This window comes from Ovis aries, chromosome 13, assembly GCF_016772045.2.
Source record: "Ovis aries strain OAR_USU_Benz2616 breed Rambouillet chromosome 13, ARS-UI_Ramb_v3.0, whole genome shotgun sequence".
Lineage (NCBI taxonomy): Eukaryota > Metazoa > Chordata > Mammalia > Artiodactyla > Bovidae > Ovis > Ovis aries.
In genome coordinates this window covers 79,765,470-79,826,417 of record NC_056066.1, presented here as the reverse complement: position 1 = coordinate 79,826,417, position 60,948 = coordinate 79,765,470, and the positions used below count along the sequence as shown (strand labels likewise).

Sequence of the window (60,948 nt, the reverse complement as noted above, 5' to 3'; positions counted from 1 at the left end):
CAGCCACGAGTGGAGGTCGTGCTTCCCAACCTTGGCTGCACATCAGAATAACCTGAGGGACTTAAAAATATATATATACACACCAATGTCCAGGGTTCAAGTCCAGACCAATTAAGCCAAAATCTAAAAGCGTTGCCTGGGCAGCAGCCGCCTCACCTGGGAGCTCGTTAGAAATACAGAAGCTCAGGCCCCACCCCAGACCCACAGAGTCAGAATCTGCATTTTAACGAGATCCCCAGTGATTCGCGCGCACATTAAAGTTGGAGGAGAGCTGTACTTCTAAATTTTAATGGGCAAACGAATCACCTGGGGACCTCGTTAAAATGCAGACACGGTTTCTCAAACTTTAATGTGCATGCGAATCACCTGGGGAGCTTGTTAAAATGCAGATTCTGATTCCGCGGGTCTAGGGTGGAGCCCGAGAGTCTGCATTTCTAACGAGCTCCCAGCCGGTGTGGGCTGCCCGAGTGCGCCCCGCGCTTCCCCGGGAGTCCCGAGGTTTGGCTGCGGGCCAGTCCGCCGCCAGGGCTCCTGATAAACCGTCCTGCTGGGCTGATGAGCAGGATTGCCGCGACGTGCGTGCTGCGGCCGAGCCGGGTTAATTCCCGAACTCCGGGAACTGGCTGTGTGAGGGCGACACAGGGAGTCGCCAGAGCCCCGATCCTCACGCCATGTCGCGGCGCAAGCAGGCCAGGCCCCAGCATCTCAGCTCCGAGCAGCCGCAGTCCGCGAGCCGGGAGTTCGCAGAGGCGGCCTCGGAGGCGGCAGGGGAGCCGGGTGAGTGGCGCCGGGGACCCCGGGTGCTGGGGGCGGTTTTCTCGGACTTTCGGCAGACCCGCGTGGGTGCAAGGTCCTGACCATCGGGCTGGAAGGGGGGGGTCGGTGAGGCTTCCAACTTGAGTTCTGGGGTTCAGACCTTGTTACCCTTGCCGTTGTAAGTTACACACACACCCCCTTGTAAACTAACCTTTCTCGGGTAGATTACGTCGCTCCCCGAGTCGCTCTCCTGCAACCACTCCTGCCCCCCAGCCCCCCAAGCGCTATTCGATGACGGTTCGTCTCTCGCACACCTTGGAAGGATGCTCTGAGATCCCTCCGGAGGCAGCCTTCGGCGTGCCCGGCCTCCTTGGCGCCGGGCTGGGGCTGCGCGCCTCGGAGGTGGGCGTTCCGAGATCCAGGCGTCTCCCTGGGTGTTGGGGCGGGGGGAGCGGGGACGGAATTGAGGGGGGGGGGAATGTCCGAGCTTCTGCCGGGCCCTGGAGAGAGGTGCTGGAGCGGGGGCACTGCGACCGGTTCCCGTCCACCTGGAGCTCGAGGCCTCTGGGGACCGGAGCGATGGCCCTCGAGATAAAGCGGTGGCGCGTGCAGCGTGTTCGGGGTGAGCGCTGGGACAGCACCGATCTGGGAGGGGCCGGGGTGCTGCCCGGGGAAGGCCTCTCGGTGGAGGGCACCATCGAGGAAAAACTCCTGAGGCTTTGGGCGAGCGGTAGAGGCGGCCAAGGGCATCAGCGAGGCTGGAGTTGGGGCGGGGGCGTCCGGCTGAGGTCTGAGAGGGGCCGGGGGCCCCGGGCTCCAGTGAGGGTGTCAACTCTTACTCTGAATGAAGTGGCGCCAGGGTTTAGGGCGGGAGCGGGATAAGGATGGCGGTGGGGTGTAGGGTTAGAGGGGTTCCGGGAGAAGCTTGGAGACCTTGGGGAACCCTGAGTGCCCAGAGGCAGCCTCTGCTTCCGAAGACTCTGCGGGTGGAAAGCTTTGAGAACTCGCTGGATTCCTCCGGCTCCCACCCCGCGCTTCTGGAATCCCAGGGGTGGAGCGGAGTCGAGGAATCTGCATTTCTAAGGCGCTTCCGCTGTGATTATCTTGTCCTCTGATGAGACCGTGTAGGTTCCTATTTCAGGTCTCTCCACCCGACCCAGCCACCCCCGCGATGAGTTGCTGCCTTTTGCTTAGCCAGGAGCTGGTGAGAGGAGCCCTCACTGGAACTTTGTCCCCTTCTCCCTCCCGCCGCCTCTGCATTTTCCTAGCAGACCTCCAGCAGCAGGTGTCCAGTGAGCTCTGATGACCGCACTGCTCCCAGGGAGGCAGTGGAGGAGAGAAGCAGCTTAACAAAGCCACTCCTAAACTGGTGGTTTGTATATAAAAGTAAAGCTTGGCTGGGTGAAACTTCTGCAACCAAAATGCCCTGTCTCTGCCCTCGAGGTATAGAGTGCGGATAGGCAGGTAGAACCAGGGTCTTCCTGGGGGCGGGGCAGGGCTGCGGCTCCTCTGTAAAGAACTGGGGCGGTACTGGGGATGTTGAGTCTTGTGTGGGGAGCGATAATATAAGATGGTTCTTGAAGAAACACAGGCTGTTCAAAGTGAGTGCTATGGGCTACTTTTTACTCCTGCAAACAGCGCTTGGAGGGCAACCTCCTGGAGCCTTGCTCCGTGTTTGGAGGGGTTGGGGAGGGTGTTGTGCGGCACTGCGGGGTGGCCACCGCTGCAGAGAAAAACAGCCTGTAACTGATGTCCCCTACACTTGTCTCAGGTCGGTTATGATGTGAACTAGAGGCCTGCCTTTTTTTTTTTAAGGTTGCACGTGTGTGTGTCTGTGTGAGCACATGCGCGCTCTCAGTCACTAGGTTGTGTCTGACTCTTCTCCGACCCCATGGACTGTAGCCCACCGGGCTCCTCTGTCCGTGGGATTTTCCAGGCAGGAATGCTGGAGCGGGGTGCCATTGCCTCCTCCAGGAGATCTTCCCGACCCAGGGACTGACCTCGCATGCCTGCATCTCCTGCAATGGCAGGTGGGTTCTCTCCTGCTGAGCCACCGCGGAATCCCATTTTTTAAGGTTGGGCTGCTCTTAATTTGCAGATGGCTTTGCAACTCATGTAGCTTCTGGAGGAGACAGAATGACACAGGTCAGCTGGGAACTTCAGTCACCACCAGAGAGAAGCTAAGAGAGGCAGGAAAACGACCTTAGCAAAAGACACCAGCAGTTTCTCAAAAGGCTAGAAGGCCACTGAGCCACCCTGAGTTCCCACCGTCAGGTGCGGCCCACCGCCGCCTCCAGCCTAGGAGGGTCTCTGCCCCAGCTGCGCCTGTCTCAGGAGAGCAGGCTTCCCACCTTCCTTCCTTTCCTGGAAGAAGGAAGTCGCCTCTGAAGCTCTGCCGTTTTCTGCCTGGGTGACCCTTTATAGCCTTAGGCACAGTTTTCTGAGAGCTTTAACCCAACAGTCTCCCTTCTGCCTGCCTTCACATTGGCCCTGTGAACTGTTTCCCTCTCCCTGAGAATTTGGTGGCGTGGGTGTGTGGGTGTGTGGGTGTGTGGTGTGTGTTGGTGTGTGTGTGTGAGTGTGTGGTGTGTGGGTGTGCACGTGCACATCAGGGAATATAACCAAGAGCATCTGTATAGTGCTGACTCAGAAGGTTCTTTTACGAAGTTTGTTAAGGAATTTAATCTTCATCTAAACCTGGGAAATGGGGACCAAAATCCTCATTTTATAAATGTAGAAACTGAGGAACAAGGAAGTTGAGGAACTCAACCAGGGTCACACAGCTAATAAGTTCCAGATTCCACTTCTATTTATCAGCTGGCTTCCCAGGCGTAAACCACTGTGCTTCACAGCCTCCTACTTAGCTTTCCAGTTTTCTTGGTTTCAGTGGGATTAGAAACCCTCAGGAGTTTAATGGCTTGCTTTCTTAACATGTGAATTACTAAGCAATGCAAGGTTTTGTCTTCCTCTGAGAGGCACAATGATGGACTTCAGACGTGCCAAGTTTTCTGATTCCCTGAAAACTCTTGCCGAGCAGCCTTGAGCAGCATCTCTGAGCCAGGTTCTCTTCCCGCAAGCAGAAAGTCTCAGTGTGGTCCCCAGACCAGCAGCATCAGCTGGAACTTTGTTAGAAATGAAACACCGCCAGCTCCACTCTGGACCTCCAGAGCGGGGGCCATGCCACCTTGCACCTTAACAAGCCCTCTAGATGACTGTGATGTGCAGGTAATTTGAGAAGCTATGGCTTGGAGCTGTGCTTCTCCCCATTTGATGTGCATGGGCCTCAACTGGGGATTCTGTACGTCTAAGAGCCGAGGTTCTGCCTTTCTAACAGGCTCTTGGATCATGCTGGTGTTAGTGCTCTGAGGACCACCCCTTGAGTATCAAAGGCTTAGAGAGTAAGTAGGATGAGGTTGGCGTGCTTTAAAACACAGGTTCCTGGGCTCACCCCCTCCCCAGTTAAGGTGGATGAGGCTTTGGAGACTGCATTTAACCCACAGTTGAGGGGATTCTGGTGTGGCGGGTGGGGGGTCCCGTGCATCACTGGATGCTCACCAACGTCCCTGGCCTCCACCCACTAGATGCCACTGTCACCACGTGAGCACACAATCATGACAATCAGAAGTGTCCCCAGGTGTTGCACAATGACCCCCAGTTGAAAGGCATGGGCCTAGGTCCCTTGTTCAGCCCCTGTTAAGGGGCTTCAAGCATCACAGCTCCTTGGATGTGACACCTGCGGCCCTTTAACTGAAGCCCTGTAATAGCACTGATGAGATGGAGGCTGGATGCCGTGCTGGGAATTTACATAGTGCATCTCTTCTTACTCGGAGGCGGGTCAGTCATGCCTCTTCACAGCGAAGTAAACCAAAGCTCAGAAAGGCTGAGTAAGTTGCCGGTAATCACACAGCTAGCACATGACCAGGCCAACCCTATGCCCTCCTCAGCGTGTTCTGCAGCTTCTGTGGTGAGAAGGTTTGCTTTGACCAGCCTGTCGAGGAAAGCGGAATCCACCGTCCACGTTTTTCGTTCAGTCAGTGAGTCGTGTCCGACTCTTTGGAACCCCACCATCTGTAGCCCACAAGGTTCCTCCGTCCATGGGATTTTCCAGGCGAGAATAACGGAGTGGGTTGCCATGCAATTTCCTTCTCCAGGGAGATCTTCCCAACCCAGGGATCAAACCCGCATCTCCCACTTGGCTGGCAGATTCTTTACCACTGAGCCACCTAGGAAGCCTGGGATCAAAAGTCCCTGACCCTGGGCTGTAATTCATAAACTGTTTAATACGTTTTTTTCTTTTCAGATCTAAAATATTGACAGCACCTCTTTTTACCCGGATCTTAAATCTATTTGGAGAGAAATCACTTTACAGTCTTTGAGGAGCACTTGGTCTTTGTTATAGAAGTTTTTAAAGTTTCCTGTTAGATTGAATTTTATGAAATAAGCTGGCCATTTTGGCTGACAGAAACCGCAGTTACACCTGGGTCAGCCTTGCTAACAGAGGGTTATGCGACGAATGTCATGAACCAGAGGCTCAGTTTCAATCACTGGTTACAGGTGGCTGATCTTGTTTCTTCATACAGCCGTTGCCCTGCCCTGGATTATTTTGACGCACATCAGACATGCACAGTCTACAAATAGCCGTCCCCAAACTACTAGAACACGGCTTCCCATGTGGCTTAGTGATAAAGAGCCCGCCCGTCCATGCAGGAGAGTCCGATCCAATCCCTGGGTTGGAAGATCCCCTGGAGGAGGGCATGGCAGCCCCAGTGGCCTTGCCCAGAGAATCCCATGGACAGAGCCTGGTGGGCTGCAGTCCGTGGAGCTGTGAAGAGTTGGACATCACTGAGCATGAATGCCTGCAAACTGCTAGAATCCTCTTTAAAACTTTAATTTCATCTTCACGCCTTAAAAACATCCCTTAAACGTTCATTTAGTGTTGGTGCATCCTGGGGTTTTAAATGCATTTTGCAGTATGTTTGGTCAGGATCCCAGAAAGTCCTGATACTGCAGACCATCTCAAATCTTCTAGTCTCTTTTTTCTTCATGTTTCAGGTTGAAACAGTGGCATTTTAACCTGGAGAGCAGTGACGCTTGAAGTGTGGTCTGTGACTTGTTGCTGAGTTGAGTTAAAATAAGTTCAGAAACAGCATTTAAAAGTAACTCGGCAAACATCCAGCTTTATGTCACATGTGAAACCTTTGGGCTTTTACTGTCTTATTCCATTTTTCTCATACTTTGTGTTTATTTTATTAAAATTGCTAGTCTGATGGGTTGGAAGTTATCTTACAAACCAGGTCTTCCCCACGTCATTTGCGAGGTGCTGTTGCAAAGTCTGGATCTTGACAGTCGTGTCCCTGGCACACTTCATTTGCTTTGTCCCCTCTGCTTCCTGGAAGTTGGTGAAGAGGATGGTTGAGACCAGAGTGTGCATGGCTTCTAATCTGTAATGTTTGGGGGTTTTCTGGGGGAAGTGGGGGAAGGTAAAATAAGCCCAAAGCTGCTCTAAGACCTGTGCGCCCAGTTGTGTCCGACTCTGTGACCCCGTGGACTGTAGCCCACCGGGCCCCTCTGTCCATGGGATTTCCCAGGCAAGAGTGTTGGAGTGGGTTGGCATTTCCTCCTCTAGGGGATCTTCCTGATCATGGTGCTTATATTTGAGAAATCAAGTAATACTTTCCATTGTCTCGATTTCAGCTTCGGAACTAGATAACGATGTTCCCAAACCACCTTGTCCCTCCGCTGACGGCGGTGACGCCCAGAAAGCCCCTGTCACGGCTCTTCCCTCCGAGTCAAAGGAGCCAACAGCGACCCTTGGGGAGAGGACCTTCAACTGCTGCTACCCAGGTGAAGGGGAGACTCGATGTGCTGAGCCCCTTCCCTGCACCCGGCGCGGTCACGGGAGCTCAGGCACTGACTTGCCGGAATTTCAGATTCTTCGTAACTTCCTCTTTGAGGTCCTGTTAAGGGAACCTGTTTTTTCTTTTCTAGGTTGCCACTTCAAAACTGTTCATGGCATGAAAGATCTGGACCGCCACCTAAGAATCCACACAGGTAGGTACCTGTTCGTTTGTTCCAAAGTCATGTGTTGGAAAAAAACCGAGACCACAAATGTATGATGGTGGGCCCGACATGGAAGGTCTCTGCCTCAGGACGCAATCTAGCAGGAGAGGCTGGGACCTGAAAAGTCTCAAAGGCATTGATGGTAACTGACAGGCGGGGGGAGCCTGTCGCAGGCTGGTGATGGCAGACTCTTTGGAAGAAGAGGCTCTTCGGGTAGGAGAGATGGCTGAGGAGTCGGGCAAGGAGAGGGAAGGATTCCAGAGGGAGGGGATTGCGGTGCAGAGGCGTGGACGGAGCAGAGCGGGTGTGGGATGTGGTTGGAGAGGCGGGCAGAGGGAGGGTGAGCACAGAGGCCCTCTGGCCGTAGAGGTTGTGGATAAGAGCAGTGAGGCTGCTTCTGGATGGAAGGTGCCTTCTGAGCAACCACGCTGTTGAGAATGCAGAGAAACCAGATGTGCTGGAGCAAAGGAATGACCTAGAAGCAGGCTCTGCAAACTGCGTACGGCCTGTTGTCTTGCCAGGCTCGCCTGTTACCTGTGGCTGCTGTTAAAAATAATAGAAGAGTAAGCCCATCATATATTAACAGCTGCATGAAAAATAACTGTTTCCCGGCCCTGCAGTGGGATTACTGGATAGTCCTCGGAGACACACTGTCTAGCTCATTACAGAAACTTTGCCACCCTCTGCCTGTATGAGTTGAGATACTGATGTCTCTGCTCTCAGAGAAACCAGACTAAATGACTTAAACACAATCAGTGTGCTTTTTCTCAAGTACAATTTAAGAAGCCAGGTAGTCCCCAGCTGGTGGGATATAGCTGTCATTCTAACAAACAGCTTCATCTCCTGGTCCGAGGCAGCTGCTCCAGACCTCGGTCTCTCAGCCAGTGGAGAACTGAAGCGGGAGGAAGGCTCAGAGCCTCCCCCAGGCCAGGCCCCTGAAGTGGCCTTCCCAGTGACTAGCTGGATGACAAGCCGGACTCAGTCATCGCACCAGGCACAAAGCGGGGCTGGAAAACGGCTCCAAGATGGGCAGCCACATGCCCACCTGAAACCCTGAGGCTCCAGCGTCAAGAGGACAGCTTTCTGGACACCTAGTCTCTCTTGGAAACGGGCAGTGGGCTGTGGAAGCTAGAGAGCAGAGGGCCGGCTTTGCCTGGGAAGGGTGGGTCATGAACGGCCTCCTTGTGAAGCCTCGGGAGGTAGGGCTGCCAGGATGGTGGCGGTCACCCGCAGACCGCGGGAGCCATTTGAACAAAGATGAGAGACTCCCTATCAAGGTGGCCGGGTTAGGCAACTTCCCAGGGGGCGACTCCGTCCTGAGGGTAACCAGGCAGTGCTTCTCCACTGGGGCAGTGCCACTCTGGGGGGCGGAGGCTGAGGGTGCTGCCCGAAACCTACAATGAACAGGATGGGCCCTGCAAAGGGTTGTCAGGCCCCTATGGCCGCAGTACCAGGAGGACCTTGAGAGACAGGTGGGGGCTAGATTAATGTCTTATTGGAGTGATACAAAGCATGAGGGGGATACGGAAGTACATGGTGAGGCCATGTCCTTGGTGGGGCTCCCTGAGTCGGCGGGGAGATGCTGGGCAGGCCCATGCTACCTCTGGAAAGCAGGAATGGGCCCTGGGGCGCTGTTAGCGTTTTTCCCCAGGGTTTCATAAAGCCAACGTATTTCCGTCCTGTTGGCGAGTGTGGTGGCCAGCCCCATGGTTTCAGGGACTCGGGGTCCTATTTCGTTGCTTGGATATCCCAAGGATTGGTGTGGTCTCAGATGGCTGGTGTTAGTTGATCAGTCGTGTCCAACTCTTTGCGACCCCATGGACTGTAGCCCACCAGGCTCTTCTGTCCGTGCAATTTTCCAGGCAAGAACATTGGAGTGGGTTGCCTTCTCCAGGGGGTCTTCCCAACCCAGGGGTCGAACCCGGATCTCCTGCATTGCAGGCAGATTCTTTACTGCCTGAGTCAGCGGGGAAGCCCTACTCCTACCTTTAAAGGCAGCATCCTGGAAGTTATACACGTCATTTCAGTTGATGCCCAATTGGCCAGAACTTAGTAGCGTGGCGATTCTTAGCTGTGGAAATGAAGTCCGGGAGCTTAAAGTCTTGAATCCGTGTGGTAAGTGCCCAGCTACAAAGAGATGGTTCTACTACCAAGAAAAAGAGCTCACATATAGACCACATGGCCTCTCAGCGCAGCTGTAAGGGGGGTGGCAGTGTGTGTGCAGGGGGTCGCTTGAGGCGGAAGCTGGACCTTTGCCAAATGGGTAGAACATTGATTTTCCAACCACCGTTTTGAGATCCTTCACACTTCAAACCTGAAGATCCCCCGAAGAGTTTAATTGACAGTTACTGCATTAGAAGTTAAAACCAAAACTTTTACTTTTAAATGAATAAATTTACAGTAAGCCTGCTATATATAAACGCTTCTATGAGAAGTAACAATGTGTATGCATTTGCAAACATGTCTTATTTCATGGTTTAGCTGAACTCCCACCCCTGTATCCCAGTATCCTGCCTATTGCTGTGTGTTCCTTTGGTTGGAATATAAGAGGAAAATCTGGCCGCTCACATAATGTAATTGGAAATGGAGTTTTGATTAGCCTTTTCAGGTAACACTGTACCAAAATACAACAAATGGTAGTTTGTTAAATATTAGTTGCTGTATAGAATTTGCAGTCATTTCCATAAAATTTTCAAACTTGTTAAATTCCATTTGTTTTCAACTTTGAATGGCCCTCACTCATGCTTGACTGGCTCTCAAACCACACTTGGTTTGACAGTCATAGGCCAGTCATTTGGGAAAATGTGGCTTTTGCCAGCTTCTGTAATTCTTCTAAATGTTCATCCATTTCATTGTACCATAGGAGAAAAATCGTGCTTAATTATGAATCTCAGTAGAAAGACCTAAAGCTAGGATCCTGCAGGCCTGGGATAGTGAGGGATATGCTTTGCAATCCAAAAGTCATCCCAGTATTGCCAGTAACTTTCCTTGATATGACTGGCTCACTTAGTTCATATTTAAGGAAACATCTGCCAGACACCAAATCTGAAATACCCGTGGTTTTTTTAGTTCTTTCAAGTCAACATGGTACAGAAAACACCCAGTGCAGACACCCCTCGAGCACTTGTTGTTAAGACAGCCAAGTATTTTGGTTTACAGCACACTTTGTAGTGTAATTGACATCTTTAATAGGGAAATTTATCATTCAAATTCCAAGTATACTAAATAAAGTCTATAACTTACCAGGAAATATAGGAGGACAAATTTATGGTGAAAATAGGCAGGTAAACACAATTAGCAAAGTCCACCAAGAAGACAGATTAAATATGACTCAAGTTAAAACTTCCACTAAGACATCAAGAAGTTAAGAAATCTGCAACATGGGGCAGGGTTCATCTTCTAAACACACAAGGATGCCTGCAAAGCAGTGATGACTCCAATAGAAAAGGACCTGAACAAGCAGTCACTCTAACAGAAGTGCCAATATTCAGATGAAAAGCCCACAGGAATAAAGTCCAAAAGAAACACAAGAACTGTATTTGCCTCAAGGTGGGCTAGCTGAAAAGTACTCAGTTGAGACTGTGAATCACGGAACACGACACTTAATTCAAGCATCGCCGCACCGGGCCGCCCCACCGCCCGAGTCAGGGTGTGGGGCTCTTCAGGGAGAAGCCTGGGAGGAAGGGTGGGGGCGCGATGGGGTGTGTGGGGACTTATGAGCGTTGACGGCGGCAGAACGAGCTTCAGAGAAGTTTTGCACGTTCTCGCCAGGCCCCTGGCTGCCTTGTGTTCTCTAGGAGGTCAAGTTTATGCTCTTGAATTGCTCTGGTAGATTGTCATATGCAAATCGTGTCTGTCTTTCTACTGGATCCAGAGGGCCTTGGTGCTCGGGGTCAGAGCTGAGTAGTGGTGAACCAAACCATCCGAATCTTACTCCTGACTCGAATGAAATATCTTGATTTCCCCCCACCCACCCCCCTGTGGCCGCTCTGCAAGAGCAGCTTATGGGATCTTAGCACTCCAACCAGGGATCAACCCCAGGCCCTCAGCAGTGAAAGCACCCAGTCTTAACCACTGGACTGCCAGCGAGTTACTTGGATTTTTTTTTTTAACCACCATTTGTGGTTCAAGTCCTTAGGATCCTTGTGGAAGTCACTTTGTCATGTTTGAGAAGTTTTTGTCTGTTTTTATTCCGAGTCTGCGGAAGTGGGTTTGGGTCTTGGGGTGTGTATTGCTTGGCTTTGGGTTTTTTCATCAAGGATGATGGTTGAGGGGCTTCCCTGGTGGCTCAGTGGTAAAGAATCCACCTGCCAACGCAGGAGACACGGGGGACGTGGATTTGATCCTGGGTCAGGAAGATCCCCTGGAGAAGGAAATGGCAACTCACCCCAGTGTTCTTGCCTGGGAAATCCCATGGGCCGAGGAACCTGTCGGGGTACAGTCCTTGGGATATCAAAAAAGTTGGACACAACTTAGCTACTAAAGTATAAAAAAATAAGTGACGGTTGAATTTCAAATGTTTTGCGCTTAAGATAATTGTCTGGCATTTAACCTCATAGAGGACGTTGTCTCCCAATGTTTGTTTTATCCCACTCTGTATTTCATCACTTGGTATTGATATCAGGGTTAATCTATCCTGAAGTGAGTTGAGACAGTTTTTTCTTTCCCTCTGCTATTAAACAATTGAACATGGAAACACTTTTGCTGGAAAATTGGGTGAACGTGAGCACAGTACTCCGTTTACAACTTCCTTTTCCCAGAGGCTGGAGAGTGCCTGGAGTAGGCTGTGATGGCGGTGTCCATCTCAGTGGCCACGGAGGCCAGCTCCACTGAGCCCTGTATCCCCAGAGCCAGTGGCAGCTCCACGCCTCGTGGTCTCCCCTCCAGGACCCAGCTGGTGGGGCGGCCTGTCTGGAACATGCCATCTAAAGGTGCTCTTAACCCTTTTTTCCTGCTAAGACTCCTGGCAATTTTGTGAAGCTTATAGAGCCCTCCCAGAATAACATTTTTAAACATAATAAAATCACATTAAACTACATGTAAGCACAGCTGCTATCAAAGTGTTCATTGTGTAGTATTTTAATAGACTACCCTTGCTTTCCTGAAGACTGCAAGTGAAGTCGCTCAGTCGTGTCCAACTCTTTGCGACCCCATGGACTGTAGCCAGCCAGGCTCCTCTGTCCATGGAGTTTTCCAGGCAAGAATGCTGGAGTGGGGTGCCGTTTCCTTCTCCAGGGGATCTTCCCAACCCAGGGAGAGAACCCAGGTCTCCCGCGTGGTAGGCAGACGCTTTGCCATCTCAGCCAGCAGGGGAGTCCCGAAGAGTGGTACAGACCGCAAAGGTCACGGCCACCTGGGAGCTCACTAGAAATACAGGACCCCAGACCCACTGACCCTGACACTGGATTTTACTCCTTGTTTCTATGAGTTCGGTTTGAGAAATGGGGCGATAGCGATCGAGGGTACGAACCTGCAGTTCTTGTAAGAGGAGTGAGTTCTCAGAATGTCTGGGAATGGTAAATTCCAGTTAGAGGTGAAAGAGATAAAAACTTAATCCCTTCTCATAAAAGGTCTGCTGCTGCTAAGTCGCTTCAGTCATGTCCGACTCTGTGCGACCCCATAGACGGCAGCCCACCAGGCTCCCCCGTCCCTGGGATTCTCCAGGCAAGAACACTGGAGTGGGTTGCCATTTCCTTCTCCACATACAAGGTCTGGAACTCCCTAAATTTTACCCACAGGGCCCAAATTTAAGAATCCTAGCTCTTCCCAGGAAATAAATCCAATATTTTATGATAACCATAGTGTAATATAACTTTTAAAACTGTGAATCACGTTGTACACCTGAAACATAGTTCAAAAAAACTATAGTTCAAAAAAGCAAACTCAACCCCTGATCTGGAATGTTACAGGTCATCTTGGATAAGAGCAGCAAGTGTAGCCAACCAGACGCTGGCTCTTTTTGTTGGTTGGTTGGGGGTTTTTCTTGGCGGTACCACATGGCTTGCAGGATCTTAGTTCCCAGACCAGGGATTGAACCTGTGCCCCCTAGTGGAAGTGCAGAGTACTAACCATTCCACCACCTGGGAATTCCCAAGGTACTGGCTCTTAAGAACATTTGCTCGTCTCCATTGTGCAGAGCCAGTCCCGTGTCCGGGCCGACAGTGATGGAACCATGCAGCCTGATTCTCCCGAGAAGGACAGCAAATATTTGCGCAAAAAACGGTTTACCTTGGGGCACATCTCTAACATAGCAGTTTTTCTAAATTTGTTATTGCTCTGTTTTCTTTCTTAATTCAGACTGTAATTTTGTGTCTTCCTGGACCGTAGCCATTTTATTGAGTCATCTTAATTGATTGTCAGCTTCCCTGGTGGCTCAGATGATAGAGAATTCACGTGTGAAGCAGGAGACACAGGTTCTTTCCCTGGGTGGGGAAGATCCCCCAGAGAAGGGAATCGCTAGCCACTCCGGTATTCTTGCCTGGAGAATTCCATGGACAGAGGAGCCTGGTGGGCTACAGTCCATGGAGTCACAAAGAGTCGGACACGACTGAGCGACTAAGCACACACGTGCACAGAAACTGGTTGGGGTAAAGTCTGACTTAATAGTCATGATTAAGTTTATCTATCTGTCCCTTTTCTTTTTTCCCGTGTCTATTAAAATGGATCGTAACCAGGTACAGTGTTGTCCCCTTCCCCCCCAGGACATTTGGTAATGTCTGAAGACATTTTTGAGTCTCAGAACTAGAGAGGAAGGTGCTACTGGCATCTTGGAGGGGTAAGGGATACTGCTAAACATTTTACAACACACGAGACAGGGCACAGCAAAGAATTATCCGGCCCCAAACGGCTGTAGTGGCAACACTGAAAACACTGGTCTATTGGTATCTTTTCTTTGCACAAACCTCCCTTTTTAATAGCTATTCTTTTGTTTTTATTGATCAAGTGCTGTCTGTTTTCACTTCTAGTTGGTTTTTTGGTGGGTTTTTTTTTTTTTGTTTATTTGTTTTTTAGTATTTATTTGACTGTGGCACGTGGACTCCTCGATTTTCACTGCAGCATGAGGCATCAAGTTCCCTAACCAGGTATCGAACCTGGGCCCGGGCACAGAGTCTTAGCCGTGGGGCCACCAGAGAACTTCCGTTTCTCCCAGTTTCTCGAGTTGCACATGGTTCACTTGCTTTCAGCCTTTTGACCTGAAGTTCAGAGATTCTTCTGAAAAGTGGTTAGGCCCTGGGTTTTGATAGCGTGGGGCTCTCACTGTCCATCTCTTAAGAGTCTGTAATCCAGTTGCGACTCTCGGAGCAAAAGTTGTTTTAAAATATGTCCTACAGGTTTCCTTGGAAACCTTTTGTGAAACCACGTTAGTTTCATAAGTTTGAGTCACATCTACTTGGTGAGTTCTGTCTCTTCCATATGAAATTTGTAGTGGTTTTACCATGATGTGTTTTGCCTAACATTGATATTTCTGATGCCTTTTAGCATTTTCCTAGAACGCTGTGTATCATTCCCTACTCCTCTTTCATTTTTATTTGTGTACCTCAGACAGTAAAGAATCCGCCTACAATGCAGGGGACCTGGGTTCAGTCCCTGGATCTGGCAGATCCCCCGGATAAGGGCATGGCCACCCAATCCAGTGTTCTTGCCTGGAGAATTCCACGGACAGAGGAGCCTGGCGGGCCACAGCCCATGGGGTCACTGAGTTGGACGTGACTGAACAACTAACACTTTCCCTTTTCAGGAGTATTAAGCTGACTTTTAAAAAAATGTGATTGACATCTTTAACAGGAAATTTAATCCATTTGTACTGAACGTTTAGCTTGACTTTTACCTTCTTTTCTGTTCGGTTGTGCCCCTTTTTTTATCCTTGCTCCTCTTTTCTGGTTTGAAAGCAGTCCTCCCCATTTCATTACTTATATCCCCCATCTTATCCAGTACCTTTTGTTGTGGTCTGATGTACACGGTTCAAGTGTGATGCCTTGTGTCATCTGTCCACTGGCTTTATTTTCTCTTCCCACTGAATGCGAGTTCAAGTGTGTGTGTTCGTCGCTCAGTCGTGCCTGACTCTGCAACCCCCTGGACTGTAGTCCGCCAGGCTCCTCTGTCCATGGGATTCTTCAGGCAAGAATACTGGAGTGGGCTGCCATGCCCTCCTCCAGGGGATCTTCCCAACCCAGGGATTGAACCCAGGTCTCCAGCACTGCAGGCAGATTCTTTACCACCTGAGCCACCAGGCAAGCGAGTTAAGTATGGGGTTTTATTTCAGTAATTTCTGTGGGATTCTGCAGGTACTGTTCCCATCTTGCAACCATCTGGTGTTGTCTGAGGAGTTGTGTGCTCATCTGGGCCTTTTTTTTTTTCCTGAAAGCTTTAGGATGTCGTCATTCTTAGGCTTCGGAAATTGTCCCATCCTGCCTCTAATTGAGCCATCTTAAGACCCATGTCTGAGGAATCCCCCGCAGTCCAGTGGTCAGAACCCAGCACTGCCTCTGCCGGGGGCCTGAGTTCAATCCCTTATCAAAAGACGACAATCCCCCAAGCCTCACACAACCCGAAACAGCCTTTTAAAGACCCATATCTGGTTTTGGTGTTGAAAGAATGATTTTCTCTGAGTCCGGGTTCTTGGGTTGGGCATGCCTTCTGATTCTGGCTTTCCCTAAGCAGTGGGTTGTTGGGTAGGTCTTTGCTCGGATGTGACCCGTCTGGAGCAGTCATGGGAGAAGGAAGAACGCAGTTTGGCGGTGATGCTGTGGGCATGGGGTTCTCTGCTCTCCGGGAACCTCCACGTTCTTGGAGCCTTGGCGATGCTTCTCCAGCCTAAGCAGCCTCCCTTCCTAATGGCCCGGGAGAGCAGGCGCCTCTACTGCTTGTGGTTTAGCACACGTAAGAGTCACCCTGACTGTTCTCCAGGTGGCTCATCAGCTAGAGAGCCAGAAAGCCGTTCCAGATATCCACCACCTGCCCTCTCCAATCTTGACAGCTTCTAGGAAAGCTCTCATTTTCTCAAACAAGGTTTGGCCTGTGACTTCCTTTCAGCCTGATTTTATCTCTGCTCCTCGGGAGTCTGCAAAAGTTCTGAGCCACGAACGAGTCAGCACACCTTCTTGTTCCACGATGCTTGTCTGGACCTCAGTGTCTTCCTGTCTCCGGGCATTTGGTCAGAAGGGAAAGGCAGAGCCCGGGACTCAGACCGCCTTCTTGGTTGGATCTTTCTGCCGGCGTCCTGATGGACAAAAGCCCTGAAGCCGCGACTCTTGCTTGTGTGTTTGCAGGGGACAAGCCGCACAAGTGTGAGTTCTGCGACAAGTGCTTCAGCCGGAAGGACAACCTGGCCATGCACATGCGCTGCCACACCAGCGTGAAGCCCCACAAGTGCCACCTGTGCGACTACGCGGCCGTGGACAGCAGCAGCCTCAAGAAGCACCTGCGCATCCACTCGGACGAGCGGCCCTACAAGTGCCAGCTCTGCCCCTACGCCAGCCGCAACTCCAGCCAGCTCACCGTGCACCTGCGCTCCCACACGGGTAAGTCCCAGGCCTCTCTGCACCTCTGACCCCTCAGCGCTCATTTAGTTAAAGCACAGGCAATGCAAATGACTCCAGGGTGTGAGTAAAGGAAATTGGAGCTTCTCTGTTGGTATGAAGGGTGTGGTTTCTCCCACTGGGACAACAGCTTCTAGTAAAACACTGGAAGTCTGACAGCTGTTTTCTGACTTGCCTGCACAGAATACAGCTGGGGGTGATTATCCACGTCAACACACAAGAAGCAAAGGGTGCATCTCAATAAAAGGCTGATGAATAAACTAGGTGTTTGTCATTCAACGTCGACTCTGATTGTGTGGCTTAATTCAGAAACATGTAGCCACGTGTAAAACAGCTGGCTAGTGGGAAGCTGGTATGTAGCACAAGGTGCTCAGCTGGTGTTCTGTGTTGACCTGGAGGGGTGGGAAGAGCAGGGTGGGATGGAGGCTGAAGAGGGGGGGATATATGTGTTCATACAGCTGATGCACTCTGTTGTACATGACATTGTTAAGCAATTATACGCCAATAAAAAAAGAAACATGTAGCAAAATTACCTGAAAGCGATCACAAACGTCTAGAAATTAGGCTTTGCAGAAAAGCTTTTCCCTCCCTGTGTGAGACCCTGTTGAAATAAGGAGATAGAACTAACCAACCCACCATGGTGCAGAAAAAGGGGGATTGGGAAGCCCATAAGGAGAGTCAGAAAATTAGAATTTCCAATGAATTCATGGCAAATGGCAAGCAGACCGGCATATACTGACATCCAAAATTGAGTCAAGAAACCTGTGTCCCAGCGGACAAGTGGGAGGCAGCCAAAGAGCTGGGAGCTAATCTTTGCAGCTCGCATCTGACTGCCTTGGGTGTTCTGAACTCGGAACTGATATAGGCTGCAGAGGTCAGAGGAGCAGCTGAAGCCTCTTGGCATGATGGCCCAAACTGTCGAGTAACAGGTAAAACCCACCTAATGTCTCGTCCTTAAACCGATCTCCTCTTCCTAACTGTGACGTGTCATCTGTGGACTGTGAGTCATCTGCAGGAAATAAGTGGTGTGAATGTGCCAAGTCTAACAAAAATCCTGGAGATAACAGAGCACTTGCATAACTTACCAGAATTTTTCAGTTCTCATTGGTACCAACCTACTGGCAGGAATGTTGCATCCAAGAGCTCTGTTAGAAACGGTAGTCAGAACAGAGCAGTATGAATTGGAACTGGGGTTGCTGGCTATAAGGTCTAACTTTTCAGATAGCATGGAAAAAGCTGCTGAACTGACAATCAGAAGATAGAAGTCTGGTTTCTGACAAGGTCAGGAAGAAAAGAGAAGTGAGAAACTCAAGTGAAATAAAGCCGTTTCTCAAGCAAGGAGAGGTAGTGTGGCAAAGAGAAAGGCATCCTTAAACCTCTCAAGCTGATGAACTAAACACTGAAGCTACTACTCGTTTTAGAGAGTGATGCTAGATGAGTCAAAATCACAACCAACAGAATGCAGGAGAAGTTTGGGGAAAGGATGGTTGTGTAGGGTATGTAGCAATCTCATCTTTGCCTGTAATCAACTGACAGGGATGTTTAAAGTAACAGCCTGCAAAGAACTAAACTCCTAAGCCGTCCCTCCAGGAAGTACAGAGGAGGCTATGGCATCTCAAGGTTTGTCTTCTGCTCTTGCTGCCGTATTCCTAGGTTAATTTCATAAATAAAATTCAGTCCGTCAGTGTGAAACTGCAAAACTTTGATACAAGCCAGTTACCTGATGTAATAATACAACTTAAAGTGAAAAGTAAAAAGTGTTAGTTGTTCAGCCATGTCCAACTCTTTGCAACCCCATGGGCTGTAGCCCTGCCAGGCTCGTCTGTCTATGGAATTCTCTTGGCAAGAATACTGGAGTGGGTTGCCATTCCCTTCTCCAGGGCATCGTCCCAACCCCAGGGGTCGAACCCAGGTCTCCCACGTTGCAGGCAGATTCTTTACTGTGTGAGCCACAGGGGAAGTCCAAACACCAAAGTGAGCATGTTTATAAATCTTGATTAGAAACAGTTTTGTATCACATAACCACACATCTTCCTTCTGTGTCCAAATCTGGGATGTCAAGTGAGTTTAGATCTGGACCTGAAGTGTCATGGAGAGGGCAGATGTGGATGCCGTGATGCTGTTTGGCCGTGGTCGAATAATGTGACCTCTCTGAGCCTCAGTTACCCCATCTGTTAAAGTGGGGGTAGTACTCACACGTGGGATTGCCCTGAGTTAATACACAGTGTTCCCAAGTGGGGGCGGTAGGAGGTGGCAAGGAACTGGAGTTTTAAAGACCTGGCTGGCTGCCACCAGCCATTCTGAACGCATGTTTGGGGGGAGTTCTGTGTTGCCTGCCTGCTCTAATGGAAACGCACCTTCCCGTTGCCAGGGGACACCCCCTTCCAGTGCTGGCTCTGTAGCGCCAAGTTCAAAATCAGCTCGGACTTGAAAAGGCACATGATCGTGCACTCGGGGGAGAAGCCTTTTAAGTGCGAGTTCTGCGACGTGCGCTGCACCATGAAGGCGAACCTCAAGTCGCACATCCGCATCAAACACACCTTCAAGTGCCTGCACTGCGCCTTCCAGGGCCGGGACCGGGCCGACCTGCTGGAGCACAGCCGGCTGCACCAGGCCGAGCACCCCGAGAAGTGCCCCGAGTGCAGCTACTCGTGCTCCAGCGCGGCCGCCCTGCGCGTGCACAGCCGCGTGCACTGCCCCGACCGGCCCTTCAAGTGCGACTTCTGCAGCTTCGACACCAAGCGGCCCAGCAGCCTGGCCAAGCACATCGACAAGGCGCACCGGGACGAGGCCCGAACGGAGAACCGGGCCCCGCCGGGCCGGGAAGGGCCGCCCGTGGCCAAGATCGTGACGCACAGGGCCTTCCGCTGCGAGACGTGCGGGGCGGCCTTCGTCAGGGACGACTCTCTGCGGTGCCACCGGAGGCAGCACAGCGACCACGCTGAGAACCAGAGCTCGGGCCTGGTCACCTTCCCGCCGGAGAGCGGCGCCCCCGGGCAGCTGGGCGCGCTGGTCTCCGTCGGGCAGCTCGAGGCGCCCCTGGAATCCAGCCAGTGCCTCTAGCTGCCCCAGAGTGGGTGGTCAGCCGGCCGCATCTCCGGACGCAACGCCACTGCCCAGCCCTCAAGCCAGACTGGACTCGCCCGCTCCGGGGACGCCCGCGTCCACCCTGAGGCCTGCAGATGCCACGGCTGCGGTCACCGTGGGGTGAGGGCAGGCGCCGAGGCAGCCCTGTGGGGACACCTCCCCCAACCTCACCCCTTGTTCCTGTCTTCCCTCCAAGCATCGTCTAAGCAGGTTTCCTCGGTTCCAAGATCGGAGGGTCCACTGAGCACTGCTCTATCCGATAGGGATAGTTCCTTCACGATGGATTCCAGTTCTAAAACTGATCCGCCCCTGATGGGATCATGAAACAGACGAATTAGACCACGTGGGAAAACTAACACTACACTGATCCATAGAGCAGGTTAAGGGGATGTCGGAGTATGTGGAGGGTCAGCGGGCCGGAAGAGTTCCACTTCTTAACCTGGGTGGTGGTTTCTAAGAGTATCCGCCTTATATGTTTTCTGTGTGGTTTCTTTTATCTGTTGTCTTATAATAAAAAGGCAAGCTCGTCTGTAGAATGGTGTCAACGGGACACTCCATTTTTGTGGTCTACACAGTGTGGGGTTCTCCAGTGCCCTCCACCCGGTGGTAATTTCAGTGTAGACGCACCTAGGATTTCTGAGCGTCTTCGTGCCAAAGTGAAGCAAAATGCAGTTTGACCTGTAGGTGGCACCAGAGATTAAGCTAACACTAGCTCAGCCAGTAACTTGTGAAATTCAAGATTTGTGTATCTGTGTTCATAAAAAGAGAGCAGGGGGCCCGTGGGTCCTGGGCTTCGTTGTGGTACATGGCAATGCGTGGAAAAGCCTGGGACTAGTGTCTTTCATCATAGTAAGTACTTGGTGTTTGCTGAACCAACAAATAAGGGAAATCCCAAGCCTCTTGTAAATGGACATTTAACTTGACTGAAACTTAAGAGGTCTTGGAATGCCAGCAGATATATAATTTATCCAGTTTCTTTCTTCTTTTCTTCAGATACAGTCTTTAATACAGATTCTTGTGTGGCCTCATCAGACTAAATATCTGGGCCTTTGAAACACTGAATAGATCCATTGTTTTTTATAAACTAGGAACAGGGATGTGAAAACAAAATTTTAATAGATTGTAAAAGTGACTATTTCACTTATGAAATAAAGACAGAGCTTATTTTAGAAGGTTACTTTGAACACATCTGATTCCATTTGGCTCAAGGCAAGCGATAACGACTGTAAGAAGAAAACATAGAAGTGATGGCAGAGAGAATTAATCCTTTTTTGTTTTAGAGCTATCTTTGGTTGTTCCGAAGTGTTTCATTCCTGGTTGCTGGTGCATTGTACAGATTCTATTGTCACTTTTTGCTGTTTGTCATGAGTCTTATCTATGTTTCTGTTCTGGTAACAGAAGGGCTGTTGACGTTTCAAGTGGGAACCCATAGATTGAAATCATATAAACGTTCCTTGTACTTCTGACGTCATAGCTCTTCAGAGAAACAGGGACAATATCAGCCTCTTTAGAAGGCTTTTTCTTTTCACAGCTGTATGGGCATCAAGGGTCTTGGATCCACACTGGTATCACCTAGCAAATTTGGATCCCCAGTAGAGTGGAGATTAGCAAAAAGCTTGGAACCAGATAGTAAGTACTTGAGGCTTTATGAAGCCGTAAGAGCTCTTCCGAGACTAAACTCTCTTCACAGAAGCAGCCAGACTGTCTGTGTTCCAACAAAACTTTATGAAATGAGGATGAGACTTAAAATACACAGCTGTCACCAAATGAGACTGGAAATAGCCACAGTAGTTAAGAGGCCCTGAATTGGTTTCTGCACCCAGCTCTGTTTTGCAAGGTGTGCATGGATCTCAAAGGAGACGCTGATTAATGAACATTCGCAGTTTGACATTACATGGACCAGGGGCTGGTGAATTTTTTCAGTAAAGGGCCATACAGGAAATATCCTGGACTTTGCTAGCCTCAGTCTCTATTCAATTCTGTTCACCTCCTTAGCACAATCACTCAACTTTGCCATTGTCATCAAAGCAGCTGAAGATAACAGGTAAGTGAATGGATATAGCCATGTGCCAATAAAACTTTGTTTACGAAAAACTTTGGCCCTCCAGGCCATGATTTGGAGGGCTGTCTTTTGCTGATTCCTGACCTGGGCTGTTGAGTGCAAGCAACAAGGTAATTGATATATCAAAACACAGGACAAACACAAAGAATGCCAGGTTTCCTGGGGTCCCTTTAGCCGGTACAGTTTCATGCAAGAGACAGGTTCAGTTCAGTCATTAGGTTGTGTCTGACTCTTCGCAACCCCATGGACTGCAGCATGCCAGGCTTTCCTGTTTATCACCAACTCCCGGAATCTGGTCAAACTCATGTCAATCAAGTCGGTGATGCCATCCAACCATCTCATCGTCTGTCGTATCCTTCTCCTGCCTTCAGTCTTTCCCAGCATCAGGGTCTTTTCAAATGAGTCAGTTCTTTGCATCAGGTGGCCGAAGTATTGCAGCTTCGGCATCAGGCCTTCCAATGAATATTCAGGACTGATTTCCTTTAGGATGGACTGGTTTGATCTCCTTGCAGAGACAGGTTAAATTCCAGGTTGTGTACATGTGTGCTAAGTTGCTTTAGTCATGTCCAACTCTTTCTAACCCTATGGACTGTATCCCACCAGGCTTCTCTGTCCATGGGATTCTCCAGGCAAGAATACTGGAGTGGGTTGCTGTTTCCTTCTCCAGGGGGTCTTGCCAACCCAGGGATCGAGTTCTTTACCGCTAGCACCACCTGGGAAGCCCAAGTTCCAGGTTATGAGTGAAAGTCACTCAGTCGTAACCAACTCTATACGGTCCATGGGATTCTCCAGGCCAGAATACTGGAGTGGGTAGCCTTTTCCTTCTCCAGGGGATCTTCCAACCCAGGGATTGAACCCAGGTCTCCTGCATTGCAGGCAGATTCTTCACCATCTGAGCCACCAGGGAAGCCCAAGAACACTGGCGTGGACAGCCTGTCCCTTCTCCAGTAGATCTTTCAAACCCAGGTGTCCCACATGGCAGGCAGATTCTTTGCCAGCTGAGCTACCAGGGAGGTTGCTGCTGCTGCTGCTAAGTCGCTTCAGTTGTTTCTGACTCTGTGCGACTCCATAGACGGCAGCCCACCAGGCTCCCCCGTCCCTAGGATTCTCCAGGCAAGAACACTGTAGTGGGTTGCCATTTCCTTCTCCAATGCATGAAAGTGAAAAGTGAAAGTGAAGTCACTGAGTCATGTCCAACTCTCAGCGACCCCATGGACTGCAGCCTACCAGACTCCTCCGTCCATGGGAGTTTCCAGGCAAGAGTACTGGAGTGGAGTGCCATTGCCTTCACCAGGGAGGTTAAGGACTGGGAAATGCTAAGTCCTTTGGATGTCTATTCAGTGCAGCTATAAAGTGTCCAGTGAATTAAAAAATCAAGGAGATACCCTCTTGCTTTCCTCTGCTTAAGACTTCCTGCTGCCTTCTAAACAATGGAACATGAATTCATTTGTCCCTGTGTTTAATTCTTTAAAAAGAATGAGCCTCAATTCCTGCTGCTGTGTTGGTGTGAGTCCTTACTCTGAGCCAGGCACTGTGATAAGAACTTGACCTGTGTTGAGTCATCTCATTCTGTCAGTTGCTATCCAGAGCTGGAGCTAGGTTGAGACGAGGAAGGCACTGGCCTAGGGCACTCAAAACTCAGCAATCACATGTTTTAAAGCAATCTAGTTTTTAAATTGGCAAACTGTGGCCTACAGGTCAGCTGCTTTGTTGGTTTTGTTTTTGTTGTTCTTTTAAGTTTTATTAGAAGTTAGCCTGGGAATTGAGGCAGGACTTGGTCCTGTCTTTAAGATTGTGATGTTTTTGTTCATTGTGGATTTTCTGTGTTAAGTTTGGGTTTTAGAAAAATTGCATTAAAATACTTTCCTTGATCAGTGAGATTTTGGGCACCCCTTTCCGTTTGCACTGAAGGGGTGTGCCTCAACTGCTTCACCCTCGTCCCTGCCTCTTGTCCAGATGCAGAAACTGAAGCATGAGGGTGATGGAACTTCTAGCACAGAGTTGGGTTTCAGCCTCAGGCAGAGTAGCTCCTGAGTCCACATTTTTAACCAGAGAACTGGGCTGGCTCTCCAATTTTAAACTTTATATTTTGTTAGAGCTCTGAGCTGAGTGGGGCGATGACAGACTCATCCGAAAGGAGCCTTCTTTTGTTAAAAGGCGTCGGGGTTGAGGAGGAAAGGGGTCCAAACGGCCCTGCTCCGGCATTGCTGTGTGGCCAGCATCCGGCCAGAGTTTGCACCTCGGATTCTCAGTTTGCTTGTCTGTCCATGAAGCACTCAGCCGCTTCAGTCGTGTCCAGCTATTTGCAACCCCATTGACTGTAGCCCACCAGGCTCCTCTGTCCACCGGATTCCCCAGGCAAGGATACTGGAGTGGGTAGCCGTTCCCTTCTCCAGGGGGTCTTCCCAACCCAGGGATCAAACCCTAGTCTTCTGTGGTGCAGAGTCTTGACCCACTAAGCCACCCAGGAAGCCTTTCGATTATCTGTAAAATGGGCCATTTCAGGCATTTGGCTTAATGGTGACGTCAACAGGTTCAAAACAGCAAAGCAAAAATCGGCTCACCTGTGTCTTTTTCTCATTTATTTTGTCGGAGCTGGGGCATGGGGATAACCAAGAACTAGCACTGTGACCTTATGACTTTGTGCATCATGTTTTCTGTCTTCCTTCCCACCCCACCCCATATCTATAACACGTGGTCCAAAATGGTGGCCACTGAAGCTCCAGCCAGGGTAGGAGGAGGCCTCCCCTTAGCACTGCAGACGGTTGCACATAAGCTTCTGTTCCCATCCCCTGCTACCTGGCTGGTCATACGCCATGGCCGTTGCAAAGGGTGCTGGGAAATCATGGTGCTAGAGTCGCTCTCCCGAGTTAAAACCTGGAAGGAGATGCTGGGTCACGTGTATCCTCTGCCCCTGAGCAGTCATGCAGCGTTCTTGTGAAGGCTGGAGGTGACTTTGCTACGAGACACCTCGCATTGGCCTTGCACACCCAAGGTATTCCACTCAGGAATATCTGTTTTATCAGGCCCTCACTGGGGCTCCCTCTGCTGCTGTTTGTGATATAGGCCCATGGCGTCCTTCCAAGGTTTTCTGTCACACCGGTCTGGTGGGTCCAACTGGCTCCGGGCTGAAGTATGTGGGAAGCTCCTGGGTAATTGGAATCTGCCTCTGCAGGGAGGCCGTGGGCATTGGTACCTTCTAAGGTTGTGCACGTGATCCTAACATACAGCCAGGTGGGAACAGCTGCCCCAGGGAAGAAGCAGGGCTGTCTTCATGGATGTTTGCCACCTATACGGTCCCGGCGGGCCCCACACTCGGGTACCTGCTCTGCTGATGCTGTTCTATAATTCTTAGTTTTTGAACCAGGGGTCCTGAGTTTGCATTTTGCATCAAACCCAAATTACATAGCCAGTCCTGTGAGGAAAGGAAAAATGCCTAGGAAGGGAGCCAGTGTACGTTACTGGTACAGAAAAGGTCTCAACCTTTGTGACCAATACTCCTGTCTGGAGTCGGGCAGCCAGGGCTCCAGATAGGAGGGGAAAATCACCATGAATCATGATGGTCTAGAATTTCCCCACACAATTCCATTCAGCTGTTACAATGAATGCCATTTGCATTTGTTGTTACGAACATGATTTTCGGAGAAGTTAAACCTGCTCAGTGCAGCTGGTCCAGGAAAGGCGAGCCCACGTGTGCCGGACCCCTGTGCTTGTGAGTTATTTGCAGCTTAGGCGGGGCTGTCGTCCACTGGCAGAAGTGGGGGAACTGGGGAGGGAGCCACTTGAGTTCTAAGTGTCGAGGCCGGAAAAGGACAGGATCTTTTGCAAGAACGGTGGGGTCTGTAGTTGGCTTGGAAAGTATTTTGAATGTGGGTATTATTGGATAATTGGAAAATGTCCCTAGGCTATGCGTCCACCTACAGGTAAGTATTGCAGGGATGACTGATGTTGCATTCCCCCAGCTCAGGCAGGTCACAAAACGGTGGAGCAAATTTTGCTTTGATACTGATCTTGATGATAACTACACTTGAACTCCCAGCAGTGTGTCAGGCCCCCAGAGCCCACGCTCAGCCACTCTCAGAGGCCACTTAGATAGGATCTCATTTATGTCTCACACCTTGAGGCGCTTCTGTTTTAATAGAGAAGAAAAGGAAGGTAAAGAGTCCAAGTCCAGCACATGGTCAGAATTAGAACCTGTATCCGTGTCCTCTGAGTGGAACTCCTTCTATCACCTAACGCCACCTGCTCGAGAGACCTAATGCCAGTTCTCTTCATTGCTTTCGGAGTCATGAGTCCCTTTGTCAGTCCAGCCAAGTCTATGAATCCTCTCTCTGAATCATGTTTAAGAAAATAAAGCAAAATATAAAAGCTTGCAGAGGAAAACTATTGAAATCGTTATCAAAATATTTCTTGGTTTAAGTGCACTGAATTAGCATTATATTAAAGGTTGTAGCAGCAGACCTCTAGCATAACTATCATTTATAGTCAGCGTCCACAATTCCTCCATGGATTCAACCAACTGCAAGGTTGGTTAATAATAATTTATTATTGAAAAAAAAAATCTGTGTGGACCACTTATGTGGCCGAGTGCATTTCAAACCTATGTTGTTCAAAGGTCAATCAACCGCAATCCTATTTTGAAGGAGAGATGCTCATAAATGGTATTTCAAGATGGTTACAGCAACCGGGATGTTATATGAAACTTGGAAGATAGGAAGCGTGTGAGTGTAGTTGTGTCCCACCTTTTGGCGACCCCACAGACTGTCGCCCGCCAGGCTCCTCTGTCCATGAGATTGCCCAGGCAGGAATACTGGAGTGGGTTGCCATTTCCTCCTCCAGGGGGTCTTCCTGGCCCAGGATTGAACCCACATCTCCTACACTGCAGGCAGATTCTTTACCACTGAGACACCAGCGATATGAAAATTACTGGTCTCTTTTGTTGACCCAGTCACTGGTCCTGTCAACGCTTCTGTGTTCTCGTACCTACATCCCAAACTGACAGGCGCTCAGTTTCAGGTAGAGATGAGTGAAATAAGATTCATCTTTCCCGTGCAAAACTCTGGACCTTAAAAATTCTACTCATGGTCCCTTGGTTAAGACCTCTGTGCTAATGGAATTTCTGGGGTCTGATTTTCTGGGTAAAACTGGAACTTGCTGTTATTTCTATCAATACTAGGTCTAGTAGCATCCGTGCTTAAACAGTTACCCCTGCTTCACCCCACCCCAAAGAAAACCGTGCGTTAGAAGGGATTCATCAAACAGGGCTCTTTGTAGTAGTGCCTATGTGCAGCCCTTTTCCAACAAGCTCTTCTTAAGATGGCTCAATCCTCACCTGTTAGTTTGAGGGACGTTGGCTTATAGAAAACAGACACTGTTCATCAAGCAATTCTGAAATTCCCAAGTGCTCTCTTGCTGTACCACCTGTTTCTTGCAAGGTCACAGCAGACTGGCTTCAGCCTAACACGGAAGGCTTTTGACCCAAGGCTGGGAGCATAACCCATGAGTAACAACAGCGGATGATTCTAGTATTCAGCCCAGGGTCGTCTGTACTCACTCATCTTAGGCATCCTAGGAGGAAAAGGATTATCTCAGCTGTATTGGTGGTCACTTGTCCATCTGCAACAGTCTACCTTCACTTTTTTTTTTTTTTTTTTGTAGTTTTGATAAATGATCCCTTTGGATTTAAAAGAAATTCATGTCCTGTGTGTAATTCTTTACAAACGCATAGACATCTCTGGATTTGGAGAGGAACTGGTTATCTCCGCCTCTTTGTCAGTTGTCCGTTTGTCCCTTGTTGCAGGAAGACGTTTCTAACAGCAAGACCTGAGGGAGTCAATGGTGCAGATGTCATTTGGAAATGTTTTGTCTTTAAAAGAAAAATCGTTATTCCAGATACTCATTTCTCTCCTGACTCCAGCCTCGTCTCCAGCCCAGAGGCCGGCAGACTTTTTCTGTAAAGCTGGTAGGGAATATTTTAGGTTTTGCAGGCTGTACAGTCTCTTGCAACTGCTCAGCTCTGGCCTGAAAACACGAAAGCAGCCAGGGATGGTACTTAAAGAAATGTGTGTCGTTGTGTCCCTGGAACGCTTTACAGACGCCAAAATTTGGATTGCATGCAATTGCACATCACAAAATATTTTTAAATTTTTCAGCCATTTAAAAATCTAAAAACTGCTCTCAGCTCGTGGGTTGTACAAAAGCAGCTCACGGGTTACTGTGAGAAACACTGGGCAAAGAACATAGGGATCTCTCACTGTAACCTTTACAACTATACATGGATCTTCAATGGTCTCAGTACAAATTTTAATTCAGAAAACTAACAGGTAGTTGGCTGGATTTAGCAGCCACTACCCCAGGCTGTGGTTTACCACCCCTACCAGTGAGAACAGCTTATGAAAATATGATGCATAATTTGAACCTGCTCCCCTATTGCTGAGATTGTTTTTGACATGAATGGAATGCTTGAGTAGGATTTTTTTCTGACGTGGGTTGTCCCCAAATATTGGTTTTATATTACAGTTCAAATACAAAAGCCTTAGCTGTTAGCTGTTAGAATTAAAGATTCTAGTGTGGTTTGAGTATGTTGATAAGAAGTAAATTTACATTTGTGAAATGTTCACTTAATTAAAAAGCTCACCGTAAAGTCCTGCAGTCCTAAAATGTTTTCTTTTAAAATAATAATCTATACATATTTTTTCTAATCAAGCAATACCAGGGGATATACAGTGAAAAGTCTCTTTCCCATCACAGCCCCTCATTTTCCCTTTCAATAGCCAGTCACCATTAGCTGTGTCTATAAATTCTTTGGTTTAAAAATTTGTCTTCAGGAGTTTCCTGTTGGTCCAATCATTAGGACTTCATGCTTTCACTGCTGGGGGCCCGGGTTCAATCCCTGGTTGTGGAACTAAGATCCTAAAAGCTGCAGGAAGTGGCAATAAATAAATGATGCACCATGGCTGTCTTTTGGCTGCAAAAATCATGATTATAGCAGCTACCCGGGCCAGATGCGCTCCGAACCTCTCAAAGGTCTCGACCGCCTGCAGCAACTCTCCGTCGTAGGTGATGCTGGCCCCATGTTCCACACTGAGCTCTTGCAGGCAGAGTGAGTGGACATCAGCGGGTCATGGTGTCTGTGTGATTTTATGAAATGAAACCTGATGCTGAGTGGCTGTTGGTACAGGGCTTGAATGAGACATTTGAAAGATGAGCCACTTTCTGGTATTGAAAGTGTTCTGTTCTTAAGAACTGTCACTGGGGTTCTCTTAGTACAAAAGCAATATGTGGTCACTGGACGAAATGGAGAAAAGCAAAATAAAAATTAGCCTGTACTGCCAGGAGCTGCTAGAAACTAAAAGAAGCAAGGAGGAATATTCCCTTAGAGCCTCCAGGGAGCATGGCTCCACCAGCACCTTGAGTTTGGACTTCTGGCCTCCAAACCTCTGAAATACTACTTTTCTGTTGTTGTAAGCCGAAAGAAATTAACCCGTGCTTCAGCCATTGGAACACCTTGGCGGTTGGGACATCTCCACCCAAAGGCAGGTAAGGAAGTTTCCATTGTCGGTGCTATGATAAAAAGCTTTGCAGAGGACTGTGGAATGCATCCTTATTTCCTGAAGATGAACTTTGGATAGAGAGAATAGTGGTTAAGAGCCCAGAGGCTGCAGTCCTAGCGTCTGGTTTGAATTCTGGGTCTGTCATTTTATTAGCTGCGTGACCTTGTCATATTAGTTAAGACCCTCTATGCCTCATTTTCCAAAATCTATAAAGTAGACATAATTATAGTACCTACCTCACAGAGCTGTCATGAGAGCTAAGTAAGTTAGTCTACGTAAAAGAACTAGAACAGTGCCTGGCACGTGCCAAGCCCCAGATCAGACTCGCTAACTAGAATTTATACTTTTTAATGAGCCATTAAGAGCTGCCAACAATTCTCAAATATCCAGGAGTTTCCTTAATCCTCAAATCAATTACGTGTGACTTTAGAATGCATTGTATATGTTGCATATTGGGTTTACTTTGTTAATAGTAACTCCTGATGTACCTACTTGAATTAGAAAAAACCTGCACAGACTCTGTCCTCGTGCTCTTCTGTTTGGTTCAAATACAAAACTCCTCTCCTTTGAAAATAAGTGGACAAGGGACTTCCCTGGTGAGCCAGGGGCTGAGACTCCTCACTTCCAATTCAGGGGACCCAGGTTCGATCCCTGGTCAGGGAAGTGAATCCCACATACCAAAGCAAATGTCAAAGGTCTCGCGTGCAGCAACTGAGATCTGACGCAGTCAAATAAATAAAAATATTTTTTTTAAGGAAAAGAAATGGACATAATAAAGTGAACACAATAGAATAGAAATCACCTATTCATTTTAAACAAAATTCAACTCCGTGGCCAGTTAGTGAGGAAAGAGAATTCTTATGCCCTGCTAGGAAGAGATTGGGCTGGGGGGCCACCAGTTGGGTGATATCTACCAAAATATTAAAATGTGAGTTCCCTTTGACCCAGCAGTTACAGAAATTTCTCCTGTGGAATTAAGGAAGCAAATGAGTATTTACAGAGTTGTTCAGAGCAGCGTTGTCCATGAGAGCAGTTAGAAGGATACAACCAAATGTCTTGAGGATGGGACTGTCAAATGATGATGTAGTCAGACAGTCGTGAGCACACATTACTTAAAAAAAAACACACACACAACTTCCTGGTGGTCCAGGGGTTAAGAATCTGCCTGCCAATGCAGGGGATGTGGGTTCTATCCTTGGTCTGGGAAGATGTTACAAGCCATAGGCAACTAAGCCTGTTGCCGAAACTACTGAGCCCAAGCTCCCCACCGAGAGGAACCGCTGCCAGGAGAAGCCACAGCTAGAGAAAGCCTGGGCAGCAAAGACCCAGTGCAGCCAAAACGCTTTGTAAAAAAGGTGCAGTGTGTGTTGACAGGAAAGTAGCTGAAGGTCAATTATTAAGGGGAAAAAAAAGTTGCAGTTTAATCCCTCTTAGTGTTTTAAATAGAGATTGTCTTAAAGGATATGAAATAACTTGAATGGTGGCTGTCTTCTGTAAGTGAAGCAGACGTGGGAAAGAGGTTTTATGACTAATAAAATCCAGTCTGTTGGGCTTTTTACAGCAAGTGAATATTAAATTAATGAAAAAAATAGCTTTTATTTGCCAGATTCTCATCCACTTTGCCAGTTTATTGACTTTGGTGTCCATGTTCTAAATATAAATATACATGCTGATTTAAAATGTAAAATCCTTTGAAATTTAAAAATTCTGTGAGCATTTCATCCCTTGTGTCTTACATACTCTGCCTCTACATCCGTCTCCTCCACCCTCCTACCCACCTTTGGACACTTTTTAATCTTATTTTCTGGAAAATACTTGGATAACCAAATTAAAAAGTAATTTATAATGCCGCTTATGAATTGCACAGAACTTCTTTCAAAATGTGAGCCTGGAAAAATCTATCACCTTCATGGGTTTGTTATTTTCTGGCATTCTAACTTCAGGATGAAATAGGGATTTACCTAATTAGAGCAGTAATTTCAGCAACTGACCTTGTTTTTTGCCAAAAAGAAGCCAATTACCAAGTAGATCTGCTCTTTTTTTTTTTCATCTGCAATTCACTTTCCAGTCTCGGGCTTCCCTTACACAAAATATTCTCAGAAAACGTGACCACACCTCTGAAGAACAGGGAATACTGTGCTGGGGACAATCCAATGCGTGACTGATATTTCACACCAAAAAAAATAATGATCTTAATTTTTTTTAATTTAAAACTGTTGTAATACATTCCATCATTTTTATCATATAAATTAAATTCATACTTATAGAAAATTTGGAAAACACAAAATGATACACAAAAGTAAAATTACCTTTGTGTGTGTGCTCAGTCTTTGTCTGGCACCTGCCCAGCTGCTCTGCCCATGGGATTTCCTAGGCAAGGATACTGGAGTGGGTTGCCTCCTCCAGGACATCTTCTCAACCCAGGGATCAATCTCAGGTCTCCTGTGTTTGGCAAGTAGATTCTTTACAACCAGCGCCACTTGGGAAGCAAGTCTTTATTACCTATAATTTAGTTACGAATCCATAGGTATCAGTTGCTAACATTGTGCTCTATTTTCTTAGTCTTTTGGTCTGCTTAGTATGTTTTTACATCATTAACATAGTAAGTATACACACTAATATGTAATAATATATTTGTATATATATGTGCATATAATATACACTTTGTATATAAGTGTAATATATATTAATGTCTGCACAATTTGAAATTTTTATTTTCCCCTCTTTGTAACCTAATATAGCATTTTTCCATGTTGTCAAAATGACATATAAATGTTACTTACCATTACTCCCTTGGTGGACATTTGGGTTTCTTTTCATTAAAAATAATACATAAAGCTCTTTCCGTATATTGGATTTTCTTCCATTCAGTTCAGTCGCTCAGTCATGTCTGACTCTCTGCAATCCCATGGACTCCAGCACGCCAGGCCTCCCTGTCCATTGCCAACTCCTGGAGTCTACTCAAACTCATGTCCATCATGTTGGTGATGCCTTCCGACCATCTCATCCTCTGTCATCCCCTTCTCCTTCCGCCTTCAATCTTTCCCATCATCAGGGTCTTTTCCAATGAGTCAGTGTTTTGCATCAGGTGGCCAAAGTATTGGAGCTTCAGCTTCTGCATCAGTCCTTCTGATGAATATTCAGGACTGATTTCTTTAGGATTGACTGGTTTTCTTCTGTTAGATCCCAAAAATTGAATTACTAGGTCAAAGGTCATGAATATATTTAAGGCTTTTACTGAACGTTGCCAAATTGCTTTCTACAAAGATTGTACCAGTTTATCCTCGTCAGTAATACTGGAAAGCCAAGTTGGCTTTCCCCTTCTCCAAAACTGAGCATTATTTTGTTAAGTACTGTGCTAAATTAGATAAGCTGATTATCATTATTGCATTAGTAACTTTTAATGGCATTAGTGGAGGACTTTTTAAAAAATCCATCCATGATCATATTTTTGTGTAGTTAAGTGATGTGTATTAAATTTTTAAATAGCAAAAAAAAATCATAAGTGTCCTGATGAAAGTATTAGTCACTCAGTCATGTCAGACTCCGAGACCCCATGGACTCTAGCCTGCCAGGCTCCTCTGTCCGTGGGATTTTCCAGGCAAGAATCCTGGGGTGGGTTGCCATTTCCTTCTCCAGGGGATCTTCCCAACCCAGGGGTCGAACCCATATCTCCTGTATTGCAGGCAAGTTCTTTACTGTATAATCACCAGGGAAGCCCTGATTAAATTTTAAATGGCAAAAAAGTATCACAAGTGTCCTGATGACCAGATATCAATTTGCAAATATCAAATCCACCAACCCCTTGATCCAGCAACATCGTGAACACCGTATAGAAATAAAATCATTTGAAATTTCACATTTAGCACCTAATTCCTATAGTAACCAGTAAAAGGAAGAATTATTAAAAATCTGGACTTTGCTCAAGAATGTTGGGAATTTATATGATGTGCCTTTATTTGTTTAATCAATATTAAATACTACTTGTATATAAATCTTAGATCTCAGCAAATGCTGTAACTTCTAACTGGACAAGGACTTTTATGATGACCAAGAGCTGACAGCATAATTGGTTTTTTGGTGATGACTGCTTGAAAATTGCCAGGCAGGGAACCATTTCCAATTGATTATCTTTCATTGCTAATAGCTTCACAGACTGTTTCTGCTGCTAAGTCACTTCAGTTGTGTCCAGCTCTGTGCGACCCCATAGACGGCAGCCCACCAGGCTCTCCTGTCCTTGGGATTCTCCAGGCAAGAACACTGGAGTGGGTCGCCATTTCCTTCTCCAATGCATGAGAGGGAAAATTGAAAGTGAAGTTGCTCAGTCGTGTCCAACCCTTAGCGACTCCATGGACTACAGCCTGCCAGGCTCGTCCTCCCATTGGATTTTCCAGGCAAGAATACTGGAGAAAGCCATTGCTTTCTCCGCAGACTGTTTCTACTCCTATATTTAAATGCGACTCTTGAAAGCTGAATGTAACAGTGATCAAGGAAAGGAGATGGGATGGGCACCCCCCCCCCAAAAAAAAAAGTGCAGAGCTTTGCCAGATTTTCAGTAACTGAGGACAACTTAAAAATTGGGGGAAAATGCTGCAGTTGACAAAGGGGGCAGATGGAAGGAAGCAATTCCTTAAATTTTGACATATTTAAAAGGAAGGAAAGAAGAAAGCTTATCTAGTATCTTAAGGGCTACTTCTTATGCTTTCATTTCTGTATCATTTAATTATTTGGGAAAAGATTCAGCATTGCTGTTAAAGTAGCTTAAGAATAGCTGAGAGAGGATGTCCTTGGTGGTCCAGTGGTTCAGAATCCAGCTTGCAATGCAGAGGACATGGGTTCAATCCCTGGTCAGGGAACTAAGATCCCAGCTGCTGTGGAGCAACCACGTGTGCTTCAGCTACTGGGCCAAACTAGAGAGTCCATGTGCTGAAACAGAAGAAACAAAGTCCCAACACAGCCAAGTAGATAAAATACATATCTAAAGAAAAATAGCTGAGGGACATCCTTGGTGGTCCAGTGATTAAGATTCCATGCTCCCATTTGCCATGTGGTGATTTTCAAATTCTATCATTCTTTTCTCATGCGTCTATGGGAATTTCTGTAAGGAGGCACTGTCCTACCTCCCCTTGTATTTACTGACTCACACTGTGTGTTTTTCTCTTTGCTTATTTAGTTTGTTCAAATCGCTCCAGGTTTGGCCACTGGGAGGTCTTTCAGTTTGGCCCCTGTGTCCTTTCAGCATGGGCCCCTGGCTTTTTAAGCACGTCCTTACTTTCTGGTATCACATGTTCCAGGTGCCTCTTGAGTATCCTCTGCCCCAGCTCTGAGATGGACTGTTTCTCAGAGGGGCTCTGGTTCTTTTCAGTGGAGAAGAGTATTGAATCCTGATCTGCACACTAGTGTGTCCATTGCTGCCAGGCTGTCTCTAGACTGTATCTTGCGTCTTCCCACCTCATCCCTCCCACCACGCCCCTGGTACAAGTTGACACCACATTTCATGTGGATAACTGCCTCTTTATGGGACCCCCCCACCCCAGTCTTGCCTTCCTCCAAGCCCCTCCAAACAGTAGCAAAAATAGAATTTTAAACCATTAGCTAGAAGACAAAAGAGTAATACTCAAGCCATTAAACAAGGTCAAGGACCTTTCGTTCTTCCTCGAGGACTGTAGCTGATGTTCTGAGCTGTGTCCTTTGAGCTGTTTTACAGGTACTGAAACCCCTACCAGGTGGGGGATGTTAACTTATGCTGCCCACAAGCACATAGACCCCACCCCCAAGACCAGTTGGAACCAGAAGGTTAATGATGCTGACTCCCAATTACTTCACCATCAACCAATCAGAAGAAAGTCCACGAGCAATCATGCCCTCTATGAACCATTTCTATAAGACTCCTCACTACTCCCTCCAGGGCGGGATACAGTCTAATGGGCATTAGCCTGCTATGGCCTCCTTTGCCTGGCAAAACAATAAAGCTCTTCTACTTTGTCCGAACAACCAAGACATTAGCTGCCGCTGCTAAGTTACTTCAGTCGTATCCAACTCTGTGTGACCCCATAGACGGCAGCCCACCAGGCTCTGCTGTCCCTGGGATTCTCCAGGCAAGAACACTGGAGTGGGTTGCCATTTCCTTCTCCAATGCATGAAAGTGAACAGTGAAAGTGAAGTCACTCAGTCGTGTCCGACTGAGTGTCGGTCTTCATGTCCCCAGGGACTTCAGCCTACCAGGTTCCTCTGTCCATGGAATTTTCCAGGCAAGAGTACTGGAGTGGGTTGCCATTGCCTTCTCCAAAGACATTAGCTGGACCCCATCATTTCCTTGCACAAAACCTTTTGCTGGATGTTCAAGGGTAGGGCCAGATAACTGAAATCACTCATAGACATTATACAGATACAGGGGTGTATCTGTAAGATATGCTTGCAACCTGCCATATCTTAGCGCAGGATTGGCAAACTTCTTTTAAAAGGACCAGAATGAAAATGTTCTAGGTTTTGCAGGCCATTCAGATCTGCTGTTGCAGCCCCAAAGCAGGCACAGATGATGTGCAAGTATATGAGTGTCACTATGTTCCAATAAAATTTTATTGACAAAAACAGGCCGTGGGCTGGTTAGGCCTGAGAGCCATAGACTGTCAGCCATTGCCCTAGAGGGAGGGCTTCCCTGATGGCTCAGCAGCTAAAGAATCTGCCCGCAATGCAGGAGACACAGGAGGTGCAAATTCGATACCTGGGTCAGGAAGATCCCCTGGAGGAGGAGATGACGACCCACTGCAGCATTTGTGCCTGGAAAGTCCCATGGACAGAGGAGCCTGGTGCACTGTGGTCCAGAGTGTCACAGAGTCAGACAGTTTCCTAAAGCTTGCCAGAAACTGCTGAGAACCTTTAGAAAGCTCTCAGTGGGCAGCTGCACAGCTGATCCACACAAAATTCTCCAGAAAGTTGCCACCAGCTAGCCTGTCTTCCTCTGTCTGCCAGGCCTCTTAAGGGTACCCCCCACAACCCTGGCAGAACCTGAAACCACAGGGAAGGGGATTCTGGGAAATGTCAAAAGAGCAACCAATTAGCCCTGAGGCTTTCCCGTTTCCATGGACTGAAATTCCTCCCTTGCTCACTACACACTCTTCACTGTGTCCTTCTCTCTCAGCTCTTCAAAACTACTGGTCTCGTTTCTACCTCAGGACCTTTGCACGTGCTACCCCATTTGCTTGGAATGCTTTTTCTACCTTCTCTCTTTTTTATCTTTTAGATCCCAGAAGGCAATGGTAGCCCACTCCAGTACTCTTGCCTGGAGAATCCCATGGACGGAGGAGCCTGGTAGGCTGCAGTCCACGGGATTGCTAAGAGTTGGACATGACTGAGTGACTTCACTTTCACTTTCCATTTTCATCCATTGGAGAAGGAAATGGCAACCCACTCCAGTGTTCTTGCTTGGAGATCCCAGCAGAGACTGGGAGAGACTGGCAGAGACTGGTGGGCTACCGTCTCTGGGGTTGCACAGAGTCGGACACGACTGAAGCGACTTAGCAGCAGCAGCAGCAGCAGCAGCAGCAGATCCCAGATCAAAGGGTACTTTCTTGGAAAGGCCTTCCCTGACCCCTCTATTTAAAATTGCCTCCCCTTCTACTAGAATCTGTCTTATCTCAAAGCTAAGGAGCTATTTTGTTCCTTGTCATATTTCCAGGATTTACATGCAGAAGTGCTCAGATAGTCATTAAGAGGATCTAACCCCACAACTGGTTGGGGCATAGACTTGGATAACTGTGATATTGAATGGTTTGCCTTGGAGACGAACAGAGATCATTCTGTCGTTTTTGAGATTGCATCCAAGTACTGCATTTCGGACTCTTGTTGACCATGATGGCTACTCCATTTCTTCTGAGGGATTCCTGCCCGCAGTAGTAGATATAATGGTCATCTGAGTTAAATTCACCCATTCCAGTCCATTTTAGTTCGCTGATTCCTAGAATGTTGACATTCACTCTTGCCATCTCTTGTTTGACCACTTCCAATTTGCCTTGATTCATGGACCTGACATTCCAGGTTCCTATGCAATATTGCTCTTTATAGCATTGGACCTTGCTTCTCTCACCAGTCACATCCACAACTGGGTGTTGTTTTTTCTTTGGCTCCATCCCTTCATTCTTTCTGGAGTTATTTCTCCACTGATCTCCAGTAGCATGTTGGACCTGGGGAGTTCCTCTTTCAGTATCCTATCATTTTGTCTTTTCATACTGTTTATGGGGTTCTCAAGGCAAGAATACTGAAGTGGTTTGCCATTCCCTTCTCCAGTGGACCACATTCTGTCAGACCTCTCCACCATGACCCGCCCGTCTTGAGTTGCCCCACGGGCATGGCTTGGTTTCATTGAGTTAGGCAAGGCTGTGGTCCTAGTGTGATTAGATTGACTAGTTTTCTGTGAGTATGGCTTCAGTGTGTCTACCCTCTGATGCCCTCTTGCAACACCTACCATCTTACTTGGATTTCTCTTACCTTGGGCATGGGGTATCTCTTCACGGCTGCTCCAGCAAAGCACAGCCACTGCTCCTTACCTTGGACGAGGGGTATCTCCTTACCACCGCCCTTCCTAACCTTCAACGTGGGATAGCTCCTCTAAGCCCTCCTGTGCCCGTGCAGCCACTGCTCCTCCTTTATTTTGGGGGCTCCAAAATCACTGCAGATGGTGACTGCAGCCATGAAATTAAAAGACGCTTACTCCTTGGAAGAGAAGTTATGACCAACCTAGATAGTATATTCAAAAGCAGAGACATTACTTTGCCGACTAAGGTCTGTCTAGTCAAGGCTATGGTTTTTCCTGTGGTCATGTATGGATGTGAGAGTTGGACTGTGAAGAAGGCTGAGCACCAAAGAATTGATGCTTTTGAACTGTGGTGTTGGAGAAGACTCTTGAGAGTCCCTTGGACTGCAAGGAGATCCAACCAGTCCATTCTGAAGGAGATCAGCCCTGGGATTTCTTTGGAAGGAATGATGCGAAAGCTGAAACTCCAGTACTTTGGCCACCTCATGCGAAGAGTTGACTCATTGGAAAAGACTCTGATGCTGGGAGGGGTTGGGGGCAGGAGAAGGGGATGACTGAGGATGAGATGGCTGGATGGCATCACGGACTCGATGGACGTGAGTGTGAGTGAACTCCGGGAGTTGGTGATGGACAGGGAGGCCTGGCGTGGTGCAACTCATGGGGTCGCAAAGAGTCGGACACGGCTGAGCGACTGAACTGAACCCCACAACTGGCAAACATGGTACTTACTTTGATGCTGTGTTGATTGATTGTTGGTCTGCTTTCTGTATCCCTATAAAGTCAGAGGGCAGAAGTTAGAACTCTACCATTTATTCCTTACAGCTAGTCCCTAAAATAGTACCTGGAACATAGTCGGTGTTCAGTGTATATTTGTTAGATGGATCCGGGATGAGCCTCACACATTTTAGGGATTTCCCTGGCGATCCAGGGATTAAGACTTCACTCTTCCACTGCAGATGGTGTGGGTTAGATCCTTTGTTGGGGAACTAAGATCCCGCCTGCTGCCTGTGGCCAAACAAACAAACAAAACCTCATATATTTAAAAAAAACCCATACAAGCAACTTCTGCAGCTCAACTCCAGAAAAATAAACGACCCAATCAAAAAATGGGCCAAAGAACTAAATAGACATTTCTCCAAAGAAGACATACGGATGGCTAACAAACACATGAAAAGATGCTCAACATCACTCATTATTAGAGAAATGCAAATCAAAACCACAATGAGGTACCACTTCACACCAGTCAGAATGGCTGCGATCCAAAAATCTGCAAGCAATAAATGCTGGAGAGGGTGTGGAGAAAAGGAACCCTCCTACACTGCTGGTGGGAATGCAAACTAGTACAGCCACTATGGAGAACAGTGTGGAGATTCCTTAAAAAATTGCAAATAGAACTACCTTATGACCCAGCAATCCCACTTCTGGGCATACACACCGAGGAAACCAGAATTGAAAGAGACACATGTACCCCAATGTTCATCGCAGCACTGTTTATAATAGCCAGGACATGGAAACAACCTAGATGTCCATCAGCAGATGAATGGATAAGCAAGCTGTGGTACATATACACAATGGAGTATTACTCAGCAGTTAAAAGAATTCATTTGAATCAGTTCTGATGAGATGGATGAAACTGGAGCCGATTATACAGAGTGAAGTAAGCCAGAAAGAAAAACACCAATACAGTATACTAACACATATATATGGAATTTAGGAAGATGGCAATGACGACCCTGTATGCAAGACAGGGAAAGAGACACAGATGTGTATAACGGACTTTTGGACTCAGAGGGAGAGGGAGAGGGTGGGATGATTTGGGAGAATGACATTCTAACATGCATACTATCATGTGAATTGAATCGCCAGTCTATGTCTGACGCAGGATGCAGCATGCTTGGGGCTGGTGCATGGGGATGACCCAGAAAGATGTTATGGGGAGGGAGGTGGGAGGGGGGTTCATGTTTGGGAATGCATGTAAGAATTAAAGATTTTAAAATTTAAAAAATAAAAAACTAAAGAAAATGTAAAAAAAAAAAAATAAATCTACTTCAAAAAAATAAAAATAAAAATAAATAAAAATAAAAAAAACCCTTACTGTGGGGACTTTCCTAGTGGTCCAGTGGCTAAGACAGTGCTGCCGCTGCAGGGGGCACAGGTTCAATCCCTGATGGGGGGACTGCACCCCACGTGCTGCAAATAAGACCTGGCACCCCAAAAATATTTTTAAAAAACACTTTACTGTGCATGGTAAATATTAGATAATGATAGAGATCAGGTAGAATTACATAGCAAACTTTTCCTTTTATTGAGTGTGTTCTGATGTCCATTCAGTGTCTAGACTTTTCGTATTTCTGTGGGGCAGGCAAGGAAAACAAGGACAGGAACTCTGCTTTTGGAACAGCCACTCTACGTGTGGGGACCCTGCGCCCTGTCAGCTCTCTCCCCTCTGAGTGAGGGGACCCTGCGCCCTGTCAGCTCTCTCCCCTCTGAGTGAGGGGACCCTGCGCCCTCTCAGCTCTCTCTTCTGAGTGAGGGGACCCTGCGCCCTGTCAGCTCTCTCTTCTCTGAGTGATGGGACCCTGCGCCCTGTCAGCTCTCCCCTCTGAGTGAGGGGACCCTGCGCCCTGTCAGCCCTCTCCCCTCTGAGTGAGGGGACCCTGCACCCTCTCAGCTCTCCCCTCTGAGTGAGGGGACCCTGCGCCCTGTCAGCCCTCTCCCCTCTGAGTGAGGGGACCCTGCGCCCTGTCAGCTCTCTCCCCTCTGAGTGAGGGGACCCTGCGCCCTCTCAGCTCTCTCTTCTCTGCGTGAGGGGACCCTGCGCCCTGTCAGCTCTCTCCCCTCTGAGTGAGGGACCCTGCGCCCTGTCAGCTCTCTCTCTTCTGAGTGAGGGACCCTGCACCCTCTCAGCTCTCTCCCCTCTGAATGAGGGGACCCTGCGCCCTCTCAGCTCTCTCTCTTCTGAGTGAGGGGACCCTGCGCCCTCTCAGCTCTCTCTCTTCTGAGTGAGGGACTCTGCGCCCTGTCAGCTCTCTCTTCTCTGAGTGAGGGGACCCTGCGCCCTGTCAGCTCTCTCTTCTCTGAGTGAGGGGACCCTGCACCCTCTCAGCTCTCTCTCTTCTGAGTGAGGGGACCCTGCGCCCTCTCAGCTCTCTCCCCTCTGAGTGAGGGGACCCTGCGCCCTCTCAGCTCTCTCTCTTCTGAGTGAGGGACCCTGCGCCCTGTCAGCTCTCTCTTCTCTGCGTGAGGGGACCCTGCGCCCTGTTAGCTCTCTCTCCTCTGAGTGAGGGGACCCTGCGCCCTCTCAGCTCTCTCTCTTCTGAGTGAGGGACCCTGCACCCTCTCAGCTCTCTCTTCTCTGCGTGAGGGGACCCTGCGCCCTGTTAGCTCTCTCTCCTCTGAGTGAGGGGACCCTGCGCCCTCTCAGCTCTCTCTCTTCTGAGTGAGGGACCCTGCGCCCTGTCAGCTCTCTCCCCTCTGAGTGAGTGGACCCTGCGCCCTGTCAGCTCTCTCTTCTCTGCGTGAGGGGACCCTGCGCCCTCTCAGCTCTCTCTTCTCTGCGTGAGGGGACCCTGCGCCCTGTCAGCTCTCTCCCCTCTGAGTGAGGGGACCCTGCGCCCTGTCAGCTCTCTCCTCTGAGTGAGGGGACCCTGCGCCCTGTCAGCTCTCTCCCCTCTGAGTGAGGGGACCCTGCGCCCTGTCAGCTCTCTCCCCTCTGAGTGAGGGGACCCTGCGCCCTGTCAGCTCTCTCCCCTCTGAGTGAGGGGACCCTGCGCCCTCTCAGCTCTCTCTTCTCTGAGTGAGGGGACCCTGCGCCCTGTCAGTTCTCTCCTTCACCTTAAGATGTCACTAAGTGACTTGGCCATGGCTTCTGCTGGCTGTTGCTACGAGAGCTGGGAGGTCAGGCCAGGACGGGAGGAAATGACCTGGTGTTATGAGCAAATCTCCCACTTCCTCCAGCGCCCGGCAGACAAGGTGCTGATGTGTCCCCCCAGCTCTTGCTTTACGGGGTCGGGGTGGGCGGTGTCGTGGCGTTCATTAGCACACCTGATATTCTGGAGCCTGGCAACTTCTGTTTTCTTCTTCAGCCAGAAGCTTAATAAATCAGGCCAAACCAGATAAATCACTTCACGTCATGGGTCCAGCACTGTTCCTAGGACACTGGAATGGATTCAAATGTCCAGTAGTATTTCTGCTCTCAAGAAGTGGTGGGGGAGCTGAGAAGTATAGGAATTAAAAACTAAAAGGAGTAGGAAATCCTATAAGCAATATGGTTGTCTGGATTGGATCCCAAAGCTGAGAAAAAGGACATCAGTGGGGAAAATCAGTGAAATGCAAACAAAATATCTAGTTTAGTTAACAGTGTTGAACCCAATATTAATGTCTTAGTCTGTGATCTAGGAGACGCTGGGTGAAGCATCTGTAGAAGGTTCCGTACTATTTTTGAAATATTTCCATGAATGTAAAAGTAGTTGTAAAAGTTTCCGAGGCAGTGCTGGCTTGAATAGCATGGGTATATGTAACAGGCTCCCAAGGCAGTGAATGAGTTCCTGAAATCGAACAGACCTGGAATGAATCCCCGTGTCTACCACTTCCCAGCGGTGTGACCTTAAGTAAGTGACTCCGCTTCTCAGAGCGTTAGTTTTCTGATCTTTAAACAATGTCCATTTCATCCGGTTGTCTTGAGGGCTCCGTGAGACGACACCTCCTGGTGCGGTACCTGCACGTGATCAATTCTCAATAAATGGTAACCTTCCCTTCTCTGCCATTTCAGGGAAAAGGGGAAAACAGCTGTGCTTAGGTATTTGGAAAATAAATAACAAAAGGTGAGACTTGTATGGGTCACCAGGGGTGGCCAGTTTGTATTAGAGAACCAGGAAGGGGGTAAAGTTCCCACCTGAATCTGAGCCAGAGAATCAATTCTGATGAGTTTTTAAATCTATGAAAGGCATTTCTTAAGCTGTTGAAAGGAGGCATTTTTCTTTTAAAATTGGTCTTAAAAACTTGTGGGGGTTTTTTTGTAAGATAAAATCAGAGATGAACAAAACAGTATTTTGTGAATATGATTCACTGTAGCTCCTGTTATAAAGGCATAGTATCAGAAACCACTTCAATACCCTCAAGTAGGGAAGAGTCTGTCTAAATAACATACTTCTGGACTCCCCCGGTGGTCCAATGGTGAAGACTCCACATCCCAAGGCAGGGGGCCCAGGTTCCATACTGGGCAAGGAGCTAGACCCCACGTGCTGCAATGAAGATCAAGATCCAGGTGCCACAACTAAGACCCAGCACGGCCAAATAAATAAATGTTTTACAAGTATTTTTTAATAATAGTAAATAAATAAATAACTTATGTTTATTCATTCCATGGAATTCCCTGAAGACATTTTTATAAATGAAAAGCAAGTGTCTGTCTGTATATATACGTATATATTTATAGGACACAGTCACACACAGAGACACATCGGCAAAAACTAGGGCACAGAATGTGCACGCAATGTGCTCCTTTTGTATATCAGAAAGAGTGTGTGTGAGTATTCATATATCCATCCAGCATCACTGGGAAGATACACGAGAACCTAATAATCGTGACTGCTGCTTGATCTGCACCAAGGGAAGGGACTGTCCACCTTGTTAAAAATCACAGTCAACTTCTCTTTGGGAGGGGCTACACCACGTGACATGGAGCAACAGACTGGTTCCAAATAGGACAAGGAGTACGTCAAGGCTGTATATTGTCACCCTGCTTATTTAACTTATATGCAGAGTACATCATGAGAAATGCTGGGCTGGAAGAAACACAAGCTGGAATCAAGACTGCCAGGAGAAATATCAATAACCTCAGATATGCAGATGACACCACCCTTATGGCAGAGAGTGAAGAGGAACTAAAAGCCTCTTGATGAAAGTAAAAGAGGAGAGTGAAAAAGGTGGCTTAAAGCTCAACATTCAGAAAACAAAGATCTTGGCATTTGGTCCCATCATTTCATGGCAAATAGATGGGGAAACAGTGTCAGACTTTATTTTTTGGGGCTCCAAAATCACTGCAGATGGTGATTGCAGCCATGAAATTAAAAGACGCTACTCCTTGGAAGAAAAGTTATGACCAACCTAGATAGCATATTCAAAAGCAGAGACATTACTTTGCCGACTTAGGTCCGTCTAGCCAAGGCTGTGGTTTTCCCAGTGGTCATGTATGGAAGTGAGAGTTGGACTGTGAAGAAGGCTGAGCGCCGAAGAATTGATGCTTTTGAACTGTGGTGTTGGAGAAGACTCTTGAGAGTCCCTTGGACTGCAGGGAGATCCAACCAGTCCATTCTGAAGGAGATCAGCCCTGGGATTTCTTTGGAAGGAAGGATGCTAAAGCTGAAACTCCAGTACTTTGGCCACCTCATGCGAAGAGTTGACTCATTGGAAAAGACTCTGATGCTGGGAGGGATTGTGGGCAGGAGGAGAAGGGGACGACAGAGGATGAGATGGCTGGATGGCATCAGTGACTCGATGGACGTGAGTGTGAGTGAACTCCGGGAGTTGGTGATGGACAGGGAGGCCTGGCGTGCTGCGATTCATGAGGTTGCAAAGAGTCGGACACGACTGAGCAACTGAACTGACATGGCCTACAAGATCCTCATTCCCCGAACAGGGATCAAACTTGTGCCCATGTTAAAAATGTTACTGCCAATAATAAAATTCTACACTTTTTGTTTAGGAGTGTTTAACCAGAGTTTGTAGCAAACTTATTTCTTCAATATATTTTAAACCTTTTTTATAGTGGAAAATTTCAAACATATGCAAGGAGTGAAAATCATAACGAACCTATCTGCATTCATGGCCAAATGTCAACAATGATGTAACTTCTGTTGTTCTGATTTTGTAGTATATTCACCTTATTTTCACCAATTGCAGAAAAATTAGTCGTTGTAAAGTAACTCAATTCTGACCAGATAAACTGAACTTTTTACAACTTATATGTAAATTTCCTTGCCAAGAAGTTTGATAAGGTGACCAATAAAAGACTTCTAAGCCAAAAGTGTTTATAACATTAAAAAAATGTTTGTTACATTAATATCAAATTCCATGGGGATGTGGAATTGAAGTGCAAATTTAAGAAAGAAAAGCTTAAATACTGACATAAAATTTTGACTTTAAAGTGCAGGGTTGTTTTTTTTCAAACTTTAAGCTTCTATTTTGTATTGGGGGTATGGCACTGTGGTGGTAGTTTTGCAAGAACAGCGAAGGTACTCAGCCATACCTATACATGGATTCATTCTCCTCCAAACCCCCCTCCCATCCAAGCTGGCACATAACACTGAGTTCCATGTGCGATACAGTAGGTCCTTGTTGGTTCCATTTTGAATATAGCAGTGTGTACCTGACCCTCCCAAACTCCCTAAGTATCCCTGCCCCCCACCCTCCAACAATCTTCAGTTTGTTTCCTAAGTCTGTGAGTCTCTTTCTGGTTTGTAAGCTCATTTGTATCATTTCTTTTTTGATTCCACATATAAGGGATGTCATACGCTACGTCTCCCTCTCCGTCTGACTTAACTTCACTCAGTGTGACTCTTCAGGTCCATCCCTGTTGCTACAAGTGACATTATGCCATTCTTTTTAATGGCTCGGTAATATTCCTCTGTGTGTGTGTGTGTGTGTGTGTGTGTGTGTGTGTACCATGTCTTCACCCATTCCTCTGATGATGGACACTTAGCTTGTTCCCACATCTTGGCTACTGTGAACAGCGCTGCAGTGAACACTGGGGTGTATGTATCCTTCCGGGTCATGTTTTCCTCCTGGATCCATGCCCAGGAGTAGGATTCCAGGGTCTTTTGGTAGCTCTATTTTTAGTTTTTTAAGGAACCTCCGTACTAAAGAACAGATTATTCATGCATGATTTAAGTGGATAATGGGAGGTCAAGAATACATGATATTTAGATTATTTTCAATGCATTTAACAAAAGTATGTATTAACAGCAAATCATTACAATGTCCCAGAATCCTCTTAAGCTATTTAAACATATGAAAATCTTGCAGATGTCAACTTTAAAGCACATCAGAGTTTTTAAAAAAATATTTCATGGAGTCTAAGAGGAAAACAGTTTGAAGATCACTGCCCTAGACTAACTGATGTTTATTTCCAAGTCTCAGGGAACTATTGTGTTGTTAAGAGAGAGAAAGTCATGTCAGCCTGAACCCTGAGAGAGGAAAGGGAGCCTGGAACCTGAGATTGAAGCCTGATTGATGCATGTCTTTCCCACTATCCATAATGATTGAGTTGGATTATTTCAGAAACGCAAGGTTGATTTAACCACTTTAATTCATCCATCCAAACTTGGGGTCACAGATGTTTGTCGTCTTATGCTCAGTTGCTACACTGGAGTCCAGTTCTTTGCAACCCTATAGACTGTAGCCTGGCAGGTTCCTCTGTCCATGGGATTCTCCAGGCAAGAATACTGGAGTGGGCTGTCATGCCCTTCTCTGGGGGATCTTCCTGACCCAGGGTTTGAACCCTTATCTCTTAGTCTTCTGCACTGGCAGACAGATTCTTTACCACTGCCGGTCCCTTGGCCATTAAAATAAAGAAATAAACACCAGCAGCCACCGTCCCTTCCTTTACCTATCAAACAACCTGTTGAAGACAACCTGTTTTCTCTTGAAAACTTTTTACTTTCTTCAATGCATGTGTGAAAGTGTTAGTCAATGCATGGGTACTGGAAGGGAAACACATGTGTACTGTAACCAACCACCCTGAAACAATGGGGGCCGCTGTCTCTTCTCCCTGCCTGCATGTTCTGTCTTAACAGTGTTCTTTCAAGAATGGCTTGTTGCCTAACTTCAGCTGGAATCCCTGTAGATTCCTGGGCCCCCACCCAGAACCACCGAGTCAGGCTTTCTGAAAATCTGCACTTTAAACATCTCCTCTCTCCCCAGTACCCCAAAGTTTGTAAAATGTCATTCCAACTGATGCTTTTGAACGGTGATGTGGGACAAGACTCTTGAGCGTCCCTTGGACTGCAAGGAGATCCAACCAGTCCATCCTGAAGGAAATCAGTCCAGAATATTCATTGGAAGGACTGATGCTGAAGCTGAAGCTCCGATTCTGTGGCCATCTGATGCGAAGGACTGACTCATTGGAAAAGACCCTGATGCTGGGAAAGATTGAAGGCGGGAGGAGAGGAGGACGACAGAGGATGAGATGGTTGGATGGCATCACTGACTCAACGGACGTGAGTCTGAGTAAACTCCGGGAGTTGGTGATGGACAGGGAGGCCTGGCGTGCTGCGATTCATGGGGTCGCAGAGTCAGACACAACTGAGCGACTGAAATGAACTGAACTGACCTCACATTTACTCTTCACACTGCCCTGAAAATTAAATCTCTGTTTTCTTCTCACCCAGGGACCTTCCCCAAATCCTGTCTCGGCCTTTCTCCTACCTGACTTCCTCCTCTGGATCGCTTTGAGGGTTTCACTTCCTTCCACTGCTCCCCCAAATCCACGTGGCTGTGGGCTAGCTCAGTCACTTCAGTCGAGTCCGACTCTGTTTGACCCCATGGCCTGTAGCCCGCCAGGCTCCTCTGTCCGTGGGGTTCTCCAGGCAAGAATATTGGAGTGGGTTGCCATGCCCTCCTCCAGGGGATCTTGCCCACCCAGGGATGGAACCCACGACTCTTACATCTGCATTTGCAGGCGGGGTCTTTGACACTAACACCACCATATGCTCCCCAGTACATATGCCCCCCTTCCAAGGCGTGCTCTTCAACTTCAGCTGCCTCCCATACTGCTGATGGATCCCAGGGATCCCAGGGATTCTTCTAACAATAGTCAGCTTGGTTCAGTACTTATTGAGGGAGGTGCGCTAGACCTTGACTTTGGATTAGCTCACTTATTTTCCCAGAGTAGCCCTTTGAGATGGGTCATCACTGTCACCCTCCTACAAATGATGAAACAGAACCTCAGAGGGAGAAGCAACTTCTTCCAGTTTGTAAGAATTTAAACTGGGTTTTGAACTTGGGACAGTCTGACCTCTTAGCCTCTCTGTAGGTGTCTCTCCTGTGCTCCAAAAGGCCTGACACGGCACTCCATGCATCCCCTTCTCTCTCTCCCTGCCCCACTCTCAGGCCAGATAGCTTCCGTTTGCCTCTCCAGAACCATGGGATGTGACCCCATGTCCTGAGTCTTCACATCTCCCGGAAATATTCCCCGCAGATCTCTGCCTTTCATCTCACAGTTTTTGCCACTCACTCTCCTATTCCTGAAAATGAGTTGAATTACAGTACAGATCTCTCAGAAGTTATCTGAACTTAGTGGCAGAGCCAGAAACAGACTAACATGCTTGATTATAGAAGCTTCTCCACCGGGAAACAGGACACTGTTGAGTCTGTATTCTACTAAGTTCAAGTGACCGAACACAGCTTGCCCTTGTGACACATCACTGTAAGCCTACCCTTTTCTTTTCTTTTCTAACCTAATGACTTACTTCTTCTTCCCCACTTTTGGCTATGTCATTACTTTAGTATTTACCCAAAATGAAGAATTAGTGTTCATAGATGCTTCAAAAATAAGCGCAAATAGGAAAATGCGGTAGACCAGAAGGCTGCTCATAGTGGCTTTGGGCGTCAATCCAGCCTAAAGAAGTGATGTCACCAAATGTGCTTTTTTTAGTTTTTCAATCTGGGTTATCTCGAATGTCAGTTTTTTAATGTACACCCCCAGGATTTAGCGTTGTCTTGAGAAGTCAGAGGGTCCAGCAACACGAGATCCACTTCACTAATGTCGGTAACTGGTAAGGGCAGAATGCTGGCAGTTCTGTCTAGACAGGGCCTGGCCTCCCAGACCACTGCTTCTCCACCTGTCTGCCCTCTCTCTGTCTGCCCCCCATTGCCAGTGGCCCTTCACCTTCCACCTGGCCTTGTTTGTTTGTTTAATCTGCTTTGCAATCTCCCTTTAGACCTGGGCAGGAAGGACCCCTGCCCTGGATGCTTCACTTCTGTGGTTCTAATATAAAATATGTGCACAAAATATTTATTAAAAAATCATGGGCAGGGATGTGCTTGGTGGTCCAGTGGTTAAGACTTCACCTTCCAGTGCGGGAAATGCGGGTTCAATTCCTGGTCAGGGAGCTAAGATTCCATATGCCTTGCGGCCAAAAAACCAAAACAGAACAGAAACAATATTGTAACATTCAATGAAGACTTTAAAAATGGTCCATATTAAAAAAAAATCTTAAAATCATGGGCAAGTCGGCCCCTCAGTACCTGGTACTCAGTGATGGCATCATGTGAGCCATGGCATCCGACATCCTCACCCATGACTGACGTCTTCACGTCTCTGGTGCTGTTCTGCCAAGCACAAGGCACTTGCTTCTGAACGTCTTGAAGGTTTGTGGTTGTCTTGCTGCCGATATCGGATGACACTCTACCGTGTATAGAGGATTTGAGCGGGGGAAGTACTTTAAGAAAGAGAAAAGATAACTGAATTGACTGTCGAAGCCTTCTCCCGTGCCGTAAATTAGTGAGATACTTTGTATAGTCCATTGCCCCATCAATGCCAGATCTTCCCCTTTCCTGTTTCTCAACATCCCGGTTCATGATTTGAGAGGTGTTACAAAGAGCACGGTATTGGTACCAGCTGCACACGGCAACAGAGAACGTTTTATAATATTAATTTATATTCCTCTTCTATTTGCGTATACATTGGTCTTGACGTAACAGGCTTAGGTCCTCAACACCGGCAGTTAGATAAACACTGACTGAACGCTGGAATTGAAAATAGTTTTATTTTTATAACATATTTAATGGGCTTTAACAAATACTTATTATATATTTTTCAGCTTTGTTTAAATAATTTTTACATAAAGCTTGATGTCAATTAATTGTCACTTGTATTTTACCTTTCCATCTTAAATAATTTTGAATGTTTGGGAAGAAAAATATTTTAAAATGTTTATGAAGTATTTGCTTTTTAGCATTTAGTTTTTTAATGAGGATTCAAATCTTTTATACTTTGATCATGGTATTTTATTTTTAAAAACTTTTTAGATGATTCTTCTCAAAATCAGGGGTCAAGAAATGACAGGATTTTATTTCAAACAGCCTCAGGGCTATATTTATCCCATGAACTAAGAATGGTTTTTATATTTTTAAAGGTTTATAAAACAAACCAAGACAAATGTATGAAGGGGACCATATGTAGACCACAAAGCCTAAAGCATTTACTATCTGGCTCTTTACAAAAATCTTTCATAGTCTTTGGTAAATAGAATATAACTTTACGGAAAAAACTGACTAAAACTACACATTTTTTGATTTTATTGAAATGGAAGCAACAAAAGGAAACGGGATAAATAATAATTTATGAATTATGTTTATTACTCACATGACCATCAAGGCCCATCTTCAGAACACCCAGAGTTCTGGGTGCGTGTAGTAAGTAAATCCTCTCCTCTGTGGTGGTTTCTGGGATCACATACAGACAATAGCTTGGGAGTTCCCTGGCAGCCCAGTGCTCAGGACTTGCTTGGGGCCTGAGCTCGATCCCTGGTTGGGGAACTAAGACCCTGCATGCCACTCGGTGCCGCCAAATTTAAAACCGAACAAAAAAAGCACAATAACGTGTATGTCTTGCTTTTGTCATTATGAAGGCATGTGTGTCAAATAGGAAGCTCAAATGTTTGAAGGTTTGCTTAATGACTTTTACGCCTCCTGACGTGCAGGACGCAGACCATGCCCAGTGCTGGAAGACCTGCCACCTGTTTTCCTCTGTGCCTTGAGTGTGTGCTTCTGAGTTTCAGCCTTGCCTTAGCCTAAAACTTTTGACCAGCCTCAAGTGACAGAGCCCAGAACCCATCACCGTCTGTTGGCGCTGAGCAGGCTTTTGTCACACTTTTGCTTCCGTGTGGAGTTCTGTTCAAATCCAGAAAAGCTCTGAGCTGAACGTGCATGACTAGAGAAGTTTCTGTACTTTTCGTGAATACTCTGGATATATAATAACTTCAGAATACCTAAAGCAGCAAAGGTGTTTTATGAGACAACATTTTTTTTTAACTTTATTTTGCATCGGCGTATTAATGGGCCTCCCTGGTGGCTCAGTGGTAAAAAATCTGTCTGTGATGCAGGAGACCCGGATTCGATCCCTGGGTTGGGAAGATGCCTTGGAGGCGAGCATGGCAACCCACTTCAGTTCTCTTCCCTGGAGAGTCCCATGGACAGAGGAGCCTGGCAGGGTACAGTCGATAGGGTACAGAGTCGGACACGACCAAAGCAACTAAGATCAGCAGCATGGCCGATTAACAATGTTGTGATAGCTTCAGGCGCACAGTGAAGGGACTCAGCCACACGTATACATGTGTCCATTCTCCCCCCAACAACCCCCGCATCCAGGCTGCCTGCCACATAACACGGAGCAGAGTCCCCTGTGCTGAACAGCAGGTCCTTGCTGGTGATCCATGTTAAATGTAGCAGTCTGTACACGTCCATCCCAGACTCCCTAACTATCCCTTCTCCTCATTCTTCCCCAAACTCCGGCTTCCCACACCATAAAGTTTGTTCTCCAAAAGAGTCTATATTTTGTAAATCAGTTCATTTACATCACTTCTTTTTAGGCTCCACGTGTCGTAGGAGATTTCTCCTCGTCCGACTTACTTCATTCAGTATGAGTCTCTAGGTCCATCCGTGTGAGAGGCAACTTTTTTTTTTTTTTTTTTTTTTTTTTGAGGCAACATTTTATCCTTGGGGCAGGGGAGTCATTTTGGTCAAATCCTTTCTTTTTTACTAATCGGTCATGTGTTTGGGCCAGTGTTTCCGTTCAGTCTCCCAGACCTTTTTATTGATACAATTTCAACACCAGGAAAGATACACATCTTCCAGTTACTTGATGGAAGAAAGATGGGAGAGCATTGATAATCCCATGGAAAGTTTCAATCCCCTGGCCACTGGAGGCAAAATGAGACAGAAGAGAAAGGAAGTGAGAGATGGTAGGGGAGGAGCGGGGCGGGGAGAGGACGCACCCGCCTCTGACCCCCACTGGGTCCTTGTGAGCCTCATCTGCCTTAACCACTGCCTCCTGAACTGCTTTCACCAGCTACACCAGCTCCTTTCTTTCAGGATGGGAAGAGGTATGTTGTTCCTTTTAAGGGTGAGCCTTGGCAAATTGGAGCTCCAGGGTCTCTGTCCTGACGCCCAGCCAACCGGCCCCGAAGTGCAGGATCTCAGTGGTCACACTCCACTCGAGACAACACACAGACCACCCTCCCTGTGGTGTCCCTGGAAACATCTGTGATGTCTTCCGCTCTGGGGTTGAGTCCCGAGAGGCTCCGAGCATGCAGAGTGACTGTCCCTACTGGCTGAGAAGGTGCAAGGCGCCTGCAGAACAGTATCTGGATCCTATTCTTTAAAGGAATCAGGGTCGTTGCTCTTCCCACATTCGAATTTACATCTGACGCTTATTTTGTCCTGCACTGTAGCTGTTGAAAGTTGCCAGACATTTTCCTAGAGTTGCATATGTTAGCTCTTGCCTGTGGCTTTCAGTTTCACACCTTTGAGGGTCTTTACCATAATCAGCGAACTAATTTACACAACTCTAGGTTATTATACTTCTGAGTGTTCCTTCCATAGGGTTCAACCTGTAAAAGCCAGAAAGGGGGAAAATAAAAAGAAGTTTGTTCTAAGAAATGAAGAAATATTTTCACTTTTGTTGTTTAATCGTGCAGCTCACTTTTAAAAGATACTTTGAAGTGGTAACCTGAGCAAACTTGCTACCTTTTCAACATTGCTTAAATTTCCCATAGTACTTTTTAAAATATTCTTTAATCACTTCTCATTGACTTTCATTTCATCGCTTTGAATTGGGGGAAAATGTCTCAAGATCTTTTCTGTTTTCTTGTTTTGAAAATAGTGATCCCAAAGGCAGGTCAGGGGCCTTTTTCCCCATATAGGATTTTATTTTAAAATTCAGAGCCACCGTCCTGACATGCTGGACACTGAAGTCTTTTTGTGCCTAAAAATTTCCCTTAATTCCATCATTGACGTATTTTGATGTTTGTAAACCCAACAGAAGGTAGAGTCCTGAGTAGCCAGACGCAAGTCAGTAATAGAAAAGAGTCTGGAGTTCTTGGGGACTCTGACTCCTCTTCAGAACCGCCTGAAGAGAGACTGACCATTGACAATTTAAATCTTCAATGCTTTATCTCTTTGTCTGAATCTTGGAATGCCATTGATACCCTCTTTGTATTTATAATTGTTTTAATTAGCCACCCAGCAGGGGTGCCTCTCCCAGCTGGATTATGGGCAGCACAGCAGGACCTTACAACCCAGTTAAAACAAAGCCTAGACTTTATGGCTCGCTTAATTTCTTTTATCTGTATCAATAATTTTTTTCTTTTTTTCTCTTACTCTCCCTCATTTTCACTCATTTTTTCTCCTGCCTCCCCCTGGTGTTTGGGCGGGGGCAGGAGCAAAAAGCTTGGGCTCCCAAAATGGCTTTGCTTTTGAAGACTCCAAGAATTATGGAAAAACCTCTGCTGTGAATATTTATCAGCAGCTCACATCTCTCAGAGGAAAACAGCACAGATGTGCTCGTCCCCTGCCCTCTGCCGTGATTGTATCTTGAGCGATTACGCTGAAATTGATGTCGGTTTCTAAACTTTGGTGGGCGGAGGGGAGGGGAACGTTTGCAAAAGGCTGCTCTGCTGTCCCTGGCGCTGTTTGTTCTGTTTGACCACATCCTTCTTTTGTGGATGGAAACCTGAGGATCGATTCTGATGCAGATCTGACACCGTTTCCATTTGTGGGAGCTGCGTGGCCTGGGATGTTTGGACCTTGGGAAATTCTTGCATTGTTAGGACTGTTTTTCCTCCGCTTTGAACTGGGTGCTGCTACTTTGGTGTGATCACAAACACACTGCCCGATCTGGCGCGTTTCATTGGAAGGAACAGAAATGCACGGCTTGTTTGTGGCTTTTTAGAAATTACCAGGGCCTCTCCCTATTTGTGAATCTGTAGAACTCCTAGTCTAGAAATTGAAACAGGGCTGATTCCTGTGGACACATGCATCGCTGCTGAAAGTCATCCTGCTGCACTCTGTTGCAAATAATCCAGTTCAGCCTTTTTCTGATCATGCCCCAAATCACTTATTTGCATTTGAAAAGAAATGATAGCTCCAGTTATCAGATATGGAAAAGGCTTTCAACTGGCTTCTGTATTTCTGTACAAAGATCTTAAGTGTTGTTGAGCCTTACTTTTATTTCTAGAACTTTCCAACAGTTAGCACTGTGTCTGTCCTCCCCCCGCCCCCCAGCAGCCCAACAACACTGGGGGTGGAGGTGGTGTTTGCATTCTGTGTACAGTTATTTAGTATTGGGGTGTCTTTAAAACCAAGGATGGTTGTAATTAAAATTTCATCTTGCTATCTCAGAATTAGTTTTGGCTTTGTAACCAATCAGAGCCCCTGACATTCACTTGCTTTGTAAAACAGCAAACATCACAAAGACCATGCTTAAATACCCATAGCAATTTGTTGAGTGCAATTGTAAGGCTTTGAAATTCAAAGACAGGATTGAGAAGAGGCAGGAAACTCTGTGTGAGCTAGAGGCCCAGGGGTTGGGAGACTCTTGCAGGAGCCTAGTGTCCTTGAGGGGCACTAAATGACTAGAGGATCAAAGACCAAGGAGGCCCGTCAGGTGCCCGCGTTGCCACGGCTGACATATATATCTGTAAGTATATGTATGTTCATGAAAATAGTATAACTTGATGGCTGCGCAACATCGCGAATGGGCTAAATGCCTGTTAATTTATACACTTCTAAATACTTAATTTCATGTGATGTGAATTGTATGTGAATCAAAAATAAAAATGAGATAATCCTACCAAAAAAAAAGAGAATATAGTAATAAAGATTTGGAGAGCACTGTAAAATTTATGGATTTTTTTTTTTTTTTTTAACGTGCCGCGTCTGGCTTGATCCTCATAGGCCAGGACCCCTTTGTTGTCCATACTTTGAATGTTTATCTCATTTCATATTGAAGCCAGGGGGCCCAGCTCACCTACTGCCACCCTCTAGTGACAACACAGAACTGGAGGCTTAGAAATTAGTGTGCCTGCTCCATCAAATCCAGCAGCTGACAAGTGCCAGCCCAGGTTTCTAAAGCTTGTAAATCAAGCTTTATGGATGCTTCTTGTTTGCTCACATGATGTTAGAGTGGGAGATACGGTGCTTGAAAGCCGAACAGATCTGTGCTGGGATGGCTAAGGACTTGCCCTGAGCCCCAACCCTTCCTGTGCTGATCTCCCCTGGGGGTGGGGAGGCAAGGGGAGGGTGGGTCTCGCCCCACATCCCAGGGCTGCTGTGTAATTTCAAGAGCCAGCCCGAGTGTTGGTACATGCTTGGGCTGTGTGTAAGCTTCATAGTGGTGCACATGATTTACAGGGTACACGTCAGGCACCCAGACCTCAGTAATGGAGCATTTTCACTTCTGTGATTTTTATTATTATCGCCGTCATTTTTATCCCTGTAAATGTGGCAACACTGACCCGTGATCAAAGGCAGAGAACTCTTTTAAATGTAGAATCTAGTTCAAAGTATCAGCAGTTGCAATCCATGTGAAGATTAGAGATAAAAAGGAATTTTAAAAATATTTTTTAAATTTGGGAGGTTTTTATTCCCCTCACAGATGTTATCGTGACTCTCTGAATGTCTCTATAAGTATATACCTATCCATACAAGTACCTCCATCATTATAAAACACTGTATGTATATACTATATATTATAAAATACTATATGTTAGCAGAGGCTTCGAAAGAAAAAAAGATGGAGAAACCCGTGGTCCCTGGAGTGGGCGGGCTCGTCGTCGTCATGCCTTTCTATGGAATGCATTTTGTAACATTTGAATTTTTGTTTGTTTGCCTTCTTCATCATACATCACCAGTCCTGGAAGCATGCCAATCACAAAGTAGACCCTCCACACATATTTTTGGGAAATCAATGGGCTTCCCCGGTGGCACTGTTGCTGCTGCTGCTAAGTCGCTTCAGTCGTGTCCGACTCTGTGCGACCCCATAGATGGCAGCCCACCAGGCTCTGCCGTCCCTGGGATTCTCCAGGCAAGAACACTGGAGTGGGGTGCCATCTCCTTCTCCAATCCATCAAAGTGAAAAGTGAAAGTGAAGTCGCTCAGTCGTGTCTGACCCTCAGCGACCCCATGGACTGCAGCCCACCAGGCTCTTCCATCCATGGGATTTTCCAGGCAAGAGTACTGGAGTGGGGTGCCATTGCCTTCTCCACCCCGGTGGCACTAGTGGTGGAGAACCCACCTGCCAATGCAGGAGACGTAAGAGACGCAGTTTTGATCCCTGGGTCGGGGACAATCCCCTGGAGGAGGGCATGGCAACCCACTCCAGTATTCTTGCCTGGAGAATCCCATGGACAGAGGAGCCTGGTAGGCTACAGTCCATGGACTCGCAAAGAGCTGGACATGAGAGAAGCCACTTAGCACGATATAGTAAATGTGAAACCAGAAAAGCAATAAAAGGCATTGCACAAAGTAAGTCTTATGAAATCACTGCCATTATTGGAGCATGGAAAATACCCTCTGATAACGTACTGGTCAAATTTCCAACAAAAGATGCGTTTCCAACTTTATTCTTTACTGTCTTTTTTCTTAAGCCCCAAACTGAAACAACGAAAGGGTTTTTTTTTTTTTTCAGACTCTATTAGAGGCACGGAGCTCCTGCCAGATTCAGCTGGATGGTTCCGTGTTGGCTAAATGAATCAGCACAGGGCCAGTCCGTGGGTTTGCAGTGCCTTGCCAGCTTCAGATGGTTTCAACTGTGTCTCCTGAAGTCCCTCCGAATGACATCATTCACATCTGTGGCGACTTAAGCCTCCTGTTTCTTTGAAAACGGAATTTGAGAATATGAAGGGTTTACACTCTCTAAACTAATTAGCAGTGACCAGTAACTTGAGGAGGCCAGTGTGCCCTCTAGGACACTCAGTTTACCTGGGAGTCTCACCACGTCCATCCAGCCATTTCTAGATAGGTTACCAAGCCCGGTGTGGGAGGGAAGGAGGCGTGCACTTTTTTAAAACAGAGAACTAATCAAGTATGGTTCTCCGGATATTTCTTTCTATAGGATGTGACCTGGCAAACAGATGTAGCATCCAGTATTCGAGAAATGGATTTTCAAGGAAAAGATGGTGCTTTGCACAAAAATGTTTAATTAATAAAGCAATTAGTGAGACCAGTGCTTTAAAAGAGAAGACAATAAGTGCATTTTCTGGCGTAACTGGATCACCTGAAATATATCCACGTCTTGTCGTTCAGTTACTAAGTCGTGTCCGACTCTTTTGTGACCCCATGGACTGTAGCCCACCAAGCTTCTCTGTCCATGGGATTTCCCAGGCAAGAATACTAGAGTGGGTTGCCATTTCCTTCTCCAGGGGATCTTCCTGATGCAGGGATCAAACTTGCATCTCCTGAATTGGCAGGTGGATTCTTTACCACTGAGTCACCTGGGAAGCTGTCTATGTGTATAACATAAATAGATAATATATTGCGTTCCATTCTGATATGGAACAACAATCTTGAAGATATAGTAAATGAAGAAGTCAAGGTATGACATGGTATACCTAGTATAACAAAAAGCGTACAGGTAGGCGGCTGATCTATACGTATTTGCTTATAATTACATAGAACCTCTCTGGAAGAATAGACAGGAAACCTGTATAAGCCGTGAATGGAAGTAACCGTGCTCTTCTGAGTCATAGTGGAGCTTGAGCCAAAAGGAAAAAAGTCTGGAGTTCTGACCTTGTTTTCATTTGAATTTTGATATTTTGTTCATCATGGATTTTTTCCATTAATGTTTTTGTTTCTATAATTTCATTTTTAAGATACTACATTTAAACAGTATTTATCTTGATTACTGAGTTTCTTTAAACCTCCTTAGGGTTTTGTGCCCAAGATGAGTGAGGGGCCCTCAGCCTTGGTTCTCACTCCTCTTTCACACTGTTTTACTTTATCCTCACCACATGCAAGTATGGCTTATTCAAAAATAGGGGTGAAATGCATTTAACCACAACTGGTGTTTAGGACCCTTTATAGTCATGGTTCTTAGTCTTTGGGGCTTATAGATTGCACAGAGAATCCGATGAAAGTTCGCACTATACACGTACAAACTATATTCTGCGTTTAATTTCAAGGGGACCCCCAGACCTTGAGCCCCAGCCAACATTTTTAAAGAATAAGACTCCAATTAGAGTGGCTACCAAGAGGCCTAACTTCTCTCTTAACTAGTATTCTGGTTTTCCCTACATCCTCCCTACTAAAGGGAAAAGCCACGTATCTTACTTCTATCTTCCAGGCCTTTTTAACTATCCCTTAAGGGACGGTCTGCGCTGTCTGCTGTCGGGACAAATGACAACCGTGTTCTTTGTTCCCCGGTGTTTTTTCTGTCACTGTGGTGTCTCCTGGGGTCTGAATAATTCCCCCTAATGAAATGATACATCATGGATGAGACCCCCTTCTGAAAGGAGATTACTCTAAACTTCTGTCGCCTTCGAGGGACACCCTCCAACACGTTACTCAACAACCTCTAGACCTGATTTCTCACTTTGGCACTTTGGTCTTCTGAGTTCATTGTGGTGGGAGCTGTTTAGCAGGGATGTTTAATCCCTGGCCCATGAAATGCCGGTGGTACCCCCCAGTTGTGATAACCAAAAGTATCTCCAGACAGCATGAAATACGCCCTGGATAAATACCATAGCTGCTTAAGAACCACTGGCCTAGGGAATTAATTCCCTGGCGTACGTTGGTTAGGACTCCACGCTCTCACTGCCGAGGACCGGGTTGCCAGTTTGATCCCTGGTCCAGGAACTAAGATCCCACAAGCTGCCTGCTTGCCCCTCACAAAGAACCACTGGGCTAGACTTGCTAGGCTTGCATCTGAAGATTTGGTGGCTGTCTTCCAGTTTCTCTCCAGCTTTGGTGAGATGCGTTACGTTTCCTACAGTAATAATGAATGCACTGGGTAAACAAAACGAATGGTTAACTTACAAATTTGTGGGAATGTTGATCCTGATGTTTTGTCCTTTTTACAATCGATACTATCATTATTTATGAATTCTCAGCTGTGGAAAAATGCATAAAGACCTTCCCCTCCAGCTGGACTCTCCTTCCTCCTCCTAAAACACCGTCTTCTGCTTCTCCAGCGTTAAGTCCAGGAAGTTAAAGCACAACCACTTACCTGTTACAAATGACTAGCTAAACTAATCCCCAGTCTTTATGGCCCCCAAACTTACTTCCGAAGAGTGTTTTTACCCAGCCTGAGAAAGTATTACTTTCTGCTTGAGTGTAATTAAAATCTCAGTCATCTATTCAAGAATGCCTTTGCCGGTAAGATATTAATTGTGTCTTAGAGCTGGAAAGTATTCTTCCTAACAGGACTTAATGGAGCGTACAGATCCCAGAGACATTCATAATCACTGTCCCCTCTGGAAATATGACACTGGGGAGATGGATCATTCACTTTCACTGTTTTAGGACTTAATGGAGGGTAAAGTTTTTAATCTACTTGTTGGGAGCTTAATATTTTTAAGAAAGAAAAGACGCCTTACAGTCTCAAGGGCCAGACAAGACTCTTTATTTTTTTCGTTGAGTTTAAAGACGTTTTGGGAGTTTTCTTATGGGAATATACTTGTCATTATATTAATTCTAAGCAGCGTTCATTTTTCCCACTTTTCATTACCAAATAGGCAGCGCACACACACACAATGTTTTTAAAGGCACAAAGGAGCAAAACAAACCATTGTGAATACCCGCAACAGGGAAAACTTCAGAGATGTCTGGATGCGTCTGTCTTTTGCACACCATTGCGTGTGTGCGTGCTAAGTCGCTTCAGTCCTGTCCGACTCTTTGTGACCCTGTAGACTGTAGCCCGCCAGGCTCCTCTGTCCATGGGATTCTCCAGGCAAGAACACTGAAGCAGGTTGCCATGCCCTCCTCCAGGCAACCCTCCCAACCAGGGATCAAAGCGCGTCTCTGGCATCTCCTACATGGGCAGGTGGGTTCTTTACCACTGAGCCACCTGGGAAGCCCCTTTGCGTACCACTAGGATGGTGAAACTCAGCACAGAGCTCAGCACTGATCCTGGAACGTTGGGGCCAACACCACACCTGTGGAAGGCATTCCATTCCTCGAACGGCTTCTGTTAGGAGGGCCTCACTCCCTAATATGACTTAGAGTTTGAGCCAAATTCCAAGCGAATCTTTTAATTTTGTTGGGTCAGAATACTGTAGATAATCCTATGTTGTTTTGGTGTTTATGATTTTTGCTTGTCTTTTTTTTTTTTTTTCATCATTTGCGTGTGTGCATGTAATTATTTAAAAGAGGCCATCCATTCATGAGCTTCAATATTCAAAAAGTACAAAGTGCTGTGCAATAAAAACACTTGCTTTTCTTGTTATGCAGTCACTGATTCCCATCCCCAAGGCAACCGCCCTTGTTTCTTGTTTCTCTTTCTGGAGATTTGTATACATTGACAAGCAAAGGTTTTTACACTGACTTTTTTATTTGTTGCCACAAATGAACCCTATTAGACACGCTGATCTGTATCTGCTTTTTCCACTTGTATATGCATCTTGGACACTGACCCATATCAACAGTGTTAGAGAAAGCTATTCATACCTACCACGTTTTAAAAAATATCTACATCATATACGGCTGTACTTAATGTTTTTAACCCATTGACCTACTTAATGCCATTTACATAGTTTTAATCTCTTCTATGGGCTTCCCAGGTAGTTCAGTGGTAACGAATCTACCTGCCAAGCAGGAGACGGAGGAGATGCTGGTTCGATTCCTGGATTGGGAAGATCCCCTGGAGAAGGAAATGGCAACCCATTCTATTATCCTTGCCTGGGAAATCCCATGGACAGAGGAGCCTGGCAAGTTACAAACCATCGGGCTGCAAATAGTCGAGCGCGGCTTCGTGACTAAACTACCACCACCGCTCTTTTCTATAACAATAATCCACAGCAAGTATTTCTAAATACAAAAGCATAATGTAGCAACTACCTGAATATCCCCCACACCGTCTGAATTAAGACTCCTCTGCATTGCACACCAGATAAAAAAACTGCTCAAGAATTTATTTTTTTTTTTTGCTCTAGAATTTTTTAAAAAATATTTAAACTAACTTTTGTAGAAGGCTTTGGATTTACTAAAATAAGTCATTGTTATAAACTGCATGTTTGTGCCCCCTCCAAAATTCATGTATTGAAACCCTAACCCCCAGTGTGATAGTATTAGGAGATAGGACGGTGGTTAGAACTTGGCGCTCTCACTGCCAAGGACATGGATTCAATCCCTGGTAAGAAGAGA

General features: G+C 46.8%; 1 protein-coding gene across 1 annotated transcript; it reads left to right on the top strand.

Annotated features, from left to right (window-relative positions):
• Positions 1–561: 561 nt before the first annotated feature.
• LOC121816250 (zinc finger protein 64-like) lies at positions 562–31,898 on the top strand. Its single transcript, XM_042230285.2, has 5 exons — positions 562–777; positions 6,451–6,600; positions 6,745–6,807; positions 16,086–16,337; positions 18,727–31,898. The coding sequence occupies exons 1-5, from the start codon at positions 672–674 to the stop codon at positions 19,416–19,418; spliced, it is 1,263 nt and encodes a 420-aa protein (XP_042086219.1). The 5' UTR covers positions 562–671; the 3' UTR covers positions 19,419–31,898.
• The last annotated feature ends 29,050 nt before the right edge of the window (positions 31,899–60,948 follow it).

Bases quoted from the DNA above. Each gene is read 5' to 3' on its own strand.
- LOC121816250 (XM_042230285.2), top strand. From the start codon at position 672: ATGTCGCGGCGCAAGCAGGCCAGGCCCCAGCATCTCAGCTCCGAGCAG. The intron at 778-6,450 runs GTGAGTGGCGCC...TCTCGATTTCAG, and splicing joins GGAGGCGGCAGGGGAGCCGG to CTTCGGAACTAGATAACGAT. The intron at 6,601-6,744 runs GTGAAGGGGAGA...TTTCTTTTCTAG, and splicing joins CTTCAACTGCTGCTACCCAG to GTTGCCACTTCAAAACTGTT.